Source organism: Chlorocebus sabaeus, chromosome 6, assembly GCF_047675955.1.
Source record: "Chlorocebus sabaeus isolate Y175 chromosome 6, mChlSab1.0.hap1, whole genome shotgun sequence".
Lineage (NCBI taxonomy): Eukaryota > Metazoa > Chordata > Mammalia > Primates > Cercopithecidae > Chlorocebus > Chlorocebus sabaeus.
This window is the reverse complement of record NC_132909.1, coordinates 39,866,653-39,938,741: the sequence shown is the minus strand read 5'-3', so window position 1 is coordinate 39,938,741 and position 72,089 is coordinate 39,866,653. Positions and strand designations below refer to the sequence as shown.

Below are 72,089 nucleotides of genomic sequence, written 5' to 3'. Positions count from 1 at the left end.
CGCCCAGCCGAAATGGCAGGTTTTTAAAGATTTGTTTTCTGTTTGTAAACATTTTTTTTTTTTTTGGAGACGGAGTTTCATTCTTGTTGCCCTTGCTGGAGTGCAATGGCATGATCTCAGCTCACTGCAGCCTCCGCCTCCCAGGTTCAAGCGATTCTCCTGCCTCAGCCTCCCAAGTAGCTGGGATTACAGGCTCCCACCACCGTGCCCTGCTAATTTTTATAATTTTAGTAGAGATTGGGTTTTATCTTTTTGGACAGGCTGGTCTCGAACTCCTCACCTCAGGTGATTCATCTGCCTCAGCCTCCCAAGTCTGTAAACATTTTACATGATTAAAAAAAGTAGAAAAATAATCTTCTGGAACTCCACTGTAAAAAAAAAAAAAAAAGAAGTATGCGCCTCTCCTTTTATTTTCCCTAGGCACACACACCTTACTAGTACATCTTTGGGTTGAAGTTTTGCTTTGGAGAAATTACAGGGCCCTTTACAGCAGCCCTGTAGTCTATTCTTGGTCATGAATTTCAGAACTGTCTGGGAGAACCCAAGATACCCACAGTGGCCATGTATCTTGGAATGTCTAATGAATATCATCCCAAGTTGTCTCTTAGAGGACAGCCTGAGGAGTAAGAGTGTAGCCTCTCAGAAGAGCAGCTGGATGGCCTAGGCCTGTGGAAAACTTCCTTGTGTAGTATTTGTCTAAAAACCTAACCTCTTAGAAAATTAAAATTATTTTTTCACAAAGGAATGCTTATACACTGTTGGTGGGAGTGTAAATTAGTTCAACCATTATGGAAGACATGATGGGAACTACCTGAAGACCTAAAGACAGAAATACCATTTGACCCAGTAATCCATTATTGAGTATGTACCCAAAGCAATATGAATTTTTTTTTTTTTTTTTTTTTTTGAGGCGGAGTTTCACTCTGTCGCCCAGGCTGGAGTGCAGTGGCCGGATCTCAGCTCACTGCAAGCTCCGCCTCCCGGGTTCACGCCATTCTCCTGCCTCAGCCTCCCGAGTAGCTGGGACTACAGGCGCCCGCCACCTCGCCCGGCTAGATTTTTGTATTTTTTAGTAGAGACGGGGTTTCACCGGGTTAGCCAGGATGGTCTTGATCTCCTGACCTCGTGATCCACCCGTCTCGGCCTCCCAAAGTGCTGGGATTACAGGCTTGAGCCACCGCGCCCGGCCAGCAATATGAATTATTCTATCGTAAAGACACATGCATGCATGTGCTCATTGCAGCACAATTCACAATAACAAAGACATGGAATCAACCTAAATGCCTATCAGTGATAGACTGGATAAAGAAAATGTACATATAAAACATGGAGTACTATGCACCCATAAAAAAAAAAATGAGATTATGTCCTTTGCAGGAACGTGGATGGAGCCATAAGCCATTATTCTTAGCAAACTAACACAGGAATAGAAAACTAAATACCACATGTTCTCATTATAAGTGGGAGTTAAATCGTGGGAACACATAGACCCGTAGAGGGGAACAACACATACTAGGGCCTTTTGGAGGAGGGAGAGGATCAGGAAAAATAATGGGTAGTAGGCTTAATATTTGGGTTATGAAATAATCTGCACAACAAACCCCCGTGACACACATTTACCTATGCAAAAAATTTGCAAATGTACCCTTGAACTTAAAAGTTAAAAAAATAATTTGTTAGCTTTTCCAATAATTCCTGATAGCGTTTTGATTTTATGTATATATGACGCCTATTATGTATCAGAAATTTGGATTACACAGATGAACAGGGTTCAATATACCTGCCATGTAGGAGTTTATAGCTCATTATCATGGATAGGTGTGTAAACAATTTATTCTCTAGAATAATACTTGTACATAAAAAGACATAAGGTATTGAGCTGAAAGGTAATAGTGATCAATTCTGTCAGTAACATAGCAGTGGAAATATCAAGGAGGGTTTTATAGAAGAGGTGACATTTGAGTGGCTGTCATTGTTTAATGGAACTTTTTGTGTTAATGTTGCTGGTGCGGATATTTCATTTCCTTTTTTTTTTTTTTTTTTTTTGAGATGGATTCTCACTGTCTTGCCCAGGCTAGAGTGCAGTGGTGCAATCTTGGCTCACTACAACCTCCACCTCCTGGGTTCAAACCATTCTCCTGCCTCAGCCTCCTGAGTAGCTGGGACTACAGGCGTGTGCCACCATGCCCAGCTAATTTTTGTATTTTTAGTAGAGACGAGGTTTTGCTATGTTGCCCAGGCTGGTCTCGAACTCCTGACCTCAGGTTATCCACCCACCTCAGCCTCCCAAAGTTTTGGGATTACAGGCGTGAGCCATGGCGCCTGGCCTAATTTTTTGTATTTTTAGTGCATACGGGGTTTCATTATGTTTGCCAGGCTGGTCTCTAACTCATGACCTCAGGTGGTCCATTCGCCTCGGCCTCCCAAAGTGCAGGGATTACAGGTGTGTGCCACCACGCCTGGCCTCTCAACCTGATTTTTATTTTTAGTGGACACATTGGTGATGAGACAATCAGATGTTCATATTGATGAGAAAAGGCAGAAATGATTTTTCTTCTCTGGATTACTGAAATAAATTTTTTTCCAAAGGACAAGAAGATCCCATCCCAGTAAGGCAATGCAAGAACTTGCAAGCAAAATGTACCTGAGACTTACAGTGGGGTACAGTACAGTGTCTCCTGGGAAGGTGGTCACTGAGTAATTTAATGGGCAGGATGGGGATGAAAGAATATTTTGAGTGATATTATGGTCTGACTTGACAGTGGAGTCGGACATATTTGTGTCCCAATCAGCACTGCCACTTCCTGAGTTTGTCACCTTGAAAGATTTTTTCACTTATTTCAATTTCAGTTTTTTTTTTTTTTTTTTTTTGAGATGGAGTCTAGCTCTGTCATCCAGGCTGGAGTGCAGTGGCACGATCTCGGCTCACCACAACCTCTGCCTCCCAGGTTCACGTGATTCTCCTGCCTCAGCCTCCCGAGTAGCTGGGATTACAGGCACTACCACCACGCCCAGCTAATTTTTGTATTTTTAGTAGAGATGGGGTTTCACTGTGTTGGCCAGGCTGGTCTGGAACTCCTGACCCCATGATCTGCCCACCTCAGCCTCCCAAAGTGCTGGGATTACAAGTGCGAGCCACCACGCCCGGCCCAATTTCAGTTTTTTTTTTTTTATTTTTTTTTATTTTTTTTTTTTGAGACGGAGTCTTGCTCTGTCGCCCAGGCTGGAGTGCAGTGGCCAGATCTCGGCTCACTGCAAGCTCCGCCTCCCGGGTTCACGCCATTCTCCTGCCTCAGCCTCCCGAGTAGCTGGGACTACAGGCACCCGCCACCTCACCCGGCTAGTTTTTTGTAATATTTAGTAGAGACGGGGTTTCACCGTGTTAGCCAGGATGGTCTCGATCTCCTGACCTCGTGATCCACCCGTCTCCGCCTCCCAAAGTGCTGGGATTACAGGCTTGAGCCACCGCGCCCGGCCCAATTTCAGTTTTTTAATAACTGTAAATTACATTTCATCAGAAGAGCTTAAAAGATGTTTAAGAAGTCAAAGACTATGAAAGGCATATTTCAGAAAAATCTAGTGATATATTTTATTTGTTAAATTTATGTTAGTAATAGTAATGTATAGTGTGGTCCAAATTATTTGTTAACATGGAAAAGAGTTTATGCTTGTGTTCATGTCCCCTCAAGTCCTCTTTGGATTCCAGCGCAACACACCAAACCTTACCACAGCATGGCCAGGACCCAACCCAGTACCAAAAATGAAGGAAATGATCCTGCAGAACTTGCAACCCTGGACAATGCCACTTCCTCGGACATCACAGGCCGCTGACATTACCTGGGAGATGCTGAAGAAGACAACTCAGGAGGCTAAGTGAATTCTGCTACAGAAAAAGAAACCATTCACTCAGATAATGTGTTCCTTTCTATGCTTTCTGTTGTACATTGCAGCTCTTGTAGGGTATTGATTCTTCTTATTCTCCCACTTTGCCTGCAACCTGTACCTGCTATATTCTATTGGACCCATCTTCTAGATCCGCCTTTCTGCCACACTGTTACTTGGGCAGAGATCCCTTTCTAGCCTCTAAAAATGTGACTGATTGACTGGGAGAGATTGACATAGCTCTGGTGGGGTCCCTCAGTAATGGCATACATTGGACTGAGGTGGCAAGTACCACTACATACCACTCCTTGATTGCAAAAGAATGATATTGATTATACTCATGTTTGTTTTATATTATTTACTGGTTCTAGGATGCAAAGCTGGGACACAAGCTGTAACCACTATGCCAGTCAAACCTGTCACTGCTCACATGTGTATGCTTCAATCATCAAAACTTGATGCAAAAAAGGGGGGGAGAAGTGAGGGGATTGGTCAGAGTGGTGAAAAATCTATAGGGAAATGCAAACCTCCTGAAAGTTTGGAAGGTCCTGCAGAGCCCTGGGGCAGAATAGCTGAAGGCAAACTGTTCTATAACCTTGAGTCAGGGGGTGAGGAGTAAATACAAGGGAATATGGGGAAATTTATCTTAAACAGGCTTGTTTATTTATGTTGAACAGGAACTGACCTTTGATCATTTGCACACATGACATTCCTTGAAAGGGGAACAATAAATGTTAATTACCTGCAGGTTGTATTGGCTTCAGGTTTTCAGCATTGTGCCTGCACTGAATAAAAGAAAGCGGCTCCAGCTTCTCGGGGCTGCACTCTGTCCAATACAGCCAGGCAGTCACCTAGCTGCTCTTACACTGCATACCTGTGTCTGAGTACTCATTTCATCCATCAACCAGGGTCTGTGGAACAGACCCAGCAATAAAGCCCTCACATACCCTCAATAAAGACCCTTATATGGTCCAGCACACAGGTGACATTGTGATACTGGTATTCACAACCAGTCAACCATAAATATGTCATCCTTTTAGATAAACACAGTCTACTTCTGAAGTTCTGAATCTCATCCCTGGAGGCAGTGGAAAGTTGCAAAATTGACTCTCATATGTGGATCTAGTCCATAGCTAGTGACTCAGATCAAGATTCAGCACACTTGTGAAACAATGGAGTTTACTGAGAGACACAGTCTGAAGGAGAGAATGAGGCTCTTATTCATGAATCCATCCACAATGAGATTGTGGTTTGTGTACTTAGACCCAATCTCCAAATGGTCTTCACTCTCATACCTAGAATGGGAATATGTGAAAAATTATTCATGTTATCCCTGAGCCTTTCTGCATATGTGATTGTGACACACGTCTCTGTTCATAACCTGAGTGATTTGACTCTCCTGCCTGGGCCCAGCACACAGATGGGATTGGGACATATTGTTGGAACCAGTATGTAGATGATGTGACCCTATACTTATGCCTTGGTGCTGCCAAAGAGGGCACTGTGACATATCACTTGTCCCTGCACCCAGGTAATGTGCTCGTCCTTTCTGTGCCCTGCCCACATTGGCTACTGTAACATATTGCTGGGTCTAACACCCAGGAGATATGAATCTCCTACCCAGACCCCGGCTACAGGATGCATTTTGCCATATTCCTGGACCCATCTATTTGATGTTACTCTCTACTTTTACACGGGCTTTTCTCTAGGAGACATTGTAACATATATGGGCCAAGCACCTATGTAATTTTTCTCTTTTCTCCTATCTGGGCCCAGACCACAGAAGCGAGAGTGACTAATCCCTAGTGACATTTCACAGGTGATGTAATTTTTCTGTCTCATACCTGTCCACAGAGGACATAGTGAATGTCCTTGGCCCAGTAAACTAGATTATATGACTTTTTATTTTTGTCTCAGACCTGTCAACAGTGAGGATTATGACAGATCACTCATCTAAGCATTTACATAATATTTTTCCCATGCCTGGGCATTGCCCACTGGGGTGATTGTGACATATAACTAGGTGAAGGCCCTAGGTTATGACTTTTCTCTTCTACATGAGCCTCGCCCACATAAGGTGTTTTGACATATCTCTGAAGTTCTAATTTAGGTAGACTGCTGCATGGGCTCTTCGTTTTTCAGGAAGTATGGTCCCATATTTTTTTGACCTAGCAATAAGGTGATGTTACTCTCTTCTAGTGCTTGGGCTCTGTCCAAAAAGGGCATATTTCAAGAGTCACATTGTGTTGGGCCCAGCCCCATTTCAATATACAAATTGTATATTGTGTATATTAAAAACTGTGTATGACTGGGTCCAACACCTAGGTGATCTAACTCTCCCACATGAGCCATTCTAATAGGGGAATTATGACATATTTTGTTTATCACCTAAGTGATATAACTCTCTTTTTCTAGCTGAGCCTTGTATGAAGGCAGGATTGTGACCTATCACTGGACCCAGCATCTGGTTGTATCACTCTCTTTTTTCTTTTTTCTTTTCTTTTTTTTTTTTTTTGAGATGTCTCACTTTGTATCCCAGGCTGGAGTGCAGTGGTGTGATCATGGCTCACTGCAACCTCCATCTCCCAGGTTCAAGTGGTTCTCCTGCCTCAGCCTCCCGAGTAGCTGGGATTGCAGGTGTGTGCTACCACACCCAGCTAATTTTTGTATTTTTAGTAGAGATGGGGTTTTGCCATGTTTGCCAGGCTGGTCTCCAACTCCTGACCTCAAGTGATCTGCCAGCCTCAGCCTCCCAAAGTGCTGAGATTATAGGCGTGAGCCACTGTGCCAGCCCTTATCACACTCCTCTTTCAAATTGGCCCTGTGTGTTTTAGGTATTAAGACATATTGCTGGGTCAAATCAAGTAGGTAAGAGGCTCCAGCCTGGGCCCTGCCCACAAGAGGCCTTGTGACATATCTCTGCATCCATTATTTTGAGGTGTGACTTTCCTCTTGCATCTGCATCATGCCCACACAGAAGATTGTGATATACCCCTGGGTTCAGCAACAAGGTGGTGTTTTTCTTGTACCCAGGTCTTAACTGTGGAAAAAATTGTGACATATAGCTGGGCCCATTACCCAAGTAATGTGTCTTTGCTGTTTGTGCCCTGTTTTCTGGAGAAAATTGTAACATAACCCTGGCCAGGCAACCAGGTGATATGACTCTCTGCCCTGGAAAAATTGTGACATATTTCTGACCCAGCACCCAGGTGATGTTAGTCTTTTGCTTTCTTTCTACTCACAGTTTGGGTTGTGACATATACCTTACCCAAGCTCACAGTTGTGATAATGACACTAATACCATGAATCAGCCAAAAGGAGAGATGCTGGCACTTGTAACTAAACTTAGAGAAATGGGTATATTCCTGGGTCTTCTCTAGATAATAACGTCATAAAGGATTACTTTTCTTTCACATTTGTATAAAGTCTTTGGATGGTATAGAGAGTGTCATCACAGGACCAAGCACAAAGGTTAGACTATGTTTCCATATGCACAACCTACTAAATGTTAGCACTGTTACCCTGACACATGGACAGTGCCCACTGGAGAGATACTGATTTCACAGGTGAGCACAGTCCACAGTAAAAATTCGACTGTCATATGTGTTCATGACCCCAGAGTCAACATAGTCACTCTTCTTCTTTTCTTTTCTTTCCTTCTCTTTTCTTTTCTTTTCTTTGTCTTTTTTTTTTTTGAATGGAGTCTTGCACTGTTGCCCAGGCTGGAGTGCAATGGCACAGTCTCAGCCCACTGCAACCTACACCTCCTGGGTTCAATCGATTCTCCTTCTTCAGTCTCCACAATAGGTGGGATTATAGGTGTACGCCACTAGGCCTGGCTAATTTTTTTCTTTTTTTTGTAGTTTTAGTAGAGATGGGGTTTCACCATGTTGGTCAGACTGGTCTTGAAGTGTTGACCTCAGGTGATCCACCCACTGGCCTCCCAAAGTGCTGGGATTAGGGACAGTTGTTTAAAGACATTTTGTTTCTGACTAGCAGTCTCACCCATTATCTCTTTAATCTGGAATTTCTAAAACAAAAGAATATATGTAGCCAATCAATAGCTTATGCATTTAAATATGAATTCTTGGTAAACAACTTAGGGACCGCCTTCTCACTTTTTTGAAAAGACTCACTTTCAATGACTGTTAATTGAAACATACATTCAGGGCAACTTAAATCTGTCCTCCTGGTGGCCATACTCAATATCTGACCTTGAGTAAATATATTTCAGATTACATTTTAACCTTTTGATTATTTTAAGTTAACTCAGGGCTGATCTGGAACATTCTCCTGGTTGTAAATACTCCAACTATAAGCTACCTGCTCAGTAGAGGAAACTAATCAACAGCAATGACCTAGCAAAGTTCAAAGACACATGTGGTGAGCAGCTCATTGGGGCCTGGCTCCTAATTGCAAGGACAGTTGCACAGGTGTGTCTGAATGCTTGGAGAGCCTGGTCTTTCCTCACCCACTGTCTCTCACCAGCTGTATCAACCACATCTTGGCCTTTTGTCATTCTGTTCTCTGGGGTGAAAACTCATCTTCAGGACTGTCTACAACAAAACAGAAACATCAGGTTACCAAAACCTCAGGATCAGGGATTACAGATTGGGTTAAGAGTGTGCGCTTTCTTAAGGATGATAAGCATGGAAAATCAGCAAATAACTTCAGAATGATACAAGAAAAAATGCCTCTAATGAGTACTTATACAGTAGTTCAACTCGATTTGTTCTGTACGTGGTAGAGAAAATGGGATAAAATATCATAAGTTCAAGCATTTTTGCTGCTCAGTCAGAATGAAACCCTACAGCAGGCATGGGCATGTTTCATGAGGGAAATAGAAGAAAAAGAGTTGGACATACAAGATGATCCTTTATGACAAGCCCCCTGCCACTTGGTTCAGTGGGCATTTTTAGGTGAAGCGGAACCTCTTTCTGTCAGGTCTGAAGGTTCAGATGTGTCAGTTCTTTCTGCCCCTAGTCCACCTGAAAGTTCTATTGAGAACACTTTGTCCCTCCTCTTTACCCTTCTAGTCCCTCTCTACACCCACCACACCCTGAAGAATGGAGCCCAGCAGGTACTACTCATAATGGAGCTGCCTATCAACCTCCAAAGGGAAATCTCTGTCCACTTAAGTTGCAAATGGGGAAGAAGGCATTGTGAGAGAACATGTACCCTTTTCTATGTCTGGTTTGGCTCTATAATAGACAAGTTTGATCATTTCTCTGAAGATCAAGAAAAATTCATAGATGAGTTTGAAAAGCTAACTCTGGCCTATACTTTATCTTGGCAGGATCTGTATGTTTTGTTGTCTCTGTTGCACAGTGGAAGAGAAACAATGCATTTTGGGGACAGCTAAGATCCATGCAGATGCATTATTGGCTTGCAGCCTGAACCATAATATATATCAGACAGGAGTTATAGCAGTTCCAGATCAAGATCTAGAGTGGAATATCAAAGGGCAGCGAGGACTTGGGAGAAGAGATCATATGGTCATTTGTTTGTTGGAAGAGATGAAGAAATGTAAGAAAAATCTTGTTTATATTGAAAAGGTTAAGGAAGTTTCTCAGGGCAAAGATGAGAATCCAGCTTTGTTTTAATAGTGTTTAGTTGAGGTGATCAGGAAATATACTAACACTGATCCTGCCTCAAGGTAAAGATAAATCCTTCTGGGAGTCCATTTTATAACCCAGTCTACCCCTGATATCCATAGAAAACTAGTAAAAGCAGCTATGGGTCCCAAAACTTCTAAGGAACAGCTTTGGATATGGCATTTTTAGTTTTTAATAACAGGCACAAAGTGGAGGAAAGAGAAAGAGGAAGAAGGACCTCCACAAGGTGCAGCTGTTGGTTGCAACCTTAAGCTAACCTCCCATGTGGGGTTGCCCTCCTAGGTCTTGGCTTGAACAAGGGAAGCTGAAACGTGAAAAGCCCAAAGCTGGGCATCTGAGTCATTGTGCTTTGGGCATAAATCAGTGTGCACACTGTAAGAAAACAGACCATTGGAAGGGGGATAATTCAGTGTTCTGTTTTTTTTGTTTTTGTTTGTTTGTTTTTTTTTTTTTAGAGATGGAGTCTCGCTCTGTTGCCCAGGCTGGAGTGCAGTGGTGCGATCTTGGCTCACTGCAAGCTCTGCCTCCCGGGCTTACACCATTCTCCTGCCTCAGCTTCCCGAGTAGCTGGGACAACAGGCACCCGCCACCATGCCTGGCTAATTTTTTGTATTTTTAGTGGAGACGGGGTTTCACTGTGTTAGCCAGGATGGTCTCCATCTCCTGACCTTGTAATCTACCCGCCTCGGCCTCCCAAAGTGCTGGGATTACAGGCGTGAGCCACCGCGCCCAGCCCTAATCCAGTGTTCTGAAGAGAGCTGTTGGCACCCAAACTAATGATGGGTGAAACAGCCAGGCAAGTGCCCAAGAGTGACGGGACCTCAGACCTTCCGCCACAGCTTCCATCAGACAACTAGCCGTATATCTGGAGAAGACTCGGTAACCTTTGCCATGGCAGGTAAGAATATTAACTTTTGCCAGGCACAGTGACTCACGCCTGTAATCCTAGCACTTTGGGAGGCCAAGGTGGGAGGATTACTTGAGGTCAGGAGTTCGAGAGTAGCCTGGCCAACATGGTGAAATGCCATCTCTACTAAAAATAAAAAATAGTAATAAAAAAAGTCCAGAAATTACTTGAATCTGAGAGGCAGAGGTTGCAGTAAGCTGAGATTGTGCCGCTGCACTCCAGCCTGGGCAACAGAGCGAGACTCTGTCTCAAAAAAAAAAAAAAAAAACTTTCTTCTGGACAGCTTACTCTGTATTGACCCATTATAATGAGTCTCTGTTGCCCCAAAACCGTATGGCCACAGGGGTAGACTGACAACCCCATAGATGCCATTTTACCTATTCTCTATGTTGTTTTTCAGAGACCTTGGTTTTCTTACACAACTTTCTTATCATGCCTGGATGACTCCAGGCAGTTGCACCAACTTCTCTTTTGTAGATGAATCCAATAAACTGGCTTTACAATAACAGCTGGAAGTTTAAACCACACCAAGTACAAGGAGTCATAGAAGCTAAAGGACACCAGTGGATGACAGGGGGAGGCTTATGGAAATAGCAGGCATTTTCCTAGACACTCCTGATAAACTGTTGACATGAGGTGCTAATCAATGAAAAATAGTTAGACATTTGCATGACTCTACCCATTTGGGAAGAGATTTCCTGTTTCAAATAATGTCTTGGCTTTTTATAGAAAAAGGATTACTTAAAACAGTAAACCAGGTTACTCGAGCCTGTGAACCACGGGCCTGAAATAACCCAAATGACCAATGTTTACCCCCTCCTTTAGTAAGGCCTGTTCAGCATAGAGGAATGTACCCTGGTGAAGATTGGCAAATAGACTATAACAGATGCCCCCATGTAAAGGGTTTAAATATTTATTAGTATTCATTGACACCTTTACTGTTTGGATTGAGGCTTTTCCTAACCAATCTGAAAAGGCAATTGAGATTCCCAAACTCCTACTAAAAGAAATAATTACGCCCCTGGGTGAGGTGACTCATGCCTGTAATCCCTGCACTTTGGGACGCCAAGTTAGGTGGATCACCTGAGGTCAGGAGTTCAAGACCAGCCTGGCTAACATGATGAAACCCCCATCTCTACTAAAAATACAAAAAATTAGCCAGGTGTGCTGGTGGGCACGTCTAATCCCAGCTACTTGGGAGGCTGAAGCAGGAGAATCACTTGAACTGGAGAGGCAGATGTTGCAGTGAGCTTAGAACATGTCACTTCACTCCAGTCTTGGTGACAAGAGTGAAACTCCTTTCCAAGAAAGAAAGAAAGAAAGAAAGAGAGAGAAAGAGAGAGAGAGAGAGAGAGAAAGAGAGAGAGAAAGAGAAAGAGAGAGAGAGAGAGAGAAAGAAAGAAAGAAGAAAGAAGAAAAGAAAGAGAAAGACAGGAAGAGAGAGAGGGAAGGAAGGAAGGAAGGAAGGAAGGAAAGAAAGAAAATAAAATAAAAGAAAAATAATTCCTACATTTGGGCTGTTGAAGAGCTTACATAGAGATAATGGCCTATCTTTCACAGTGACAAATACACAAAACATATCTTGAGCCCTAGAAATTTAGTACTGCCTTCACTCAGTGTGAAGGCCACAGTCTTCAGTGAAAGGAAAAATTGCTAATCAGACTCAGAAAAGGACTCTTGCTATGCTATGCCGAGAAACATCAAAGACCTGGCTGTCTTTACTATCTGTAGTCTTACTACAGGTTCCAGTGGCCTCTAAGGGAAATCTGCAGCTCAGCTCTTTTGAAATAATGTATGGAAGGCCTTTTTTAGCTACATACCTTCTAATAGACACAGATATTTTCAAGCTACAGAATTATGTGACAAGTACAAAACACACTCTGAATATGGAAACCAAAGACTCCCTTCCCCAACTAAGGAATATAATCTTGTTACAACCCAGCCAGGAAACTGGGTCCTATTAAAAACTTGGAAAGAAGGATCCCCAGCAGATCAACTTTCCCCAAAGTGGAAGGGACCCTATCAAGTTCTCTATAGTACCCCAACTGCAGTTAAAATTCTGAGAATAAATAGCTGGGTCCATTTAACACGAATTAAACCTGTCTTTTATGAAGTCCTACAGGCCAGCTGAACACAAGAGACTGATCCTGTTTATCCCCATGAGCCAGTGACCTCCAACTCTTGTTCAGAAGAAATGAAAGGGATGGGTAACATAAAGATATGGATTGGCATTCTACTCTTGGGTATTAGTTGGAATCATGCAGAGAGTAACTTATTTACTGAGTGGGCACAGACTTCATCCTCTCTACATAATCAAACTAACTGTTGGGTATGTAGATATTTTAACAGAGACCCAAAAGGAAACCTGTGCTTTGATCAAAACCAAATGTTTTGTGTATGCTACAGACTATTTACATAACATTACCCAGGCCATAAAAGTTTTAGGCACTCATATATCTCTGCCATTTACGTGCTATCAGTCAACCATGTATCAGTTTGGTTCCAACAACTGCCTACTTCTTGAAAGGCCTTCCTGTTTAGTTTACTTGGAATTTTACTAATTTTGCTTTGCTGTTCTGGAATATATTGTGGTTGTACTCTTTGTGTAGGAATGCAAGACAAGCTCACTAAATGCTTTCTTAAATTGGACACTTAGTAGTCTTCCAGATATCACCTTTTTTTGGAACTCGAAGTTATGAACGACCTTCACCACACCAACACTGTCTGACTGAGCTTCTCTCTACCCTGAATGCAAGAGAGCCCGATGGTTAGGCAGGAATATTATCGCCCCTAATCAGCCTGAAAAAGTTACAGAAGACGAATCTTAATCTCTCTGCAACACTTAGGAATAAGGGTCCGCTTGTAAAAGAAGGGGAAAAATATGTCAGAATCATTTGAACCAGAGCGACTCCATTTTGAGAGAGAGCTAGGAAAATGACGCTGAGACTTGCTGGGCTGCATTCTCAGTAAACTAGGCATTCCTAGCCTCTAGATGTTTATGGTTAAAGAAACGAATTAATAATGTTGACTAAGCAAAACCAGAGGGAGGAATGCCCAGATATTCCAACATCTGGGGAATAAAGGTATTCCTAATTTTGCTTTAAAGATAATATCGAGTTGGCCAGGCGTGGTGGCTCACGCCTGTAATCCCAGCATTTTGGGAGGTCAAGGCGGGTGGATCTCCTGAGGTCAGAAGTTCGAAACCAGCCTGGTTAACGTGGTGAAACCCCATCTCTACCAAAAAACAAAACTTAGCCGGGTGTCATGGTATGCACCTGTAGTCCCAGCTACTCTGGAGGCTGAGGCAGAAGAATCGCTTGATCCCTGAAGGCGAAGGTTGCAGTGAGCCGAGATCGTCCCATTGCACTCCAGTCTGGGCAACAAGAGTGAAACTTTCTGTCTCAAAAAAAAAAAAAAAAATTATTCACACATTCAATACATTGAAAAAAAGAAACAGCAAAGAAGAGACAGAATTTTTCCCTGCTCTGGGATGGGCCTGGTTAAGCTCAGGGAGGAAGCACCGCCTGAAAAGGCTGAAGCTTAGGCTGTCAATCTTTCTTCATTCAGCCCAACGTCTGATGACATCTTCTGTCACTCGGGGCCTTAGAAGGCGGGGTCTTAAACGCTATCCACACAGAGACGCTGTCCTGGGAACTGTCCAATCAGGCACACAACTGGAGCGAACAGGGCGGCTTCCGGGATTTGGCGGGGCCTTTGTCTCTAACTGAAGCGGGAGCTCCAGGTCTTGTCCTCAATGCTTTGTGTCTTCTGCTTTTAGGGGCGCAGCCTCTGTGGCCCTGTGACCTGCCCCCTGGAAGCCTAGAAATGGTGAGAGTGCCGGGTCCGACATCCCGAGAGAGGGAACGGGGCTGACTGGAACCGGTGGGAAGCGGCTGTGGCGGGACTCAGGCCTCCCCGCAATCAGCTTTACAATCTGCGCCCTGAGTTCTCCTTGCTCAGCTCGGTCTCAGCCCCCTTCAGCCATAAGATGGCGGCTGCGCTGACAGCCGGGCTCCGGGCGTCCTGTCTCTTCCCTGCGCAGTGACTGTGACCCTGCCTGGAGCCCTCTCTGGGCAGCTCTGCACCAGTAGCCCTGCGTCTCTCTCAGATTGTGCAGGGACCACCGGAGAAAGGTCAGGGCAGAATCCTGACTCGGGGTGCGGGTTCATGAATAGGAAGAGCTTTGGTCCGCGGAGTTTTCAGGCCATTTTTTTCCTATTAAAAATTTATGGGCGTCACTGCAAAAACGTTAAATAATTTAATCAAAGTGTGATTCAAAAATTTTAGAGCTCCTTGGCTGTGGTTTGTAATTTGTAATCCATGGACGGAAAGGTTTTTAAAAGTTTCATGATAAAGAAAACCAAATTCCATAGTTGGCTAGGTACGGTTATGTAGATTTTGTTGTTGTTGTTGTTTTGTTTTCATTTTCTTTTTTTTGAGACAGAGTCTCTCTCTGTTGCCTAGGCTGAAGTGCAGTTGTGTGATCTCGGCTCACTGCAACCTCCGCCCCCCGGGTTCAAGAGATTTTTCTGCCTCAGCCTCCCTAGTAGTTGGGACTACAGGGGCCCGCCACCACATTTGGCAATTTTTTTTATTTTTTATTTTTTCAGCAGAGATGGGAGGGTTTCACCGTGTTGGTCAGGCTGGTCTCGAACTCCTGACCTCAGGTGATCCACCCACCTTGGCCTTCCAAAGTTTTGGGATTACAGGCATGAGCCACTGTGCCCGTCCTAGTTTCTTAATTTTTACAATCAAGGTGGAAATATCCTGGTTGTGTAATCAGAGCTTAATTGGCAGTTTATAGTTGGTTAAGCCTGGATTTTGTTTCTGCCAATGTAGTAATTTATCAAAAAATGCTCTTCAGTTTAGATTTTTTTTTTTTTTTAGAAGTAGAAATGAAGGAAATAGAGCCACCTAAATCTAATTTCCTGCCAATTAATGATTTTCACACTCCACAGGGGACTGATTTTTCCCTGAATTTTTCACTAGTGTCCCAATCAGGGCCTCAAGTCTGCCCCTCATTCCCTATTCCTCCAGCCTGACTGGCTTGCAGTAAGATACTAAATTTCCAGTTTCGTGACATTGCCAAATGCCAGTTTCTCCTCCCTAAATAACTTTATCAACGATTTGTCCTTTAGTGTACATATTGATACCTTTTTTAATAAATAATTTTTTTTTTTTTTTTAAATATTTGAGACAGAGCCTTGCTCTGTTACCCAGGCTGGAGTGCAGTGGCATGATCTATGCTTACTGCAGCCTCCGCCTCCTGGGCTCAAATCGTTTTCTTGTCTCAGTCTCCCAAGTAGCTGGAATTATAGAAGCCTGGCACCATGCCTGGCTAATTTTTGTATTTTTAGTAGAGATGGGGTTTCACTATGCTGGCCAGGCTGGTCTCGAACTTCTGGCTTCAAGTGATCCACCCTCCTCAGCCTCCCAAAGAGCTGGGATTATCCATGTGAGCTACCGTGCCTGGTGAATTAATTATTTTTTGACGAAGCATTTGATGGCACATTTAAAGAGATTTTATTTTATTTTTTGGTAAATATTTCCTATGAAAATAAAGCAAAGAATAATCTGACACTATTGTAAACTATCTCTGTGTATTTTTTTCTTTTATTTTCCCTAGTCACATATATCTTGTCAGAATGTTTTGGGGTCAAGATTTTTTTTGGGGGGAAGTTTATAGGGTGATATGTCTTCAGTCACCCTTCAGTTTTTGCTTGGACTTGGGTTTCAGTACTGCATGGTGATAAACAATGATACCCACTGTGGCTATGTCTGCTAGAGTGTCTAGTGAATATCAGCTACTGGGTCATATTCTCTCATAGGACAACCTAAGGTATTGAGCGTAGCTTCTCAAGTGTGCAGATGGATGCCTTGGGGCTAAGAGGCATTTCCTGGTACACTTTTGTTTTTTTAAAAAAACTTAATTCCTTGAGACATTAATATTGTCTTCACTCAACCCAACTTTCATTTCTTGGAGACACATTGCTGGTCAGCCAATAGATACAAGCATTGAGGAGAAAAATAATTTCTGCGTCCCAGATTCCTTTAGGGGTCAGAAAAATAGCGCAAGAAAAATAGTAAAAAATTTCTAGAAAAAAAATCAGCATTTCAAAAGACCAAAAAACCACCCAAAACCAAAAAACTGACTCCATTGTGGTGGTGTAAGAACTTGCAGTGTAAAATGCGCCTGAGGCACTCTCTGGGGCATAGTTCAGAGTCTCCTGAGAGGGGTTATTGAGCACATAAGTGAGAAGGATGGGATGGGACAATAAACTAATCGAATGGCCTGACTTGCACACGGGTAAGACGTGCCTTGAAAGGATTTGTTCACTTATTTTGACCTAAGGTTTATGTATTTTTTTAAGGCAGAGTTTACCTCTGTCACCCAGGCTGGAGCAAAGTGGTGCCATCTCTGCTCACTGCAACCTCCAAATCCCCACTTCAGGTGATTCTCATGCTTCAGTCTCCCAAGTAGCTGAGATTACAGGTGTGGACCACCATATCCAGCTAGTTTTTCTATTTTTAGTAGAGATGGAGTTTCACCACGCTAGCCAGGCTGGTGTCAAACTTCTGGCCTCAAGTGACTCACCTTCCTTGGCCTCCTGAAGTGCTGTGATTGCAGGCATGAGCCACTGTGCTCAGCTGACCTCAGTTTTTTAACTGTATATTGCATTTTATTAATAGAGCTGGAAAGGTAAGAAAATATTTACAAAGGGCATAAAAGGTGAGTTTCAAAAAAAATTAATAATTTATTTGTTGAAAACTGTTACTTTATCTTTCTCAGTGAGTTTAGAAATTTTCTCAGGCATGTGTTTTTATGGCTGAGTGATTTAATATAGAATTCCATCTCACTTTTAGAATGGTAACTCAAGGAAAAAAAGAAAAATGTCTCTTCAATTTCGCTATAGACAATGAATACATTTACCAAAAAATGTGGTAGATAATTGGTGAGTTACGTGTATTACTGACAACTTCAGTTCCTTTTCTTAGCAGGATAAAATTTTGACAGTGAATATCTTTGTTCTATATCCTTTTTTTGTTTACTACATGATTTTTAATATAAATAATTATACATTTACTGCCTGAAAGGAATACATACTTTTGCTTTTCTTACTGAGGTATAAAATGTAAGCACCTTAAAATGTTCTTTGGTTATATGAACACTGTGCTTGAGTAATTTTGCTGAGTTTTTCTAACAGTTTTAGTTTCAAAAACGAAATTAATAACTCTAACATGGAATTAAAGCTTAAGCTGCAGGAGGGTGCCCCTTGTAGGTCATAGGTCTGGTTGCCATGAGGAACAAAGGAAAGTAGGGGAGTTTTATTACCTCTAAAGCAGCTTGTCCTTCTTACTGTGTCCTGCTTCCATTGGCTGGAGTTGGAGGGCGCCATCCGATTGGCTAAACCCAGTTGGCTAACTTGAAAAGTGCAGGAATGCGGTTATATCGGTGGGAAGGCAGGAAGATCAGTTTCAGCAGAAGTAGCTGTTGCGATGGGAGGAGTAATTCACAGAGTGTAGCAGATGTGGGATGTGAACTCCATAGATAAGAACTGGGGAAAAGGTTGTTTACCAGGGAAGGGGGAACGCAGAGAGTAAAGTCGTCGTCTTGAAAGCAAGGAAAAAAAGGGCAAAGAAACTTAAGCAAGCTAAATTTTTGAAGAAGAATTTCTTACAGTATTCAACATCTGTGCATTCATTACACGATTAAGAAAATGCTCATTTAAACAGGATGGCATTTATTACCCAGGAAATTATGAAAAAACTATCAGGAGATACCTGCTTATTAGGGTGCTAAAGAAAGACTACTTAAAATCACTATTAAAAATTGTAGAACATGGAAGATATCTGTATCTTGGACTTTCCATAAAAATGATATTTTCTTATGGTTAAATTCAGACTGTAATTTACTTTCGTGGGGGCAATATCTCAGTAGTGATGCTGTGTCCTGGGTGCATCAGCACACTGTAGAAACTTGTCCTGGTGCAGTTGATGTTAATAACTCACTTAATAAGCTCTCTTACAGATTTTTTCTGTATGGAGTTATTTTTCTCTTCATCATTAAGTATCTTTATGCAGCCGATGTGCATAAACCATCACATTTAATTGGCAGCTGCCAGTTTTTTTAGGTATTCTTTGCATTATCTTTTGTTGGTAAATGAAAGCTCTCATCTTTGTTTACAGACCAGAAAAACTGAAATAAAAAACAGGCTCTTCCACTTATTGGATGTTTGACAAAATAGTCTTTTGGGGCCAAAACATTGGCATTACTAGTGAGCTTTTTAGAAATTCAGTAACTCAGACTTTATTTCAGATCTCCTGAAAAAATAATCTGCATTAACGAGATGTCCAGTTTATTGTATACATTTAAATTTGAGTGGTACCTTCTAACTCAACATGTTTGTCTGAAAAATATAAACAGCTATGTCTTTTTCATCTGAAAAATATACACAACTCATTCTGTATTATGTAAATACAGCACTAAAAAATGTACATGTTAGTACATTTTTACACTTTATCATTCAGACAAGTATCATATATACACTGATGTGGATATTATGCCACTCTCTCAGAGTTAGAGAATACATTAGAAAACGTTTGTGTTTTGACAATTATTTTATTGGATAATTTCAGTCCCTCTTATAAGTTAGAATCAGTTCTGTTCACTTTCTGATTTTACCTTGAGTCAAATGAAAAATTCTGCCCATAGCCACTTTGCAAATATTTGTGTTTGTGTGTGTTTTCCAGGGACTGTTGACATTTAGGGATGTGGCCATAGAATTCTCTCTGGAGGAGTGGCAGTGCCTGGACACTGCACAGAAGAATTTATATAGGAATGTGATGTTAGAGAACTACAGAAACCTGGCTTTCCTGGGTGAGGATAACTTTAATACAAAATTTTTAATATAAACTAAAGCTTTTATTTTTCTTTCGTAGTGTTTTCTGGTAATTTATGCTTTCATATTTCTGTTTTCAAGAAAATCCTGGGGATTTGTCTGTTTAGAAAAAATTTCTTCAAGATGTTTCATCTTGACCTGAACTTTCCTCATTCCTGTGCTGATCTGTGTCCTTCACTTTAGATTAGTGGTAATTTCAGAAGCTTAGTGGCATAAAATATTGTTATTCACAGCTTAAAATCTAAGCGCCATTACCGATTTTTAATTCAGTAGTACCAGGCAGTGAAATTAAGAACCTACACAATGAAAATATTCTCTAAATATTTAAAAATTTCTGTTATAAATTAGTATATGATATAAATTTATTAGAATATTCTATTATATCCCTTCTACTTTGCACATTACTTGGTAATTGGAGAATATGAGCAAGATTCATGTTAATTATTTTTAATAAAACAGGTATTGCTGTCTCTAAGCCAGACCTCATCATCTGTCTGGAGAAAGAAAAAGAGCCCTGGAATATGAAGCAACATGAGATGGTGGATGAACCCCCAGGTAGGTGAGAGTAAATACAACAGATGACGTGGATGAGAGGTCCAACGTCAAGAAGAAAGCCAGTCTTTAAAGTGATTTGGAAAGCTGCGTTCCAAAGGAAATAAGTTTCTGGGAAGCCTGAAATTTTTAAAAAATTGTACTCTCACATAGGGGCATCTTCTGCTTATGCTTATAAAATCTCAAAGAATTCTACTTTCCCTTCAGTGATCTTCCTTAACGTTTACAGTGACAGCCAAAGTACTGTTCATGGCATATAAAAGAACATGCAATCTGACTTTTTCTTGTTTTTGTGGACAGATAGATATCTGCATAATTTTGAGGCACTTTTTGTTAATTTTTTTTTTTTTTTTAAACGGAGTTGTGCTTTTGTGGCCCAAGCTGGAGTGCAATGGCGTGATCTCGGCTCAGTGCAACCTCTGCCTCCCGAGTTCAAGTGATTCTTCTGCCTCAGGCTCCTGAGTAGCTGGGGTTGCAGGTGCATGCCACCACACCTGGCTAATTTTTTGTATTTCTAGTAGAGATGGAGTTTCATCCTGTTGGCCAGGCTGGTCTCAAACTCCTGACCTCAGGTGATCCACCCACCTCAGCCTCCCAAAGTGCTGGGATTACAGGCGGGAGCCACCGTGCGTGGCCTAAACTATTTTTTAAATTCTCTTTTTGCATGAGAGTAGTGGTTTCTGTTTCATTGGGTTTTTTGTTTGTTTGTTTTTCTGCTCATTTCATCCTGTTTTCTTTCTTTCTTTCTTTCTTTTGTTTATTTAATATGACCAATTTTACTTCCTGCAGAAAGGGTACACTCACCAGCAGTTTTGCCACAAGAGTACACTGAACAAAGGAGACAGGGTCATTTATAACCTGACATGTTCACTTTACTGCTGTGTCTGGTTTCCATTGGCTGGAACGGGCATCCTGTTTTCATTACTATAGTCTTGAAATATAGTTTGGGCTGGGCGTGGTGGCTCACACCTGTAATCCCAGCATTTTGGGAGGCGAAGGCAGGTGAATCACAAGGTCACGAATTTGAGACCAGCCTGGCCAACATGGTGAAAGCTCATCTATACTAAAAATAAAAAAAATTAGCTGGGCGCCTGGTGGGCGCCTGTAAACCCTGCTACTCTGGAGGCAGAGGCAGGAGAATCGCTTGAACCTAGGAGGCGGAGGTTGCAGTGAGCCGAGATCGTGCCACTGCACTCTAGCCTGGGTGACAGAGCAAGACTGTCTCTCTCTCTATATATATGTATAGTTTAAAATTATAAAGTATAATGTCCTTTGCTTTGTTATTTTTCCTCAAGATTGCTTGGCTATTCAAAATTTATTGTAGTTTCATGTACATTTTAGGATTATATTTTTCATTACTGTGGAAAAAAACCTGGAATTTTGATACAGAGTTTATTGAATCTAGAGATCACCTTAGATAATATGGCAGTTTCACAATCCTTATTCTTTCAATAGAAATAAAATAGTTTTAAATTTATTTGTGTCCTCTCATTTTTTTTATTGATATATCTTTCACTTAAAAGACTTATGAGCTCCTTGGTTATATTTGTTCTAAAATTGATTATTTTATTGCTATTGTAAATAAGAATGTTTTTCCTCTATTTTATCAGAGATAGTTTTAAGTGTATGGAATGATAACATAATTGTATGTTAATTTCATATTTTGCTAATCAACTGAGTGTATTCGTTAGTTTAAACAAGTTTTAATGTACTTTTTTTATATATAAGATTACATAATTACAAACAGCAATGTTTTACTTACTGGTTTTCAATTTCAGTGATTAAATTTTCCTTTTGACTATTTCTTCTTTCACATACTTTCAGTGCTATGTTAAAATAGAAGCACTGACAGCAAGAAACAATAGTTTTGCATTGCTGTCTGTAAAGTTGATGGAGCAAACACCTCCTCAGGATTTTATAAACTGGTTTTAGAAACTAAAAATCTGTTTTTGTTGTACCCCCCCAGGGTGATAGAATGACCTCTGGGTTTGTAGTGAAGAGGGGTTGTAGCTTGGTTTTAAGTCTGCTGGGTTTGCACAAGAGTTCACTTTTAGTTGTCTTCTTAAATGGGGTTTGCATAGTTGTAATTCTCATTTAAATTTTAGACAGAGTGAATATCCTTCAGGACTTTGCTCTGCTGGGCAGACCCAAGTGCAGGTTTGTGCAGTCAGATCTGTATATGGTGTTTTTTATATCAGGATGTAGATGAGCATGGCTTTCATCCGGTACAAGAGAGGATTTTCCCAGGTCACTTTGGATTTCTACATAGGCAGAACTGGCCATGAACTGTGGCTAAGGGAGCTGGAACTGGAATCATGGAACTGCTTCAGGGACCACAGTAAAGGCCAAGGTCTGAGGCCTGCCATCATGGCTATAATTGGAGGTTTTCCTCCAGGCCTCTGGGAGGGCAGCCCCCCCACCCTGCTCCCCACCGCTGGCCCCCAAGACTGTGGCTGTGAAGAGTTTGGGCTGGTTACAGAATTAAGTTTAAAATTCTCAGTGGAACCAAGTTAGGTGGAGCACTTTCTTGTCTGTAGCCAAAAACAGTAGTTTGCATGTAGTTTGCAGGCCGAACGGGGGCCTGCCTTCTAAACAGAATTACCTTGAATCTTGGGCTTTAGCAGAGTTTCACAACTCCTTTCCTGGATCTCAGAGCTCTCTTAAAGGCACTTTTTCTTTTAGATGAGGTCTTGCTACATAATCCAGGCAAATCTTAATATTTTGACCTCAAGCAATTCTTCAACTGTAATATACCATGTAGTTTTCATTACAGATGTGAACCATGATGCCTCGTTCTCTCATAAAAGCATTTTTGTCAGGAATGGGTGACACATTTTCTTTTTTTTCTTTTTTTTTTTTTTTTTTGAGACGGAGTCTCGCTCTGTCCCCCAGGCTGGAGTGCAGTGGCGCAATCTCGGCGCACTGCAAGCTCCGCCTCCCGGGTTCACGCCATTCTCCTGCCTCAGCCTCCCGAGGAGCTGGGACTACAGGCGCCCGCCACTGCGCCCGGCTAATTTTTTCTATTTTTAGTAGAGACGGGGTTTCACCATGGTCTCGATCTCCTAACCTTGTGATCCGCCCGCCTCGGCCTCCCAAAGTGCTAGGATTACAGGCGTGAGCCACCGCGCCCGGCGGGTGACACATTTTCATGCTGTCAGGGGATAAGCAAATAGGTCACCTTTTATTTTTTTATCTTATTAATGTCACTCTCCATATAAATTTTTACGTTCTATTTTCTACTTCAAATTTGTCTGTAATTTTACATTCTGACATTTAGGGCAATATACTAGAATTTACATGTTGTTCCTGAATTAAATTAGATAATGAATATGCAGGCAGGCAAAAAAGAATTATAGAATTTTCAACCACTTTTGTCAGCCTGTATCTAAATAATAACATAATTTATTCCCCAAATATTTGTTTTATATATGAGGCTCTGACCATATTCTGCTAAATATATATATAATTTAGCAACGTAAGGCTATTCTTTGCTTCTAAACTTGGATTACAGTAGTTTCATTTTGTGTAAAAATAGCATATATTTGAAACATAAAAATGGACACTAGTTTCTTTTAAATGCTTAAATCTATTAAAAGTTTCTCATTACCATCTCCTATTTATGATTATACTGCATTTTCTCTGAAATTTTATTGCCATACAATAGATACCAGTAATTTTAAATGCCTGCCTTCCATCAATGCACAGTTACAGTCAAACATTGCAGTTATCTAGACCAATTATCTGTTAATATACATAAATGTTGCCAACTAGATGTAATGAGTAAACATTTCTGTTATTGTGTTGCAGTTCTATATTAGTATTTTTTGTAGTGTAGTGTAAGTTTCCTAACATCAGTTTATTGTGCCTACTGCTTTTACTTATATATTATGTTCTGTATACTTTAATTTAATGTGGAGTTTAATTAAAAGATAAATGAGCCATGTCTATCACAATCAAATTATATATATGTGTGTGTGTTTATATCTACAAATATGACCCCAATTTTGGTTATACCTTATATATTCTTTCTTAGCTCTTTTTTTTTTTCTTTGAGAGGAAGTTTTACTTTTGTTGCCAAGGCAGGAGTGTAATGCACGATCTCAACTCACCGTAATCTCTGCCCCCCGGGTTCAAGTGATTCTCCTGCCTCAATCTCCGGAGTAGCTGGGATTACAGGCCAATTTTGTATATATCTTTTTTAGTAGAGATGGTATTTCTCCATGTTGCTCAGTCTGATCTCGAACTCCTGACCTCAGGCGAAATGCCCACTTTGACCTCTGAAAGTGCTGGAATTACAGGCATGAGCCACTTTGCCTGGCCTCTTAGCTCATTTTCAATGTTGGTTTTATCTTGTCTAAGTGAGTAGCCTTGGAAATAGCCTTATTTTCACCATGTGTTTAATGATGAATATGTATTTCCTTTGTGTGAGAATAATTCTTTTGTGATTTGAAGGTAATTTTTAAAAAAGATTTGTAATCCTGTATCGTTGCCAGTTTTTAAAAAAATTATTGTTTTAAAAACACATAACATATAATTTAGCTTCTTCAGTCTATTTAAATGTACATGTCAGGGTCAGGCATGGTGGTGGCTCACATCTGTAAAACCAGGACTCTGAGAGGCCGGGACAGGAGGATTGCTTGAGCCCAAAAGATTGAGACCAACCTGGATAAAATATGGAGACACCCTCTCTACAAATATTTTTTTCTAAGAAATAGCAAGGCATGGTGGTGTGTACCTGTGGTCCCAGCTACTTGAGAGTTTGAGGATCAGGATTACTTGACCCTGGGAGCGTGAGGCTGCGGTGAGCCATAACTGTCCCATTGTACTCAAACTTGGGTGACAGATTGAGACCCTGTCTTAAATATATATATATATTTCAGGCTTGTCATGTATATTCACATTGTTATGCAAAAGACTTCTTGAAATTTTACATCTTGTAAAACTAAAACTCAATATCCATTAAATAACATTTACCCATTTTGTACTCTCTTTAGCCCTTGAGAAACACCCTTCCACTTTGTTTTTACAAGTGTGATTATCTTATATATTTCATATAAGTGAAATCATAACATCCATCATTTCGTTAATGGTTTATTTCAGTTGGCATAATATTCTCAGAGTGTATCTTTAAATGTGAGAAGATTTTTTTTCAAGGCTGAATAATATTCCATTGTATCAAATATGTCTTCAAGATCCTATGTTAGATATTTTAGATATAGAAACATAAATGGAATCACTGGATTTAATACTTTATTTTTAATTATTTGAAGTACATTTATGATATTATAAAATAATGGGTGTATCCTTGTTTTCCACCGACAATCAACCCAACTAACTTTTGTATTTTTAGTAGAGACAGGGTTTCACCATATTGGTCAGGCTGGTCTCAAACTCCTGACCTCGGAATTCTCCCACCTCGGCCTCCCAAAGTGCTGGGATTACAGGCTTGAGCCACCACGCCCGGCCAAGGGTTTTATTTTTATTGCATCATCAACAGATTTAGTGTTTTCAAAAAATTGTTACTGGCAATTTAAATGAGTGTGAGGGGATTTTGTTTTTCATTATGATGTTTATGCATTTCTCTACAAATTAGTTTTGAGTGTCCTTTCAAATGTTTTGATGAAAATTTATTTCAATTTGTCTATTTCTAAATAAAGTTATTCAACTTTACTGTTCAGTTTTTTTTCTGGGAGACGAAGTCTTGCTCTGTCACCCAGGCTGAAGTGCAATGGTGAGATCTCCACTCCCTGCAACCCCCGTCTCCCGGATTCAAGCGATTCTCCCGCCTCAGCCTCGTGAGTAGCTGAAATAACAGGTGCGTGCCACCACGCCTGGCTAATTTTTATATTTTTAGTAGAGACGGAGTTTCACCATGTTGGTCAGTACGGTCTGGAACATCTGACCTTGTGATCCGCCTGCCTCTGCCTTTCAATGTGCTGGGATTACAGGTGTGAGCCACCGCACTCAGCTATTGTTCAGTTTTAAAAGTTGTTTGTAGTTTTTGAATATTGACTCCTATCACATGTAATTTGTAAATATTTCCACCCATTTTCTAGGAGGCATTATCCCTCTTTTAAATATTTATATGTGCAGAAATGTTGAAGTGTAGTGTAGTTAAATTTTTTGTTTTTTTCTTTGATGCTCATGCATTTAATTTTGTATCTAAGAAAATGGCGCCAAGACTAATGTTGTGTTTTCCCTATATATTTTAAAGAGATTAAGAAGTTATCCAGTCAGGCGTGGTGGCTCATGCCTGTAATCCCAGCGCTTTGAGAGACTGAGGTGGGCGGATCATAAGACAGGAGTTCGAGACAATCCTGGCCAACATGGTGAAACCCCGTCTCTACTAAAAATACAAAAAAATTAGCCGAGCGTGGTGGTGTGCATGTAATCCCAGCAACTCAGGAGGTTGAGGCGGGAGAATCACTTGAACCCAGGAGGCAGAGGTTGCAGTGAGCTGAGACCACGCCACTGCACTCCAGGCTGGGCTGCACTCCAGCCTGGGCAACAGAGCGAGACTCTGTCTCCAAAAAAAAAATGTTATCTTCCTATGTCTAATTAAAAGATTTTTCACATATGGTATAGGTCAATAATTGAACTTCATTTTATCAGTATGGATATTTAGCTTTCAACATAGTTTTTTGAAAAGATTATCTTTTTTCTATTGTGTGCTCATATCAGTTTTGTGGGAGATTATTTGGCCTTATACAGAAGGGTTCATTTCTGGGCTCTCTATTCTGTTCTTTCATCTGTCTTTGTGTCAGTACCACATTGTTTTTGTTATTGTTGCTTTTAATATGTTTCAAAATCAGAAAATGTAATGTCTCTTTGATTTTTTTATGGGTGTTTGGCTATAGTTCATAATAAAATTTTAACATTTTAAACAGTATTTCCTTTAAAAACTCCTATTTGGATTTATATAAAAATTGCTATTATTATTTTTTGAGATGGAGTCTCGCTCTGTCACCCAGGCTGGAGTGCAATGGTGAGATCTCAGCTCACTGCAACCTCCGCCTGCCAGGTTCAAGCAATTCTTCTCTCTCAACCTCCAGTATAGCTGGGATTACACGCCCAGCTAATTTTTTTGTATTTTTAGTAGAGATGGGGTTTCACTGTGGTGCCCAGGCTGGTTTCGAATTCCTGAGTTCAGGCAATCCACCTGCCTCAGCCTCCCAAAGTGCTAGGATTACAGGCGTGAGCCAATTCACCCAGCCATAAAAATTATATTGAATGTGTCTACCACTGTAGGTTGTATTGACATTTTGAAAAATTAATGTTTTTTTAATTCCTGAGCAAACATATGTGGAAGAGTATGTTTTATTTTCATATATTTTGGGACTTTTTTTTAGTTTTACTTTTAATTTCTAGTTTAATTCAGTTTTGGTCAGACAACACAAAGTGTGTAATTTTGGTCTTCTTAAATTTATTTGTTATTGTTGTTGTGTTTGTTGTGGTTTTTGTTAGGAGACAGCGTCTTACTCTGTCACCCAGGCCAGAGTGTACTGCCATGATTTTGGCTCACTGCGGCCTCAGCCTACCAGGTTCAAGTGATCTTTCCACCTCAGTGTCTCATGTAGTTGGGACTACAAACATGAAGTACCATGTCTGAGTAATTCTTTGATTGTTTGTAGGAATAGAGTCTCACCATGTTGCCCAGGCTGGCCTCAAACTTCTGACTCCAAGTAATCCTCCCACCTTGGTCTCTAAGTGTTGAGATTATAGGCATGAGCTGCTCCACCTAGCTGGCATTCTTAAATTTAATAAAACTTAATATGTGTCCTAACATAATACACCAGGCGCAAATAAGAATATTGTGTATTCTCTTGCTTTTGACTGGAAAGTTTTGTACTCATCTGTTAAACCTAATTGGTCTATAATACGGTTTTGATGTTCATGTCCTCCAAACCTTATGATTAAATGTAATTTTTAATGTTGGATGTGAGACCTGGTGGGAGGTGTTTGGGTCATGGGGGCAAAGTCCTCATAAATAGCTTGGCACCATCCTCTCAGTAATCAAAATGTTTACACTCCATTAATTCAAATGAAAGCAAATTTATTAGAAGAACCTGGCTCCTTCATCTCATACTTGCTCTGTCTCTCATCATGTAATATGTACAGTTACTCTTCATCTTCAACCATGACTCTAAGTTTGGTGACACTCTCACCAGAAGCAGATGCTGGCACACACTTTTTCTACAGTCTGCTAAATTGTGAGCCAAATAAATATTATTTCTTTATAAGTTATCCACTGTCTGATATTCATCTATATGCAAAATAATTGATACAGTCTATAACGTTGTCTAGGTTTTCTGTTTTCTTATTTTTTGTTTAATGTGAATTTTCTATTATGGAAAATGGGGTCTTGATGTCTACAATTATTATTTTGCTATGTATTTCTTGCTTTACTTTTGTCAATATTTGCTTTATATATTTTGGAACCCTGATATACATACACATACAGATAGATAGATAGATAGATATGTAGATAGATAGATAGATACAATAGTTATATATTTGTGATAAATCAACCTATATTACCAATATATACTATCAATGTTTGTCTCATGTTAGCACTTGACTTAAAACATGTATAATACCTAATTGTAGTTACTATTTTCATAAAATACAGGTTTTTTTTCACTATGTAATTTTCAGCCTATTTAACTCAATGCTAAAATGAGTCCCTTGTAGGTGGCATATTGTTTACTTTTTCTTAAGCCACTAAAGCATTTTATTTTTTCTTTTTATAATTTCATTTATTTACTTGTTTATTCATTTATTTTTGAGATAGGTCCCACTCTATCAACCAGGCTGATTTGCAGTGTTGTGATCATGGCTCACAGCAGCCTCAACCTCTCAAACTCAGAAGATTCTGTCGTTTCAGCCTCTCAGGTAGTTGGGTTACAAGTGTGTAGCATCACACCCAGCTGGTTTTTTTGTGTTTATGGTTGAGACGGAGTTTTGCCACATTGCCAAGGCTAGTCTCAAATTTCTGAGATCCAGTGATCAGCCCACCTTAACCTCCCAAAGTCCTGAGATTACATTTGTTTCTATTAAGTAGTTTAATTAATTTATATTTAAAATTATTTATTAAAAATGAAGTTACTACTTTTATTGTTATTGTTTTACGTGTTCCTCAGTGGTAGTTTTTTATATGTTGGTTTATTGCCTTAAATTTCATTTTAATTGTATAGTGATGTGCTTCAATTGTTTTTTATATCTCATTTTGCATAGTTTCTATAAATATTATCTTCATAATCATCTTGTGTATTAGTCAGTTTTTATGCTCTTGATAAAGACATACCTGAGATTGGGCAATTTAGAAAAGAAAGCGGTTTATTGGACTTACAGTTTTGTGTGACTGGGGAGACCTCACAATCATGGTGGAAGGTGAAAGGCATGTCTTACCTGGTGGCAGACGAGAGAGAGCTTGTGCAGGAAAACTCTGCCTCATAAAGCCTTCAGATTTCATGAGACTTATTCACTATCATGAGACCAGCACAGAAAAGACCTGCCCCCATGATTCAATTACCTTCCACCACATCCCTCCCACAACATGTGAGAATTAAAGATGTGTCTTGGGTTGCGATATGGCCAGACCATGTCATCTTTAAAAATGGAGTTTACATGAAACGTCTTAAAATTAAAACAATATATTTCTATCTCATGACAACTTCGATTGAATATAAAGGTTATACCTCTATATTTTTCCGTTTGTCATTAATATTAAAAATTATTTCATATTGTGTGTTTATTAACATTCATGCAAGTTTTTATTTTGTTTTAAATATTCTACAGAATAGCTTTAAGAGTTATATGCATCATCTTTATGATAGTAAAAATTTCTATATTTGTCTGTATATTTACATTTAATAGAGAGCTTTATGTTATATATGGTTTTATGATGCTGTCCAGTAGTATTTTATTTTTAAACAAAATTGACTCATTATAACAATTCTTATTGCTATATGTAGAGTCTCACTGTATTACTCAGGCTGACCTGAAACTCCTGGCCTCTAGTGTTCTGACAGCCTTGGCCGCCTAAAACTGTAAAATTACCAGCATGAGCCACAGTACCTGGCCACCATGTACCATTTTTTTTGGTAGAACTGTGTTACTGGTGATGAACACCCTCATCTTTTATTTTGGATTTTTTTAAATTTTCTTCTTTTAAAGAGAAATAACTTTAAATCAAATACTATTGGTTAGAAATATTTTTTCCTTTTATTACATCAAAATTTGGGAAGTTCTCACCCTTTATATCTTCAAGTAATCTCTATGTTATTTTTTTTCCATATTCTTCTTCTGAGATTTTCTTAGTTAATATATTGATACAGTTGATAGTATCTAATAACTTTTACATTCCATGTTTTAATTTTATTTTGGAATTTTATATTTTTATGTTACATATTTTAGGGTATGCCATCACACATCCGTTAATTGTGTTTTGATTTTTTAAGTATATATTATAATTGTGCATGCCAATATTTAACTTTATACAATTTAAGACATTGTGGAGCAAAATCATGTATGAATTAGCCATATATCTTTTTCTAATAGAATTATCTCTATGTTTGTTTGCCTGTATAAATGTTATCTTTGTATTTTTTTAATAACATGTATACTTGTTGTGTAAGTTTGTTGTGAATGTTTTTCTAATCCTGTGTAGATGAGAAGTCATAAAATTCTTGTAATTTCAACATCCTATTTATTTGTGAGGTAGAAACACTTGGATTTGAATATAATTTAAAACAATCATAATTCTTTATCTCTTTTAGGTATTATTGTTTATTTTTGCTTGTCCAAAAAACACAGCAAAATTTACCACAAAATATTTTAAATATTCAGTTTAGTCATATTAGTTACCTTGACATTGTCATGCAACATATTGCTAAAATGTTTTTCTCTTGCAAAGCTAAATCTTCATACATATTAAACAACTACCAATTTTTCCTTCTTTTTTTCTTTTTTGAGATGGAGTCTTGCTCTGTCAACCCTTGCTGGAGTGCAGTGGTGCGATCTCAGCTCACTGCAACCTCCACCTCCCATGTTCAAGCAATTTTAGTGCCTCAGCGTTCTGAGTAGCTGGGATTACAGGTGCCCACCGCCATGCCTGGCTAATTTTTACATTTTTAGTAGACCTGGGGTTTCACCATGTTGGCCAGGCTGGTTTCAAACCCCTGACCTTAGGTGATACACCCACCTCGGCCTCCCAAAGTGCTGGGATTACAGATGTGAGCCACCATGCCTGGCCCCAGTTTTTTCTGTTTTATGGCACTTTGCAAAAATCACTCTGTTCTTTGTTTCTAAGAGTGTAACTCCTTCGTATATCTCATACAATCTCTGTCTTTTTGTGGCTGGCTCATTTCATTTTGCATAATGCTGTCAAGATTTATATTTATAGTTCGTAGAATATTTCCTGCTTTTTGAATACTGAGTTATATTCTAGAATTTTTTTTTTTTTTTTTTTTTTTTTTTTTTAAGGCAGAGTTTCACTCTTGTTGCCCAGGCTGGAGTGAGTGCAATGGCACAATCTCGGCTCACCGCAACCTCTGCATCCCAGGTTCAAGCGATTCTACTGCCTCAGCCCTCCAAGTACCTGGGATTACAGGCATGTGCCTCCACACCGGGCTAATTTTGTATTTTTAGTAGAGGTGGCGTTTCTCCATTTGGTCAGGCTGGCCTCGATCTCCTGATCTCAGGTGTTCCACCTGCCTCAGCCTCACAAAGTGTTGGCATTACAGGCATGAGCCGCTATGCCTGGCCTCAGAATTTTTATATTTTCTACTGAATTATTTAGTGAAAGAACTTTGCATTGCTTTCACCTATTAGTTTACAGTAACAATGCTGCTATAATTAGGAGTATGTAAATGACTCCTTATATGATAATCTATGTAAAAGTTCATATACGTGCTGCATTCTGTTTTATAGTCTACTTATTTACCTTTATGCTCATACCAAATTGTTTTAATTCTGTAGCTTTGTAGTGTGTTTTGAATTAAGAACTTTAATGCCTCCAGCATTTTTTTTTTTTAAGTTTCCTGGGTACTTTATTGTCTCTTGAGCTTCTATATACTTTTGGGGTTACTGTTTCTGTTTCTTCAAAAATGCAATGAGGAATTTGGAAAACATTGCATTAAATATGTAGATTGCATTGAGCAGGATGAACCTCTTCACAATTTAACTATTTCAATCTCTGCATAAGAGCACACTCAGTAGTGTGTTAATTTCTGTGTATTTGTAAATTTTTCAGTTTTTTTCTCTTTTCGTTGTATACTCATTTCATTTTGGTCATAGAAAGTAGTTCATAAAATTTTACTTTTAAACATTTTGAAGGCTGGGTGCCATGGCTCACACCTGTAATCACAGCACTTTGGGAGGCTGAGGCAGGTGGATCACCTGAGGTTGAGAGTTTGAGACAGCCTGACCAACATGGAAAAACCCTGTCTCTACTAAAAATACAAAATTAGCCAGGCGTGGTTGTGCATGCCTATAATCCCAGCTACTCGGGAGGCTGAGGCAGCAGAATAGCTTGAACTTGGGAGGCAGAGGTTGTGGTGAGCCTAGATCGTGCCATTGCACTCCAGCCTGGGCAACAAGAGCAAAACTCCATCTCAAAATAAATAAATAAATAAAAATAAAAATTTTGGTAAGATTTCCTTTTTGGCCTAAGATGTGGTCTATCAAGGAAAACATATGAGCTATTTAGAAGGGTGTGTATTCTGATGTTGTTAAGGAGTGTTCTCCATAGCTTTGTTTGGAATAATTGTTTTATACAACCTTTAAGTAATCTGTTCCCTTGTTAACATTCTTTCTTGTTTTAGTTTTTGTTACAGAAAGTGTATTATTAAAATATCTTCATCTAATTATATTGCTTTCTTTGTGTTTCTTCCTTTCTACCAATTTGCTTTACATATTTGGAACCCTAATGTGAGACACACACACACACACACACACACACACAGATTTCTCATAGGTTTCCAGTGAATTAATGTATTGTTTTTTGATGTCCTTCTTTGTTTCTTTGGAGTTTCGATGTCAAGTATATTTTATAAAATATTATGCTTTTTGACTTAAGATGTAGCTTGTGTATGATTATTTTGACTGTTTCTGCTCTCATTTGATTAATATTTGCATGGAATGTCTACTTCCATTCTGCCACTTCCAATCTTTTTTCATCATTAGATTTATTTTATTTATTTTGTTTTTTTGAAACAGAGTTTTACTCTTTTACCCAGGCGGGAGTGCAGTGGCATGATCTCCGCTTACTGCAACCTCTGCCTTCCGGTTTCAAGTGATTTTTCTGCTTTAGCCTTTCAAATAACCAAGATTTCAGGTGCCCGCCACGACACCCTGCTAATTTTTGTATTTTTAACAGAGACGGGCTTTCACCGTGTTGGCCAGGCTGGTCTTGAACCCTTGACCTTGTCATCCATCTTTCTCAACCTCCCTACGTGCTGGGATTACAGACGTGAGCGACTGCACCCGACCTTTCTACAACTGACTCTTGTAGAAAGGCAAAATGTATCTTGCCTTTTTAAAATGTTTTAATAACTCTATTTATTGAAAGTATGTCTCAATTTAAAAGTTAATTTTCTAGGCCGGGCGCGGTGGCTCAAGCCTGTTATCCCAGCACTTTGGGAGGCCGAGACGGGCGGATCACGAGGTCAGGAGTTCGAGACCATCCTGGCTAACACGGTGAAACCCCGTCTCTACTAAAAAATACAAAAAACTAGCCGGGCGAGGTGGCGGGCGCCTGTAGTCCCGGCTACTCGGGAGGCTGAGGCAGGAGAATGGCGTAAAAACCTGGGAGGCGGAGCTTGCAGTGAGCTGAGATCCGGCCACTGCACTCCAGCCTGGGCGATACAGCGAGACTCCGTCTCAAAAAAACAAAAAACAAAAAACAAAAACAAAAAAAAAGTTAATTTTCTATATATTTAAATAATTTTCTGAAAGAAACTTACTGTTATTTTATTAAGCATTTTATTTGATTTTTGCATCTGTGTCTCTCATTTATTCTTCTTCCATTGTTGTATCTTTTTGAAGATTATATTTATATGCTTTCATTGTTTTCTTTTCTCTTTTTTTTTTTGAGGTGGAGTTTCACTCTTGTTGTCCAAGCTGGAGTACAATGGCATGATCTCAGCTCACCACAACCTCCGCCTCCTGGATTCAAGTGATTCTTTTGCCTCAGCCTCCCAAGTAGCTAGTATTACAGGCATGTGCCACCACACCTGGCTAATTTTGTAGTTTTAGTAGATTTAGTAACATTTCTCCATGTTGATCAGGCTGGTCTTGAACTCCTGACCTCGGGTGATCCACCCACCTCGGCCTCCCAAAGTGCTATAATTACACGTGTGAGACACTGCACCCAGCCTCTTTTGTGTATTTATAGAAATATTTTTGTGGTATCTTGGGCATTACATATAACCTCTAAAAGATACAACAATTTATTTTAATCTGGCAAAAAATAAATAAATAAACTTAAGTTGCATACAATTTTTTTTTTTTTTTTGAGACGGAGTCTCACTTTCTTGCCCAGGCTGGAGTACAGTGGTGTATCTTGGCTTACTACATTCTTTGCCTCCCAGGTTGAAGTGATTCTTCTGCCTCAGCCTCCTGAGTAGCTGGGAATACAGGCATGTGCCACTATGCCCGCCTAATTTTTCCTTTTTTAGTATAGATGGGATTTCACCATGTTGGCCAAGGTGGTCTCGATCTCTTGACCTCATGATCCACCCGCCTCGACCTCCCAAAGTGCTGGGAATACAGGCATGAGCAATTACACCCAGCCTGTTTTGTGTATTTATACAAATATTTTTGTGGTACATTGGTGATTACATATAACCTGTAAAAAATACAATAATATATTTTAATCTGGCAAAAAAAAAACTTAAGCTGTATACAAAAATTCTTTTTTATTACATCATCTCTAAAAGTTGTCATTTATGTTGCTATTTATATCTTTTATGTTGTATATTCATTAACAGATGTTTATAATGATTTCTCTGCTTTTATCTTTCAAATTTCAGAGAATAATTAAAAATGTTTTCTGCACCACTAGGATAATGCTAAGAAATTCTACTTTTGTGTATTTGCATATATATTTGTTGAGTTTCTTTTTTTGTTGTTGTTTGAGACAGAGTCTGGCTCTGTTGCCCAGGCTGGAGTGCAGTGGCGCGTTCTTGGCTCAGTACAAGCTCAGTCTCCCAGGTTCACACCATTCTCGTGCCTCAGCCTCCCCAGTAGCTGGGACTACAGGCACCCACCACCACGCCCGGCTAATTTTTTGTATTGTTTTAGTAGAGATGGGGTTTCACCATGTTAGCTAGGATGGTCTCAATCTCCTGACCTCATGATCCGCCTACCTTGGCCTACCAAAGTGTTGGGATTACAGGCGTGAGCCACCACCCCCCAGCCAAAACCTCAACAGAGCTCCTTTATTTTTACATCATTATTTTCTAACTTTTAGGATCTTTTAGTTTCCTTTTGTACTTTTTACATCCACAGTTTCTGTGTTTTCTTTTGAAATGTTAAATATTTTTGTTCTCGTCCTCTTTTTTCTGATTTTCCATACTTGTCACTGTTCTTGTTTTAATCAGTATTCAATTTATTAACAATTCTTAAAATTAATGTATAAATCTTAGTTTTTTATGTTTCAGAAAATTTTATGACATTTTTGATGGGGTGATACTGCCCTATTTTGTATATATTATAAGCTTTCAGTTTTTTACATTAAAAAAACTACCTGTCAAAATTTTTATAATGTTGCTCCCGGCATAGTCTGAAAACAATTATCTTGGCTCGTGATTATGGGAGTTTTTCAGACATATTCTTAGGACCTGTGTTGCCTGAAATTTTGTGTTTAGTTTTTAGTTAGAGTTTATTCATGTTACTTTGTAGGAGTCAGTAATCACTTGCTACACTTGTTCCTTTTCTGTGGTACTGCAGTCTCGCTGCTGCTGGAACGTTTTTCTTTGATCTCAGCAGACTCAAACTCTCATTCCAAAGTATACCACCATTTCTGTCAGCACTTTATGTCATGAGAGACAGAAAACAGCGTCAGGAAAAGCACCTAAAAGCCAGAAATGACAATGAATGTGCCAGTATCTTACCTTTCTTTTAAAACAGAAATCAAGAGTTTGCAATTTACTTCTATAGGCACTATGTTTTAGTGGGAAGCAGGAAAAGCTGTGTTGGGTAAATTTAGACTTTTCTTTTTCTTCTATGTGGTTTTTTGCATGGTGCTCATCTGGAACACTGCACACACTTAACTGATTTATAAATTTCCCACAGATGTATTTTGGTTTGTATGTTTTTCTTACATTTAAATGTCTGTGAAAGAATTAGGGTCTGTGGTATTTTTGCAAAACCATCTTGTTTATGTAGGTTGTATAATTTTATAGGTAAGATTTTAAAACTATATTTATGTCAGTATAGTAAGTGGAGTAAATTATTTTAAATTTTTTTTTCCAGGTATATGTCCTCATTTTGCTCAAGACATTTGGCCAGAGCAGGGCATGGAAGATTCTTTTCAAAAAGTAATACTAAGATTTGAAAAATGTGGACATGAGAACTTACAGTTAAGAAAAGGTTGTAAAAGTGTGGATGAGTGTAAGGTACACAAAGAAGGCTATAATGGACTTAACCAGTGTTTCACAACTACCCAGGGCAAAGTATCTCAATGTGGTAAATATTTGAAAGTCTTTTATAAATTTATAAATTTAAACAGATATAAGATAAGACATACTAGAAAGAAACCTTTCAAATGTAAAAATTGTGTCAAATCATTTTGCATGCTTTCACACAAAACCCACCATAAAAGCATTTATACTACAGAGAAGCCATACAAATGTAAAGAATGTGGAAAAACCTTTAATTGGTCCTCAACCCTTACTAATCATAAGAAAACTCATACTGAAGAAAAGCCCTACAAATGTGAAGAATATGGCAGAGCTTTTAATCGATCCTCAAGTTATGCTACACATAAGATAACTCATACTGGAGAGAAACCTTACAAGTGTGGAGAATGTGGCAAAGCATTTAGCCAGTCCTCAACACTAACCATACATAAGAGGATGCACACTGGAGAGAAACCCTGCAAATGTGAAGAATGTGGTAAAGCATTTAGCCAACCGTCAGCCCTAACCATACATAAGAGGATGCACCTTGGAGAGAAACCCTACAAATGTGAAGAATGTGGCAAAGCATTTGTATGGTCCTCAACCCTAACTAGACATAAGAGGCTGCACACGGGAGAGAAACCCTACAAATGTGAAGAATGTGCCAAAGCTTTTAGACAGTTCGGACACCTTACTACACATAGGATAATTCATACTGGAGAGAAACCCTACAAATGTGAAGAATGTGGTAAGGCATTTATATGGCCCTCAACCCTAACTAAACATAAAAGGATTCACACTGGAGAGAAACCCTACAAATGTGAAGAATGTGGCAAAGCTTTTCATCGATCTTCAAATCTTACTAAACATAAGATAATTCATACTGGAGAGAAGCCTTACAAGTGTGAAGAATGTGGCAAAGCATTTATATGGTCCTCAAACCTTACTGAACATAAGAAAATTCATACTAGAGAGAAACCCTACAAATGTGAAGAATGTGGTAAAGCATTTAGCCGATCCTCAGCCCTAACTACACATAAGAGAATGCATACTGGAGAGAAACCCTACACATGTGAACAATGTGGCAAAGCTTTTAGCCAATCCTCAACCCTTACTGCACATAAGATAATTCATACTGGAGAGAAACCCTACAGATGTGAAGAATGTGGCAAAGCTTTTATATTGTCCTCAACCCTATCTAAACATAAGAGGATTCACACTGGAGAGAAACCCTACAAATGTGAAGAATGTGGCAAAGCTTTTAGTCAATCCTCAAATCTTAGTACACATAAGATAATTCATACCGGAGAGAAACCTTACAAGTGTGAAGAATGTGGCAAAGCGTTTAATCGATCCTCAAATCTTGCTACGCATAAGATAATTCATACTGGAGAGAAACCTTACAAGTGTGACGAATGTGGTAAATCATTTATCTGGTCCTCAACCCTTTTTAAGCATAAGAGAATTCATACTTGAGAGAAACCTTAAAAAGGGTAAAGCATGTGGGAAAGCATTTATAAGTTTCTCAACCCTTACTGAACATGAGATAATTCATGCTAGAAAGAAACCCTACAAATGTGAAGAATATGGCAAAGCATGTATATGGTCCTCAACGCTAAACATAAGAGGATACACACTGGAGAGAAACCCTACAAATGTGAAGAATGTGAAAAAGCTTTTAATCCTCAAATCTTACTAAACATTAGATAATTCACACTGGAGAGGAACCTTACAAGTGTGAAGAATGTGGGAAAGCTTTTAATCAATTCTCAAATCTTACTACACATAAGATAATTCATACTGCAAATAACCCCTACAAATGTGACGAATGTGGCAAAGCATATGGTCCTCACCCCTAAGTAGACGTAAGAGGATGCACACTGGAGAGAAACCTTACAAATGTGAAGAATGTGGCAAAGCCTTTAAATGTTCCTCAACTCTTACTAAACAATTCATACTGAAGAGAAACCCTACAAATGTGAAAAATGTGGCAAAGCCTTTAAGCAGTCTTCAATCCTGAGTAACCATAAGAGAATTCAAACTGGAGAGAAACCCTGCAAATCTGAAGAAATGTGGGAAATCTTTTAACCTCTCTTCAACCTTTATTAAACATAAGATAATTTCATACTGGAGTAAAACCCTACAAATGTGAAGAATGTGGCAAAGTGTTTTTCCGGTCCTCAGCCCTAACTAAACATAAGAAAATTCATGCTGGACAGCAACCCTACAAATGGGAAAAAATTGGCAAAGCCTTTAACCAGTCCTTACATCTTACTACAGATAAGATAACTGATATTGGAGAGAAATCTTACAAGTGTGAATAATATGGAAGGCCTAAAAAAGTCCTCAATTCTTAACAGATATAAGATTATTCATACTGAAGACAAACTCTGCAGATCTGAAAGATGTGCCAGTGCTTTTGACAGCACCTCAAACTTTTCTAAACAAAGAAAATCATGCTCCTGACAAATCCTAGAAATGTGAAGAATGTGACAAAGACTTTAAATGATTGTCAACAATTGATTGTGGGTAAGATAATTCATACTGGAAAATACTACCACTGTGAACAATGTGGCCAAGCTTCTAACCAATGCTTACAGCTTATTGCACCGGAAAGCGTTTATATTTGAAAACAAATGTACAAATATAGACAAAGTAAAAAAACCATTAATACCTGCTCACATCTTACTCAAAATCAAAGAGTTCATACTAAATAAAACCTTTAAAGTCTAATTACCATCAAAAGATAAGAACGTATGTCTTTAAATTGCAGAAGAGTATTTATTTTGAAAAAGCATTACAAATATGAAGAGGGTTGTAATACCTTTACTTATATCACAGAGCTTATTGTACACATTTTGTACTAGAGGAAAACCCTGAGGCAGTTATTAAAATTTTGTTCAGTATCAGGGAGTTTATATTGAAGAAAATCCTACAAATACGCTGAATTTGGAAAAACATTTTTTCAAAAACTACAAATTATAAAACACCAAAGAGTTCATACTAAAATATATTTTTGCAGATGCATTAAATATGAAAGTTGTTCAATCCAAAATTAAGTCTATGTAAATATCAGGGAATAATTCACGGTAGAAATATCTAGGGCACTCAAACTTTAGACATTACACTAAATCAGAGTGCTGAGTGTAGGAAATAATACAAACTAAAGTTCGTGTAAACATTAATTGTGTATAACTTTAAAAGAAGTAGAATATTTTTTGGAGAGTTATAATTACATTCAAAGTATACTTTTTTTTTGAAAATACAGAATTTTTAAAAAGCGAATAATAGTGGAGTTAAACTCTTAAATTACTTCATGCTGTTTCACCATTCCTAGTGTATTCACATGTGAAAACATGTGACTAATTGTTGCTGCATAAAAGATATGAGAGATTCTTTTTTATTAGGTAGGTATTATTTATGACCTTTTCTATGGAAAGGTAAGGACCTTAAAATGTAAGATACATGATGAAAATTTAAGTAAAGAGGCTCTTTGGGTTAACATAATATTGAGTTATGCATGAGGTAGGTGTTCAGAGTAATTTTTCTGCATCATTATGAAAGAAAAGCATTCTTATTTAGTTAACATTGTTAGTAATATTGTAATTTTATGGAATAATATACATTATATTTTTAAATTATAAATTATGTGTGAACTTAACTTTTTAATTCAGCATTTTTAACATATTCAATACTATCGTGAATTCATTGAAGCATTATGCCACTAACTTTAACCGATTCCACCTTATTCAGTGGTGTAGGTAAAAGATGGTAACAATACACTATTTGGTAAGATAATGGACTGAGATCTCTAGTAATCTTTTTGCTAGTGGCTTTAAATTGCCAATAAGTTAAAGAATATTGTTCCTATAGGTTAAATTTTATTCTTATTTTTACATTCAAATTTATTTTTCTTAATTTTTGTGGATATGTAATATGTGTATTTGTTTATGCCATATGTGGCATATTTTGATACAGGCATGTGATATGTAATAATCACATCAGAGGAAATGAGATATCCATTACCTCTAGCATTTATTCTTTTTATTACAAGCAATTCAGTTCTTCAGTTTTAGTTATTTTTAAATGTACAATTAAGTTGTTATTGACTACAGGGTCATTTTTATGGTCATAATGAAAATTATATACAAACCCAAGTAAAATCCATACATTTCTGTGTCCTGAATAAATATTTTTTAAAATTTTAATATATTTTTATTTGAACATGTGGCCTCTGGCTGCAAGCACATATGAACTCTTAGTATTGATTTACATGGAATTAAATATACAGATCTATTAGTCTAAAGATAAATCTTAGGTGTAAATAAATTATGTAGTGTGTTTATGTTAGTGTATGTTTGAAACTATTTTTAGCCAAAAAAGAAAGTAATATTGGAACAAAATAAATCATTTTAAGAAGGTGTCTAATTTACTAGAAAAAAAACAAAAATTCTCAAAAATACTGAAAGTAAATCTATGCTCTCTGCTTTGTATTAAATTTATTACCGTATAACTTTTTGGTTTATGCTTCAGAATCTCCCCATGCAAAATATCTGTTTTGACTTGACTGTTACTCGTGTTAGACCCATAATTTTTGTTTGTTTGTTTAGTAGTTTTTTTCTTTTTCTTTTTGTTTCTTTCTTTCTTTTTTTTTTTTTTTTTTGAGATGAAGGCTTGCTCTGTTGCCCAGACTGGAGTGCAATGGTGTGATCTTGGCTCATTGCAACCTCTGCTTTTCGGTTTCAAGCAGTTCCCCTGCCTCAGCCTCCCAGGTAGCTGGGATTACAGGTGCCCGCCAATACGCCCAGCTAATTTTTGTATTTTTAGTAGAGGCAGGGTTTCACTGTGTTGGTCAGGCTGGTCTCAAACTTCTGACCTCAGGTGATCCACCCACCTCGGCCTCCCAAAATGCTAGGATTACAGGTGTGAGCCACCGTGCCCAGCCTGTGTAATAGTTTATGGAATATTCATTATGTGAGCTGGTCTGTAAGTATAATAATTATTTTTTTAATTTCATTGTGCCATTATTTATTGGGGTACAGGTGGTATTTGGTTAGATGAGTAAGTTCTTTAGTGGTGATTCGTGAGACCCTGATGGACCCATCACCTGAGCAGTATATACTGCACCATATATGTTGTCTTTTATCCCTCTCCCTTCCTACTCTTCCCTCCAAGTCTTCAAAGTCTATCATTCTTATGCCTTTGCATCCTCATAGCTTACCTCCCACATATCAGCAAGAATATATGTTTGATTTTCCATTCCTCAGTTAATTCACTTAGGATAATAATCTCGAATGTCATCCAGGTCATTGCAAATGCGGTTAATTTCTTTTTGTGGCTGAGTAGTATTCCAACATATATGTACATGTCATAGTTTCTTTATCTACTCATTGATTGATGGGCATTTTGTTTGGTTCCACGAGTCTGAAATTGTGAATTGTGCTGCTAGAAATATGGATGTTCAAGTATCTTTTTCAAGTAGTCAGTATTTGGGTTTATTTCTGGGTTCTCTATTCCATTGGTCTATGTTTCAAATAATGACTTCTTTTCCTGTGGGTAGTTACCCAGTGGTGGGATTGCTGGATCAAATGGTAGTTCTACTTTTAGTTCTTTAAGAAATCTCCACACTTTTTTCCGTAGCAGCTGTACTAGTTTACCTTTGCACTAGCAGTGTAGAAGTGTTCCCTGATTGCTGCATCCAAGCCAATATCTACAGTTTTTTGATACTTTGATTATGGCCATTCTTGCAGGAATAAAGTGGTATGGCATTGTGGTTTTGATTTGCATATCCCTTATCATTAGTGATGTTGAACTTTTTAAATGTTTGTTAGCCATTTGTATATCTTTTTTTGAGAATTGTCTATTCATGTCTTTGGCCCACTTTTTGATGGGATTTTCTTTTCTGACTGATTGGTTTGAGTTCACTGTAGATTCTGGATATTAGTCCTTGGGCAGATGTATAGATTGTGAAGATTTTCTCCCACTCTGTGAGTTCTCTGTTTACTCTACTGTTTCATTTGCCATGCAAAATCTCTTTAGTTTAATTAGGTCCCAGCTATTTGTCTTTGTTTTTACTGCATTTGCTTTTGGGTTTTTGGTCATGAAATTTTTGCCTAGCTAATGCCTAGAAGGGTTTTTCCAATGTTATCTTGCAAATTTTTATAGTTTCAAGTCTTAGGTTGAAGTCCTTAATTAATCTTAAGTTGATTTTTGGTATAAGGTGAGAAATGAGTATCCAGTTTCATTCTCCTACATGTGACTAGCCAATTATCCCAGCACCATTTGTTGAAAAGGATGTCCTTTCCCCACATTATGTTTTTGTTTGCTTTGTTGACGATCAGTTGGCTGTAAGCATTTGGGTTTATTTCTGGGTTCTCTCTTCCTTTGCTCTGTGTGCCTATTTTTATACCAGTACCATGCTGTTTTGGTGACCACAGCCTTATAGTTTGAAATCAGGTAGTGTGGTGCCTCCAGATTTGTTCTTCTTGCTTAGTCTTGCTTTGGCTATGTGGGCTCTATATGAATTTTAGAATTGTTTTTTCTAACTGTGAAGAATGATGGTGGTATTTTGATGAAGATTCTGTTGAATTTGTAGATTGCTTTTGGCAGTATGGTCATTTTCACAAATTTGATTCTACCCATCCATGAGCATGGGATGTGTTTCTATTTGTTTGTGTCATCTATGATATCTTTCAGCAGTGTTTTGTAGTTTTCCTTGTAAAGTTCTTTCGACTCCTTCATTAGGTATGTTCCTAAGTATTTTATTTTTGTTCAGCTATTATAAAAGGGGTTGAGTTCTTGATTATTTCTCCATTTGCTTGCTGTTGGTGAATAAAAGAGCTACTCATTTTTTTACATTAGTCTTGTATCCAGAAACTGCTGAATTCTTTTATCAGTTTGAGGAGCTTTCTGGAGGAGTCCTCAGGGTTTTCAAGGTAAATGATCTTATCATCAGCAAACAGGTACAGTTTGACTTCCTGTTTACTGATTTGGATGCTGTTTATTTCTTGTCTTACTTCTCTGGATAGGACTCCAGAACTGTGTTGAAGAGGAGTGTTGAGAGTGGGCATCCTATCTTTTTTCTGTTCTCAGAGGGATTGCTTTCAACTTTTCCCCATTCACTATTATTTTGACTATGGGTTTGTCATAGATAGATTTTATTACATTAAGTTTTGTCGCCTGTATGCCAACTTTGCTGAGAGTTTTAATCATAAAGGGATGCTGGATTTTGTCAAATGCTTTCTCTGCATCTATTGAAATAGTCATGTGAATTCGTTTTGAATTCTATTTATGTGGTGTATCACATTTGTTGACTTGTGTGTGTCAAACCATCCCTGCATCCCTGGTATGCAACAAACTTGATTATGGTGGATTATCTTTTTGACATGTTGTTGGATTTGGTTAGCTAGTATTTTGTTAAGAATTTTAGCATCAATGTTTATCAAGGATATTAATCTGTAGTTTTCTTTTCTGGTTTTGTCTTTTCCTGGTTTTGGTATTACGGTGATGCTGGCTTTACAGAATGAATTAGGGAGGGTTCCTTCTTTCCCTATCTTGTGGAACAGTGTCAAAACAATTGGTACCAATTCTTTGAATATCTGGTAGAATTCTGTGAATCTGTCTAGTCCTGGACTTTTTTTCTTGGTGATTTTTAAATTACCATTTTAATCTCACTTTTTGTTATTGGTCTGTTCAGGGTATCTAATTCTTCCTCATTTAAGCTAGGAGGGTTGTATTTTTCCAGGAATTTATCCATTTCTTCTAGGTTTTCTAGTTTATGTTTGTAAAGGTGTTCATAGTAACTTTGAATAATTTTTTGCCTTTCAGTGGTGTCAGTTATAATATCTCCTGTTTCATTTCTCAGTGAGGTTATTTGGATTTTCTCTCTTCTTTTCTTGGTTAATCTTGCTAATGGCCTATCAATTTTATTTATCTTTTCTAAGGAGCAGCTCTTTGTTTCATTTACCTTTTTTATTTTTTTTATTTCAGTTTCAATTAGTTCTGTTCTGATCATGGTTATTTTGTTTTTTTCTGCTGGGTTTGGTTTGTTCTTGTTCCTTGAGATGTGACCGTAGATTGTCTGTTTGTTCTCTTTCAGACTTTTTGATGTAGGCATTTGGGGATATGAACTTTCCTCTTACCACGTTAGCTGTATCCCAGAGGTTTTGATCGGTTGTCTTCAGTTTGAAAAATTTTTATGTTCCATATTGATTTTCTTTTTGACCCAATGCTCATTCAGGAGCAGGTTAATTTCCATGTATTTGCATGGTTTTGAAAGTTCCTTTGGGAATTGATTTCCAGTTTTATTCCACTGTGCTCTGAGAGAGTGCTTGATGTAATTTCAATTTTCTTAAATTTATTGAGGCTCGTTTTATGGCCTATCATATGATCTATCTTGGAAAAACTTCCACACGCTGTTGAATAGAATGTGTGTTCTTCAGTTGTTGTATTAAATGTTTTGTATATATCTGTTAATTTCATGTGTTCCAGGGTAGAGTTAAATCCATTGTTTCTTTGCTTACTTTCTGTCTTAATGATCTGTCTAGTGCTGTCAGTGGGAGTATTGAAGTCCCTCACTCGTATGGTGTTGCTATCTCATTTATTAGGTCTATTAGTAATTGTTTTATAAATTTTGGAGCTCCAGTGTTAGGTGCGTATGTTTAGGATTGTGATGTTTCCCTGTTGGATCAGGCCACTTATGATTATATAGTGTCCCTCTTTGTCTCTTTTAACCACTGTTGCTTTAAAATTTGTTTTGTCTGATATAAGAATAGCTATCTCTGCTTGCTTTTGGTGTCCATTTGCATGAAATGCCTTTTTCCATCCCTATACGTTATTTGAGTCCTTATGTTAAGTGAGTTTCCTGAAGACAGCAGATAGTTGGTGAATTCTTATCCATTCTGCAGTTCTGTCTTTTAAGTGGAGCATATAGGCCATTTCCATTTAGTGTTAGTATTGAAATGTGAGGTACAATTACATTCATCATGCTCTTTGTTGCCTGGATAGTTTGGTGTTTTTTTTGGTTGGGTAGGGGAATGGATTCTCACTCTGTCGCCCAGGGTGAAGCGCAGTGGCTTGATCTCGGCTCACTGCAACCCCCACCTCCCAGGTTCAAGTGATTCTCCTGCCTCAGCCTTCTGAGTAGCTAGGACTACAAATGTGCACTACCACGCCCAGCTAATTTTTGTATATTTAGTAGAGATGGGGTTTCACCCCCATCTCTAGAAATTCAATGGCAATAAATATTGTTGCCCAAATATTAAAATCTAATATCCAGGACCAATTTTAAATTCAGTAGTATTGGATAGCAGAGCCACGGACCCAGAAATGTAAAATATGTTCTAAATATTCTAAAGGTTCTATCAGAAAACAGTATTTTGGAATTAAATATCTAGAATCTTTCATAATATTTTCTCTACGGAACATGGTACTAGGTTGGTAACTGGAAAATCCCAGCAAGTCATGTTACTTTTTTCTAACAAAACGGGCCTTGCTGTCTCTAACTCTGATCTGATCTCCTGCCTTGAACAAATAAAAGAGCCCTAGAATGTGAAGAGACATGAGACAGTAGCCTAAAACTCAGGTAGGTAAGCATGAATGAAGCAGATAACACAGACGAGAGGTTCAGAGGTCAAAAAGAATGCCAGACCTTAAAATGTGGTATGGGATGCTCTGCTTCAATGCAAAGATTTCCTAAAAAGCCATTTTTTTTTTCTCTAGCTCTCAAGTAGGAGCATTTTTGTCCCATATCCTTAAATTCTTTCTAAGGACTCTACTTCCTATTTAGTGATTTTCCTTTGAGGACTAAACTCCTCTTTCCTGTGAGAACTAAACTCCTCTTTATGGCTTATAAGGTACTGCATGGTATACCTGCTCTTCCATTGCTTTGGGGGAATATAAAAATATCTCTGAGTATTTTTGAGGAACTGCATGTTAGGTTATTTCTTAAGTCTTCCCATCATGTCTGAAATGTGTGAGAGCAGTGGTGATATTAAGATTTGTTTCAAAAATCTCAGGAACAACAATGAAGGATGTTACTTATTTCTCTATTTTCTGTTTTTGATATTAGCAATCCTAACACAGTTCAAGTGAGAGGTCATCATTGTTTTCATTTGCAATTGCCTGTTGGTAGGTGATATTAACCACTTTTTTAATATACCTATTGGTCATGTGTATATATTTGTTGGCAAAATATTTTTTGAGTCTTTTGACCATTTTTCAGTTGGATTTTTATTGTTATTATACTTGTCTTTGCTTTGAATTTCCTGTGTATTTTGAATATTAAGCTTTTCTTGTATATATGGTTTGCTATTGTGAGCATTCAATAAATATTCAAGTATAGGTATCATTTTCTTATAATAAACTATTTTTCTTTGAGTAGATACCCAGTGATGAGACTTTTAAATCAAATGCTAGCTCTATTTATAGTTGAGATTGAGCATTTTTGTCATATGTGTGTTGGCTATTTGCATGTCTTTATTGAAAAATGCTTAGTAATGTTATTTGCCCACTTTTCAATGGGATTCTTTATTATTATGATATTTTTTGAGTTGTTTGAGTTACTTGTAAATTCTGACTATTAGTTTCATTTTGGCACATAGTTTGCAAATATGTTCATTTATTCTGTAGGTTGCCTATTTAGCCTGTTGATTATTTTTTTTTGCTGTGCCAAAACTTTTAAAATCCTATTTGTCTATTTTTAATAATAATATAATAAATATTAAAACAATAATAGTTTTCTTTGTTGTGTCTTTGCCTAATGTTGGTATCAGGGTGATACTGACCTCAGAGTGACTTAGGAAGAATTTCATTATCCTCAATTTTTGGGAAGAGTTTCAAGAGGATTATTACTCTTTGTACATTTGTTAAAATTTGGCTGTGCATTTTTCTAGTCCTAAGCTTTTCTTTGTCAAGACATTTTTAATTACTGACTCAATCATGCTGCTCATTAATGGTTTGTTCAAGTACTCTGTTTCTTTCTGGCTCTATCTTGGGAGGTTGTATGTTTCCATAAATGTATTTATTCTAAGTTTTCAGGTTTGTGAGTGTCTAGTTGTTTATAATCATTTCTAGTGATCTTTTGTATTACTGTTGTATCCATTGTAATGTCTGTTCTTTCATTTCTGATTTTGTTTATTTAGATCTGTCTTCTGTTTGTGATGAATCTAGCTAGCAATTTATCAATTTTGTCTTTTTGAAAAACCAACTCTTTTTTCTGTTGATCATTTTTATTGTTTTGGTGTTTATTTCATTTGGTTCTGTTCTGAGTTTTGTTGTGTTTTTCTTCTTCTAACTTGGAATTTGTTTTGTTGTTAATATTCTAGTTCCTTGAAGTTTGATGCCAGGTCCTTAATATGTAAGCTTTCTACTTTTTTGGTGCAGGCATTTAGGCTATAAACTGCCCTCTTAGTACTATATTTACTGTATCTCACATTTTATTATATTGTGTTTCTATTTCCATCTTTTTTTCCCACAAATTTTTAATTTTCATCTTAATTTTCTTTTTGAAATGGGTTTTACTCTGTCACCCAGGCTGGAGTGTAGTAGCACAATCTTGGCTCACTGCAACCTCTGCCTTCCAGGCTCAAGCGATCTTTTTATCTTAGCCTCACGAGTAGCTAGGACCATTGGTGCGCACCACCACATCTAGCTATTTTTTTGTATTTTTTGTAGAGATGGGGTTTGCCATGTTGCCCAGGCTAGTCTCAGGTGTGAGTTTTACACAGGTGTGAGTTTACAGGTGTGAGTTACCACCCCTGGCCATCCATGTTAATTACTTCATTTACACAGTGACTGTTTATGAGTATGTTGTTTAAATTCTTTGTAAATTTATAGTTTCTGAAATTTCTATTGATATTGATTTATAGTTTTATTCTGTGGTCTAGGTAGTTGATATAATTTTGTTCTGGGGGTACTTTGTTGATTTGCCAACTTTTCTATCTCAATGGTCTCTCTAATGCTGTGAGTAGAATGTTAAATTTTTCCACTATTACTATATTACTGTCTATCTCTTTCTATAGGTTTATTAATAATATTTCTTTCAAAATCTGGGTGCTTTGATGTTGGGTGCATAGATATTTAGAATTGTTATATCCTTTTGCTGAAATGATTTCTTTATTATTGGATGATGACCTTCTTTATCCTTTTTGTTACTGCTTTTTATTTAAAGTCTGTTTTACTTGATGTAAGTATAGATATTGCAGTTTGCTTTCGGTTTCTAATTTGTATTACTATTTTCCACCCTTTACTTTTAATCTACATGTGTCTTACAAGTAAGGTGAGATTCTTATAGGCAACATATAGTTGGATCATTTTTTCTTATTCATTTTATAAATCTGTACATTTCAATGAAGGATTTCATTGATTTATATTCAAGGTTAATATTAATATGTAAGGTTTTGTTACTGTCATAATGTTAATTATTTTTTTGTTTTTTTCTTTTTATCTACCTTTGTGTTTTAATAAAGTTCTGTCATGTTGTAATTTGATTTATTTCTTTTCTCTTTTGTTTTATAAGACCTGTTAGTTTTATACTTTTATATGTTTTAATGATGGTGAATATTAAACTTGATTTTTATACTAGAAATCCCTTGAACATCTTTTGTAGGCCCAGTCTAGTGGTAATTGGTTTCCCTAGCATTTATCTGTCAGGATAAGACTTTATATTCTTCATTTGTGAAGGTTAATCTAGCTTGATGTAAATTTTTGGCTGGCACTTTTCTTTTCTTGCAACACTCGAAAAGTGCCATCCCATTCTCTCCTGATCAGTAAAGTTTCTGCTGAGAAGTCTGCTTTTTGTCTGATGTGGTTTTCTTTATTTCATAATTACTTCTTTCACTTTCACTTTAGCTACTCATCATGTGCCATGATGAAGTTTGTTTTGCAATGTATTTTGCTGGTGATTGCTGAGCTTCCTGTATATGTATGTCTAATTCTATTGGTAAAGTTGGGAAGTTTTCATCAATTATTTTCTTAAGTAGTTGTTCTAAACTTTTTGATGTGTTTTATTCCTCAGAAATAATGATAATTTTTAAGTTTACTCACTTTATATAGTCGCAAACATCTCACAGTCTTTGTTTATTCTTTTTTATTCTTTTCTCCTTATTTTTGTCTGAGTAGATTTTTTATAAAAACCTCTTTGGTGGCAGTCTTACACTGCTGGAGTCATCAAAAAGGAAAGGGAAATAGAAGGGAACCGCCAAGCGGATATTGAAGCAAAAAGAGCCGCAAGGCAGGACCCTCCATTAGAAATGCTTATAGAAGGACCCCTAGTATGGGGTAATCCCCTCTGGGAAACCAAGCCCCAGTACTCAGCAGAAGAAATAGAGCGGGGAATCTCACGAGGACATAGTTTCCTTCCCTCAGGATTGCTAGCCACCAAAGAAGGAAAAATAATTTTGCCTGCAGCTAACCAATGGAAATTACTTAAAACCCTTCACCAAACCTTTCACTTAGGCATTGATAGCACCCATCAGATGGCCAAATTATTATTTACTGGACCAGGCCTTTTCAAAACTATCAAGCAGATAGTCAGAGCCTGCAAAGTGTGCCAAGAAACAATCCCCTGCACTGTAGGCCATACATTTCAATCCCTGTATCTTTAACCTCCTTGTTAAGTTTGTCTCTTCCAGAATCGAAGCTGTAAAGCTACAAATCATTCTTCAAATGGAGCCCCAGATACGGTCCATGACTAAGATCTACCATGGACCCCTGGACCGGCCTGCTAGCCCATACTCCGATGTTAATGACATCGAAGGCACCCCTCCCAAGGAAATCTCAACTGCGCAACCCCTACTATGCCCCAATTCAGCAGGAAGCAGTTACAGTGGTCATTGGCCAACTTCCCCAACAGCACTTGGGTTTTCCTGTTGAGAGTGGGGTTTGAGAGACAGGACTAGCTGGATTTCCTAGGCCGACTAAGAATCCCTAAGCCTAGCTGGGAAGGTGGCCACATCCACCTTTAAAGACAGGACTTGCAACTTAGCTCACGCCCGACCAATCAGGTAGTAAATAGAGCTCACTAAAATGCTGATTAGGCAAAAACTGGAGGTAAAGAACTAGCCAATCATCTATCACCTGAGAGCACAGCGGGAGGGACAATGATCGGGATATAAACCCAGGCATTCAAGCAGGCAATGGCAACCCCCTTTTGGTCTCCTCCCATTTTATGGAAGCTCTGTTTTCACTCTATTAAATCTTGTACTGCAAAAAAATAACCTCTTTTAAAGGTCTGAAAATTTGGGCCGGGCACAGTGGTTCACACCTGTAATCTCAGCACTTTGGAAGGCCAAGGTAGGTAGACCAGCTGAGGTCAGGAGTTCAAGACCACTCTGGCCAACATGTTGAAACCCCGTTGCTACTAAAAATACAAAAATTAGCTGGGCGTGGTGGTAGGTGCCTTTAATCCTGGCTACTCAGGAGACTGAGGCAGGAAGATTTCTTGAACCCAGGAGGCAGAGGTTGCAGTGAGCAGAGATTACACCACTACACTCCAGCCTGGGCAACAGAGTGAGACTCCATCTCAAAAAAAAAAAAAAAAAAAAAAAGGCTGAAATTGTTTTTATGCCTGAAGCCTTTTTAAGGTCTTTTAAAGTCATTTCAATGAGTTTTTTTCTTAGAATACTGGAGAATTATTGTGTTTCTTTAAAAGTGTCATAAACCTTGCTTTTCTGTGTTTCCTATGTCTTTGTGCGTCTTTATGTTGATTTCCATACATCTAGAGGAACAGTTCCTTCATTTTATTTCTGAATTTACATTCATTGGAGAAAGCTTTTTTTTTTACGTTATTACCATGATGTTTATTGCATGGAGCCATTTGGCTTTACTTTTGAGTTTGTGCATAGGAAAGACTGTATAAGTTTCCTGAATATAAACATATATATATATGTGTGTGTATATATATATATAACCAACGTTGTATTGGCTTAGGAATCATCTTTTCTCTTAGGTTGATTTTTAAATGTAAGTCTCAGAAAACAATTTATCTGTGTTGTGTTGTTCATTGAGGGCCAGCACTCCTGATGTAAAAGGGTGAGAAGGTAGTAGGGGGTGTATGATGACAAGTTACTTAATAGTTATAATGTATATTATTTGAGTGATGGATACCCTAAAAGTCCTGATTTTATCACTCTGCAATCTATGCATGGAACTAAATTACACTTGTACCCAACACATTTGTATAAATAAATTAAAAACAGCCACTACTAAGAGTTTGCTATCTTGCTTATTCAACATAAAAATACATTACAAATGTTTCTATGACATTAACTATTATTGTTACAGGAGTTGAAAAGAAATTATTTAGGCAGATAGAGCAAAACAGTCCTTGATAAAGTTTTCTTTTCAATAAAAAGAAGTCCACAAATTATTATTATTATTATTATTATTTTAACAAAGAGCAGCCTGTAAAATTGAGCTGCAGACATAGATAAGCAAGCTGGAAGCTTGCATGAATAAATGCCGGCAGCCATGCTGCAGCTTCCTCTGCAGTGAACGCCAAGAAATAAGTATTCAGACAATTACAGCTGAACAGGGAGGGGAGCAGCTCCTCCAAGAGCGTGCTGCTTTAAGATTCATCTGCCAAGTATTTATTGAGAAGGCTAGTTGAACTACGATTTAGACAAACAAGAAACATCCACCATGTGTCTATTTGGGATTGGGTCATGAGGCACATATGGCCTTATTACATCTAAAAGCACTCAAACCACATTCTTAGGAGGCTGTGTTTAGCACTCCTTATCACACATTCTGTTCCTTGTCCTATTTTCAGGGTCAAGGAATTAGTCTCATGCACAAACAACATACACCCAGTGCCTCAGTATTTTTCCATGCCTTGACCTCAAATGCCTTGTAGATAAGCTTGAATGTATTGTTGTACACTCCACACATTTCCCCCTTCTTTAATTCTTAGAATGTGCTAATTATCCAATGTAAAGTAAACCTCTATCATTCTTTCCTGGTCGTAGTTGGGTTGAGTGGCCGCACAAAGCCATTTGCAGATGCCTAAAAGATACAAAAAAGAATAAACATAGCGACCACCACCCCAATGCGTATGTTTAGCCCAGACAACCAAGTATTTGGGTTCAACCACTGAAAGTCTTCTTGTAATAACTGAAGGGTATTTGTTTGTAATTGCTGAGAGCATCACTTAGGCTGTTAACTTACACTAAAGAGTAGAAACTCAAGAAGACGGGTGGTGGTGGTAAGCCCCATGTAGGTGTGCCTTCACTCTCCCAGGTATATTGGGAGCTATTATATGGCATAAGTGTGACACAGATTGAATTATATTGCTAATCACAATGTAAATTTTGACGGGTAATGAATGCCTGCTGTGGATCCCCTAGCCATTCAATGACAGCTTCAAGGGCCACTAGGTGAGATAAAATATTTTTATCAGTATTTACTTGTTCTTAAAATCCATGGGTCACATTGTATATACCATGTGGTTCACCACTGAGGCTGTATGAATAGATTCCATCAAAGAGACAGCTGCAGTAGCAGCAGTTGTTAGTATAATAATAGCTGAAACTAAAAAGGCAATTAGAGAGGCCAGACTTTTTTTTTTTCTTTTTTTTTTTTGAGTATGAGACAATGCTTTTCTAAATAACTGCAAGATAGAATCCCCTTTCCAGTTCTGGGTTGGATATACAGGGAGCCACAATCCTGACCACCATTTTAAAATAATGACATAGGGCCGGGCATCGTGGCTCACACTTGTAATCCTAGCACTTTGGGAGGCCGAGGCAGGCAGATCACGAGGTAAGGAGTTTGAGACCAGAATGACCAACATGGTGAATCCCTGTCTTTACTAGAAATACAAAAACTAGTTGGGCGTGGTGGTGCATGCCTGTAATCCCAGCTTCTTGGGAGGCTGAAACAGGAGAATTGCTTGAACCCAGGAGACAGAGGTTGCAGTAAGCTGAGATCATGCTACTGCACCCCAGCCCATGTGGCAGAGTGAGACTCTGTCTCAAGAAAAAAAAAAAGAAAATCATAACATAGTTTATATTTAATTGTGTAACGTTTTGATGAGACAAGCATGTAGCATATCAACTACTGGAAGAAACAGTAATACTATAAAAGGATTGATTCTGTTTTATGTTAGGAATACCCTGCCCAAACAAAAGTATATAGGGGTGCATAGCACAAATCAGGACTGTATCAGTAACATTATTGTGCAAGGAGAGGGTGTAGTTGTCACCACTATAAATGTAATCACTTTTATTATGAAAGAACCCATTCAAAAAAGGGAAGACCTAGTTTCCAAATTTGGGTATGCGCAGGGCCTAAAACTTGTTCCCCTTTTGATTGTAATATTCGTCCTGAAAGCCCATACTCTGACCAGGTGATGGAACTATTGGCTGGACTCCCAAATCCGATAGTCTGATTTGCAGACATGGGATCTCCAAGGGGTCCCCAATCAAGTAAGGTGCCAATATCAAACAGGTCCTTGACACGGCACAGGTTGTCTGCATGGGGACCACTGGACAGCCTCAAACATATCGCCAGTCTTTTCTCGGATGGCATATAGGAAGATCAGGCATTTGTATAATTTCATTAGAAACCTCAGTAAGATTACTGGTAACGGCAGAAATAAAAGTCAAGTTTGTGGGCTTAACATCCCTTTTGAGCTGATAGTAAAGATACTCCTGAGGAATGTGAGTAATACACTTAGGTGCCAATGTAGAGAAACAGAGGAGGATTGCTAGACAGTAAAGTCAAGGAGTCATTAAGTTTAATCCATCCCAAATTTTCAGTGAGGGAGTAAGGGGCATCCATCGACCTCCCATCCAAGAAGTATTATTAGATGACAAAGGCGGGTCAGCATCCCACCACGTAATAACATTGAACACCGAGGGATTCAGAACATGACTCCAATAAAGATGTTCTTGAGCTAAGCCCACCTGGCAAAGAACAAGAATTACCAGCCACCCCAACATCCATGTCCGTCTTACTTTCTCAGAAGCTTCCCCAATTACCGCCAGATACATAAGAAACTGGTTCTCTGCAGTTGCAGGGGCTCCCATGGATGCAAGCCAGATAGTTCCCTAGTGGTCCCTATCTGGTTAATGTCAGGTGCTGTCCCCAGCTAATGTCAGGTGCCTTCCAAATCATCACTGTCAGTTTTGGTCGATTCTCCAACGACAGGTCCTTCGTTATCAGGAGGAGCTTTCTTCAGTGGTCTCTAACTCATAATATGGCTTCACTCATTTTATGGGGATCCATTCTAGTCCTGTAGTTCATGAAACACAAACCGCACCTCAACTCCATTGCAATGCCTCATAAAGTCCCTCCCAATTCCCTGTACAAATGTCTCAGATTAACATCTTTCGTTTTGTGACCTCAACCAGTTTCATCCTACGATCAATAACCATCTGGCCATCTTTTCCAATATTCAAAAAATTGAGAGTAAGATTTTTGCTATCTGTTCTCAAGGAGAGAGCTCCCATATTCCCTTTTTCATTTACTAAGATATACTTTAAGGGTTTGATGAGCTTGTTCAACAATGGCCTGACAGGTCGAGTTATAAGAAATACCAGTTTTGTGTTGTATGTGCCAAAGTTGCAATGCATATAAAAAACGAGTGCTAAGATAGCAAGGACCATTATCAGTTTTAATAGTCTGTGGAGGACCTAAGGTCATAATAGATTCAAAAAGATAAGCAATTCATCTTTAGTTTCTTCTCCAGTCTATGGAGTCACGTATATCAGGCCCGTATAAGTGTCCACAGTAACATGGAGAAATTTAAAGCGTCCAAAAGGTGGATGCTGAGTAATATCAGTTTGCCAGGTAGCATTAGGTACCAGACCTCATGGGTTGGCACCAAGTCTCAGTGATAAAAGAGAGGGAGAATGCTGTTGGCAATAAGGACAAATTTTAATAATCATGCAAGCTTGATCGAGCATTAAATGAAACTGTTGTTTAAGACTCTGAGCAGGCCGGGCACAGCAGCTCACACCTGTAATCTCAACACTTTGGGAAGCTGAGGTGGGTGGATCACCTGAGGTCAGGAGTTCGAGACCAGCCTGACCAATATAATGAAACCCTGTCTCTATTAAAAATACAAAAATTAGCTGGGCATGATGGCATGAGCCTGTAATCGCAGCTACTCGAGAGGCTGAGACAGGGGAATCGCTTGAACCTGGGAGGTGGAGGTTGCAGTGAGCTGAGATCGTACCACTGCAGTTCAGCCTGGGCAATAAGAGTGAAATTCTGTCTCAAAAAAAAAAAAAAAAAAAAAAGACTGTGAGCATTCTGATGAAAGAAGGAATGATCAGCTTGAGCTTACAAAAATGCAGGAGAGTCTCCAAACCTCATCTGTGTTTGTACCAGAGCATCAGCTCGAGTGTTCCCTTCTGACAAGGGACTAGGTAGCCCAGAATGAGAGCAAATATGTGTGATATAAAAAGGTGACAATGGGGACAAAGGAGCTCATGTGTTGTGAGAAACAGGGTTAGTAAGGGTTCTTTAGTAATGCCTTTTAAATGTGCGAGATCTAAATGAGTAATACTATACACTGCATAAGCAGAATCACTAATTACGTTCATGTCTTGGTAAGCAAAAGTTTGTAAGACCAATATTAGGGCTCCTAACTCAGCCTGTTGTGTAGTTTTGAAATGTTCCTGGATTTTGTGCTGCCAATTTTGCATGGCATCTTGCCACACTATAGCTGACTCTCCCATTTCTCTTGAACCATCTGTAAAGACAGTAGTGGCGTGAAGCAAGGGCTCAGAGACAACAACAGATGCAAATTTAACAGGCACAGTTTGTAAAAAGTTCAGAAGCTTAGAGGCTGGTAAATAGAAATCGATATTACCAATAAAGTTGGTCATTGCAACTTGCCAATCAAGATCACAGGCTAAGAGAGTATGAAATTGTCCCTTGCTTAAAAGTAAGAAAAGAGTAGCAGGGTCATATCCTGACAATTGGATGCAATGTTGGCATCCCTTTATGAGAAGCTATTAAATCTGTGGTCTTTTGTAGGTGTTTTGAGGGGGTTACAAGACAGAGAAAGCCACTCCAAAGGAGAAACATTTGTTCCAATTTGCCCAAGCATTCCTGTAGGGCTTTGAGGGGTATTAAAAATCAAAAGATCTATAGGTCTGTCAGGATCTAAACCCAATATGCACCATTGGGCCAAGACTTGCTCCACAGCCATAAGCTTTGCCTCTGCTAGCCAAGAGAGGTCTTGCAGTGAATTTAAAGCAGAGTCACCTTTCAGGGTGTCAAAAAGATTAGTCAAGTAATTTGTAGGAATACCTAAATAGGGACGTATCCAACGAATCTTTCCTAGGACTCGCTATCATGTATTAAGGGTTAAGTGCTGTGGAAGAATTATTTTTGTAAGTTGTGGCCTGAGCATAGTAGATAAAATAAGACTTCCTATATAGAGCCACAGAACCATTAGCTGGACTTTTTCTTGTGCAATAACGAGACCATATTGTAACATATGCTGTACTACCATTGCATGAAGTTGATGCAGTAATGACTGATGCTGAGCAGCTATCAAAATATCATCCATATAGTGGAAAATTTTTGCCTAGGGGAAGGATCGATGCACAGGAAGTAAGACTTCATGTACATAAAGCTGACATATAGTAGGGCTATTCATGATCCCCTGGGGTAGAACTGTCCATTGATAACATTAAACTGGTTGCAGAGTATTATAAGTGGAAACAATAAAAGCAAAATTTTCTCGATCCTCAGGATGCAAGGGTATGGTTAAAAAAAAAATCCTTTAGATCAATTACAATAAGAGGCCAGTCTTTGGGGATCATAACCGAAGAAGGTAATCCTGGTTGCAAAGGCCCCATAGGAAACATTACAGCATTAATAGCACAGAGGTCATACAATAACCTCCACTTTCCTGACCTTCTAAGAATGTTAAAATAGGAGTGTTCTAGGGACTAGTCCTAGGCTCAGTGTGGCCAGCGTCTAGTTGTTCTTGTACGAGACATTGGATGTGTTGCAATTTTTCCTTCTTAATGGGCCACTTATCCGCCCATACTGGGCTAGTAGTTTTCCACTTGGTTTTGATAATTTTCAAAGGAGCAGTGACCCTACCAAAAAGGCGGCAGGACAGAGAGGTTTAAACCCCACCGTTCTAGGGCATCTCATCCCCACAGAGAGAATGGAATCTCTTCAGATAAAGGGCTGAACATGGGTGACTTTGCCTTCCAGGCCCAAAAGTGGATGAATATGCCTACTTAAAAAAAAAAAAAAAAAAAAAAAAAAAAATTCTGCTTTTTTATAAAACTTGATAAAAAATAGTATTTCAAACTCTACAGTCACCAGAAGTACACAGTTATCAAAAATGCACACACTTCACTTGGCATCTCCAGCACCTTCAGCTTTCTGTGCCTGGTCTGTTTTGGCATCTCCGTTTTCTGCAGGGTTAGTCCCCTCCTTGCCAGCATCAGCTTTTCCCTTTTTCCCTTTGGGTACTGTCTCTCCCTTCTTTGCAGGGGCCTTTTTAGGCTTGGGCTCTGGCTTTGGAGGAGCAGGTTTAGCAGACAACCTCGCGGATCTTCTCTGTGGTTCGTCCTTCACCTTGGCTTTATCTCCTTTAGCATCCCCTTCAGCCTTTCTCTTGGGCATGGTGGCGACGGCGGCGTGACGTAGGTGCTGGACGCCGGAGCAGCGGCGCACGGGCTTTGGTCGGTCCGGGGGTCGTTCTCGCCTCTTCTTCCGAATATGCCTCCTTTTTATTGGCTGTCGATACCCTCCAACACCCATGACAGAATATCAGGCAGGAGAGGCCCAATCTGAAGGCCACTGTTTTTTAGCAGTTATAGTTTGATCAGCCACCATATCAATAATTCTCATAAACATAACTCCATTAATTGTTACTTCCAAGTATGGTCTATGACATGACACTGGAGTACTCCAAAAAACTTTCATCCCTGAGTGGCCGAATCCTGAGGCCCCACAGGTCTTCTGTTGAGCATTACCTTGAAGGTAAGGAATAAGAATAATCTGAGCAAGGCAAGCTCCTTTAGAGACGGTGTGGACCCCTGACACCTGTGCCATAATTTAATTTCTCCTAAATAGTCTGAATCTATGACTCCAGGGAAAATTTGAATTCCTTTAAGTGTACTATAAGACCTTCTGACAATCAATCCAAATGTTCCTCTGGGTAATGAGCCATAGATTCCAGTAGAAATCAGCTGGACCCCATCTTGCTCTTTAAGCACCATGTCTGTTATGACTTTGAGGTCCAGCCCTGTGCTGCCAGAGGCGGCTGAAGAGAGGTTATGGTTGCTATTTCTGGTCCTGACTAGGAGGGAAAGTCATTCCCCAAGTCTGGGAATTGGTGTTCCTCCATGGATTTTTCTGAGCGCTGGAGCGATTTTTTTGCCCCTCTTCCCGTTTCCCGATAATGGGTGTCCATCCTTATCAAATTTTTATTTTCACTGATTAGCCCAGTGCTTCCCTTTGCTGAATCACGGGCATTCTTGAGAGGGTATTTTAGGGGCCTTTGATTTCTTTGGGACTCCCTTCTGTTGGCATTTTCCAAACATGTACGTAAGCTTAGTTTTAGAAGTATTCTTCTCAGCATCTCTTCACCAAACTATATCAATTTTATTATTTATTTATTTATTTATTTATTTATTTATTTATTTATTTTTGAGATGGAGCTTTGCTCTTGTAGCCCAGACTGGAGTACAATGGCACAATCTCGAATCACTACAACCTCCACCTCCTGGGTTCAAGCGATTCTCCTGCTTCATCCTCCTGAGTAGCTGGGATTACAGGCATGTGCCACTATGCCCAGCTAGTTTTTCGTATTTTTAGTAGAGACAGGGTTTCACCAAGGTGGCCAGGCTGTTCAGGAACTCCTTACCTCAGGTGATCCACCTGCTTCGGCCTCCCAAAGTGCTGGGATTACAGGTGTGAGCCACCGCACCCAGCAACTATTTTAATTTTAAAAAGTAAGAAGTGGGGAGGGCTTTTTAATGTTTTATTCCTTTCTATTCAGTTTATCTTATCCTATACATAAATGGAATAAAGCGTGGTGTCTGTCCTGACCAAATTTATGTTGCGGTGATGCAGAAATATCTATGCTCCTGAGCAAGAGATGAAAAATCATGTTACCTGGGGCCCAAAGAGATGTTCAGGTTACATCTGTCAGGACTGATACCATAAGAGAGAGTCATCTTTTGAGCACAGTGAGATTTTGGTGAGTCATGTGGATGACATCAGAGACAAGCATTACCCGAACTTAGAGTCCTTATAAGACTTTCATGTAAGATTGTCTGAGAATATGGTGGCCCAACTCACACAGAAGAGGATGGCTGTGCATCCAAGTGAGACTGATATTTTTTCTCAGGAGCAGAAATCTTAATGTAGGAGATGGCCACTCACTGAGTAGTCGAAGCATGCCCTGATGGAACTCTCTCGGGGTCGCGTTGCACACTGTCTCCCTGAGTTGCATAAACCACAGAACAGCATGCCTGCACTCTGGCTTCTAGTGTGTACCAACTCAGCAGAAAACACATCCCTGTCTATTTTGTTTCAAAAATACTTTGTTTGCCATAAAAAAAGTGAATTAATATAGTAGAAACCCAAGGACTGCCTAGGGGTAGGTAGCAGGTCTGTCATCACCAGAAGTATTTAAATGCTGGCTAGACGAATACTCTGTGGAAATGTTTCACTCTTTGTGAAAGGAGTAAAATGTCTTTTTCTTGGGCACTGACAGATCTAGTGAAGATCCTACCATACAATAGATAAACAGCAACTTCTGTTTACTAAATAAACTTTGTTTTCACAGATTACAGGTGAAGCAAAATATTGATATAACATTAAGGTATCACAAGACCACTTATGTTCTTCATGGGGTTTCAATTAAGAAATTGCATGAGAAATAAGTCCATGAAAGGAATTCTGATGCTCTCATTAGCATCAGAACTGCTCTGATGGGCTTAAGCCATTGTGAAAGTCCTAGCTTGGTTCCTACCCAGAGTCTCTTCTCATGAATCCTATGCTTAAAAGTCAAACCGATAAAGCGTCACTACGTCAAACACAAACTTCAACACTCTTAACATGTAGGTGTATATCTCACCTGAAAATCATTGAAAAGGTCAGGTCATCTACAAGAAATATGTCCTTTGCATTTTAGTATCAGTAAATTAAAAGGAAAGCAGTAAAAGAATAAGAGAAAGCCATTTAATTATTTTTGTAGGTAAGAACACAACATTGGTTTATCAGTTACATAGTATTTTTCATGCTTCATCCATGCCAGGTACTTAATTTTTAACCAACTCAAACACATTACAAGTGGAGAAATAGCTAAAAACATGGAAAACATATACATAACTCTTTAAAGGGTAGAGAACATGCCCAGTTCATATACATTGCCTAATCCAGCATTCCAATCTCAGTAAGGCACCACCATCCACCCAGCTATAAAATCCAAGATCAGGAAATCATCTATCCCTTCCCCACACCATCCCATCAGCAAGCCTCTCCTACCTCTTAAACCTCTATCAGATCCATCTGAGCTCCCATCTCTACTGTCTCTATGCTTCAGGCCACCAATGCTTTTCAAATTTTTCATAAACTAGCCTTCTAACTTCCAAATAGAAGGCCAATCATTATTTCCTTCTACCAGTTCTATTTACTACTACGAGTAAAAATAGTCCATAACATTCAAATCTCACCACAGTACTTCTGGACCCAACACTTTTTACAGCTTTCCAGAGCTCTTACAAGCCTACTCTAGCCCCCGCCTACTTCATCATTCCTGCCATTCCCCTCATTCAGTGTCTTTTCTTCTTCCAAACACACTGTACTTCTCCCACTTCCCTGGACACATCCACCTTTTCAACCTCAGCTTCTGTACCTGCTGTTCTCTGAAGGATTGTTTTTCTTCCTGTCACCATTCTTCAGATATTAGTTCAAATATCACTTCCACAGGATGCCTTCCTTGGCCTGCATCCCGACGTCCTCCATTCCTCTCCCATACACAAAGGCCAAATTTTACTTCATAAGTTCTTGTCATACTTGACTTTGAGCAGTTAACACTAATAAAAGTGAGCTTTTCATGGCTGGATGGGTCTCTTTTAATGTGATATATCCTCTCTGATATTAGCAACTGTCCATCTTTGCAATACAAGTGAGCTTGGAGGTAAAGTCAGAACCTTCACAAGCAGATAATTGGATATTTATGGAATAAATAAAAATGTGTAAATGTAAAAAAAATCATGGGAATGGTAAATTTGATAGTGAAAAACTGTCTCTTTTAAAAGAGGCTAAATCTGATACAGAACTGTACTTAGAAAAAATAAATTGTAAAACCTTAATAAGCTTTTGAACACAAAAATGGCTCTTGGAAAATTTATTTTTATGATTTAAATACAAATCAAATCCAGAGAAACACAAGTTAAACCTCCTTTAAGTTACTCTTGGTTTACAACTTTTAAGTTGAGTGTTTTAACCAAATACATATAGATTTAACTGACCAAATCACAGAAAACCTGTTTGAGATGTTAAACCATTATAAAACAATCCACTGAACCAACAATTAAAAGCTCTAAAGTGAAAGATAAAATAGCCTAAAAAATCTATTTTCTGTATCGTAGAGGAAAATATAGAAGCCTCTTCAGAAATAAAACTAAGTTAGAATATTATATCTAAATGTATCTGCCAGGTATGAATCTAAATTCTAGTTATCATACAAGCACTTATTAATCGACATTTACAGTTAGTAATGTATCCTTAATCAATCAGGCTTTCATCTTGTATAAAAGATACTAAGCATTTTTCACTCACAATGCTAACATTTTATTTGTTAAAAATTTAATCTTTGAAAAGAAAATCCATTCAATGGTTCACCTTGTGTTTCAGAATACCCACCTTATCTTCTGGGTATCTCTTTTATTTCTAAAAACATACGTACCTCTATTGAAAGAAAGTTAAAATTTTGATTGTGTGTATTTAGAGAAGTGCTTTGTTGTTGTTTTTAACAATAAAGCACCAGGGTAAAATAACTTCCCCTGAAACAGTAAAAATGGTTCTTTTTATGAGTGTGATATATAATCAATTATTATCACATGGGTGCATTGCACATACACACATCAAGCAAGATTTATAGCCTGCAGGTTTCTGGTTTTGCAATCAATTTTAAAACCAAGAAGTAATGGAATGAAGGGAAGTTAAATTATATATAAACAAACACTTCTATTAACTCATACCACTAGTGAAACAAAACTCTAAATAAGTAGAGAAAATGAGTTCACACACTGAAGCTCTGAAATGTTCTGGGTCTTTTATCTGTGCGTTTATTTTTCCTATTGAATTTAAAGTTCAAACCAAAATCCACTAATAATGTTTAGAATTATTAAAGGCCACAGTATGGCAGCTTTTAGTGCAACCAGGCATTAAGAAGCATTTTCTTTTCTATTTAAGCTGAGCCAACTTTTATTTTAGAATTTCTGTAATTCAACATTCTTTCCCACCAAAGCACCTAAATCTTTTTCATGTAGCTGCAAATGACTACGTGACAGATATGCCAAAGTTGTTAGTTTATGTCCACTTCCTTTACTGAATGTGTAGTGAAAGGCCTTAGTTTTCAATTTACATGTGGTTCTTCTCTAAGATCTTAAAAAAATCTCATGTTTATATTAGAAATCAACATGCGGCCAGGCGCAGTGGCTCAAGCCTGTAATCCCAGCACTTTGGGAGGCCGAGACGGGCGGATCACGAGGTCAGGAGATAGAGACCATCCTGGCTAACACGGTGAAACCCCGTCTCTACTAAAAAAATACAAAAAACTAGCCGGGCGAGGTGGCAGGCGCCTGTAGTCCCAGCTACTTGGGAGGCTGAGGAAGGAGAATGGCGTAAACCCAGGAGGCGGAGCTTGCAGTAAGCTGAGATCCGGCCACTGCACTCCAGCCTGGGCGACAGAGCGAGACTCCGTCTCAAAAAAAAAAAAAAGAAAAAAGAAAAAAAAAAGAAATCAACATGCAAGTTCAGGCCCGGTGGCTTATGCCTGTAATCCCAGTACTTTGGGAGGCTGAGGGAGGCCAATCACCTGAGGTCAGAAGTTCGAGACCAGCCTGACCAACATGGTGAAACCCTGTCTTTACTAAAAATACAAAAATTAGCCAGATATGGTGGTGGGTGTCTGTAATCCCAGCTACTCAGGAGGCTGAGGCAGGAGAATTGCTTGAATCCGGGAGGCGGAGGTTGCTGTGTGCCAAGATTGCACCACTGTACTCCATCCTGGGTGACAGGTCATCTACAAGAAATCTGTCAAAAAAAAATCTCTCTCTCAAAAAAAAAAAAAAAGAAATCAACATGCAATAGTCAGTGAGCACCAACCATGCAATGCAATTGTACTAGGTACAAGAGATAGAAAAAATAGTATTGAGGTGGGAGAAACATGTTAACAGATAAATTACAGCAGACAGACTTGACACATGGGGGTAAAAGTTATTAGGAACAGAAGGCCTAATTCTTTCTAGAAAAGGTAGTGTTTGAGATGGGTCTCAACAGAAGAGTAAATGTTCTTTGCTGGGGGAAGGGGATGGAGACACAACAAAAAGAAGAACTGGTGCAGCAGCAGAGGCAGTAAAGAATTATTCAGTGTGGCAGTGATGTGGAAGATAGAGACAAGAGCCCAGACTAGCAATTTGGTTGGGAAGCAGATGAAGGTGTTTGTAAAACAAGTGAAGGAGTTTGGATTTTTCTTTTTGTAGACAACAGGGAGCCAAAAGATGTTATTAGACAGGCAAACAATGAGAGCAGCTTTAGGTTTTGAGGATGACGACTCTGGCAGCAGGGTGGAAGATCAACAGCTGTAGGGAGAAACTGGTGGCGGAAAATTAAGAGGTGTTTGTGACTCAATGAGGTCCTTAGGTCAGGAGTGATTAAACAGCCCATGTCAGTGACTGAAGCATGGTTTTGGGGAGAGCCTGGTGACTGATGGACATGAGGGTGAGACAGACATGCATTAGGACAGTCAGCAGTAATGTTCCTGGCTTAGTAGGTTGTGTGCCTGGCAATCACCTTCCAGAAAGGATGGAGATTACTTTCATTTTTACAAGTACTTGCAGGATGAGGGAATCGTACAGTGATCGGGATGACAAAAGGTTACAACTTCAGATAAGTCATAAGTGAAAATATAGAGCTGGAGTTGCCAGTTTGTAGGTTAGAGGACAGGTCAGAAAAGCACCAGAATGCACAGGGCATTCTACAGGAACAGAACTCACTCCCACGTATAAGACTGCAAAGGTCGCTGCAGAGAACAGGCATTGGGTACCTGGCCACTGGCACCAATGGGATGCTTACAGTCTATCCACTGATTTAAGAATTTTAGGCAGGGCACGGCTCACACCTGTAATCCCAGCACTTTGGGAGGCTGAGACGGGCGGATCACGAGGTCAGACTGAGACCATCCTGGCTAACATGGTGAAACCCCGTCTCTACTGAAAATACAAAAAATTAGCCGGGCGTGGTGGTGGGCACCTGTAGTCCCAGCTACTCGGTAGGCTGAGGCAGGAGAATGGCCTGAACCTGGGAGGCGGAGCTTGCAGTGAGCTGAAGTTGCGCCACACTCCAGCCTGGGCGACAGAGCGAGACTGTCTCAAAAAAAAAAGAATTTTAAAACAGCTATTCTCAAGTGTTGCACATGTCTCTAAGGTAAGAGGGAGCCCACATCACTTTGGGGGCAACTGTCTGCTTACTGCAGGCAGCCCTTTCTTTTCTGGAATTCAGTCTCCTCATCTTCCTGCCTTCTCCCTTGCATACCTCCTGCTTGTGTAATAGGGTGGAACATGGGAGGGCAGGACAAAGTTCAGACCAGTGGCACTGGTTGGCTAAAAGATCACTCCTTTCATTATACTAGACAGTTCTGGTCTGAGGCCTGGGTCCCAGAATATAAAAATTATCACTCTCTCCTTTATTGCATCCCTGTATTATCCCCATCCCTCTCAGCCAGAGCAGCTGACTGACATCCACCCTCTCAAGAGGACATGTATGGACAGAAGACCTGGCTCACAAACACTGCTCTATGAAAAGGGCAGATAGTTACGTAAGAATTTTGCAAAAACTTGAGAAATTAAAATAAGAGAGACTAGGAATGCAAAAACATTAACTGTCAAGCAAGTAAGAGCTGGTTCAAAGAATTTTTTTAAAAGATATGCTCCACATAACTGAAAACATGAGGGAGACTGGCAAACAGCTTTCCAGAGCCAATGCATCTCATTTGTTGTGGAAGCTGATGAGTCTAGAACTCTTATTTACTATGGAGTTTTCAAATACATTCAACAGCACTTAATGTTTTCCTCAATCCCAAGCTTCTTGTAAAACTTTGACCTTGCCAACCACGGCACCTTAGAGGCAGATAAAAGCTTACCTACTTTATGGAATTTCAGATTTCTAAAAATAGCACATGCAGTACAGGGAATGCACCCACTGTGCTTGTGGATGCAATAAAGGCCACTACTATACCTTCAAGCCGGTTTCATTGACTTCAGCTCTCCTGACATTTGGGGCTGTTATGCATTGCAATATGTGGAGCAGCATTTTTAGTGTCTGTATGCTAAAGGCCAGTAACACCCTTTCCCAAAGCAAGACAGTAAAAAATTTATCATTCTGGAAAGGAAATCCACAATGGACACCCACAAAGATTCCTGATCTCAAAATATGCCACTTTATTCCATATGTAGGTTTTGAGTTTCTGGAACAGTTATATTGTCCTTACAACAACCCCATGAGGTAGAAAAGCTACTGACAAGATGCCTGTCATCATATTCATCAACGGTAATACCACCAAAGGCTAAAGTTTCATTTTAAATTCCCTTATACCTTCTAAATCAACTGAATTTATTTTGAAAAAAAAATAGGGTCTTCTTTATTAAAAATAACAACACACATACACAGAGGTAAATAAGCAGTATACATTTAAGGCTACATTGTTTTGAGATCAAGCTGACTCTATAAAGCAGCTGTTCCATGGGGCTAAGCGGTAGTTAGGAATTGTGGATTCTGAGCTTCATTTGTTGCCAGCCCTTGGGTAGATCATAAAGCAGCTATAACAGGAGTCAATATACCCACCCAGCCCTAATAATTTTGCTCTGAGTAGAAATGTGAAATCTTTGCTGAATGCTTTCAAAAAACCAGGGTGAAAATAACTTAGTCCAAGAAGGTACACCAAAATGAATAAGGAATATCTTAAAGTAATTAAACCACCAGAAATATCCAATATATAATCCTACCCCATTGTCTCTGAGAAAAGGGAAAAAAGAGAAGAATACAAAGCAAGCTATCAAAAGACAAATACAGCTTTTAAAAGTTCTATCTAATTAACCCCACTGAGAAATGTTTTGGCTACCTGGTGTATGCAGGCACTGTACAATGTAGAACAGTGGTTTCCAATCTTTTTGGCACCAGGGTCTGGTTTTGCGGAAGACAATTTTTCCGCACATGTGGCGGGATGGTTTTCATTTGGGATGATTCAAGCACATTACACTTACTGTCCACTTTGTTGCTAATATGATTACATTGTAATATATGATGAAATAATTAAACAACTCACCATCATGTAGAATCAGTGAGAGCCCTGGGATTATTTTCCCACAACTAAATGTTCCCAACTGGGGGTGATGAGGGGCAGTGACAGACCCTAAGGCATTAGGTTCTCAGAAATAGTGTGCGATCTACATCCCTCACATGCGCAGGTCACAATAGTGTTTGCGCTCCTATGATAATCTAATGCTGCCGCTCATCTGTAATGCAAGTGATGGGGAGTGGATGTGAATAACGTCGAAGCCTCACTCACCCACCATTCACCTCCTGCTGTACAGCCTGGTTTGTAACAGGCCACAGACTAGTATCAGTCTGTGCCCCGGGGTTGAGGACCCCTGATGAAGGGCAACTACATTGACTGATTGAGTGAGTGAGTGAGTGGGTGAGTGCAATGCCGCAATCTCAGCTCACTGCAACCTCCGCCTCCTGGGTTCTAGGAATTCTCCTGCCTCAGTCTCCCAAAATAGGTGTGATTACAGGCATGTGACACCACGCCCAGTTAATTTTGTACTTTTAGTAGAGATGAGGTTTCACCATGTTGGTAAGGCTGGTCTCAAACTCATGATCTCAGTTTATTCACCCGCCTCAGCGTCCCAAAGTGCTGGGATTACGGGCCTGAGCCACAGTGTTCTTCTGACTACATTTATTACCAGTCATTTATTACCAGGGTACCCATGTTGTACAGTGCCTGGCATACACCAGGTTGCTAATTAACAGCGATTGATCTAACGCAGGACTAATAAGGTGGGGTTTATTTTTTTCCCTTCAACATGCTGTGCCTGTTTCAGATGCAAATAAGACCTCAGGAGTCTGCCTGAAGTGACTTAAAATAAAAAACATTCCCCTAGATGGGAATGTTTAGTTGCAGGAACATCAAACAGTCACTTGGATAGTGTAATAAGTTAGGTACGAATGTGTCACCTGTACCAGCTTAGTGAGATGCATGTTTACATCACATAACAAACACCTGTCTGCCACGCTCAGGGCTTACAGTCTGAATTGCTGATGAGAAATAAAGTGGTATCTAGACAACCCCAGAGAATGCTTATATCCATAAGCATTAGTAGCATTTCTAAAAATTATCAAACATCCAACAAGTCCTTTAAAAACAAGACATTCTAACATGCAAGCAGTTTAGCAGTATTTTAAAAAATGATAAACAGTGCGACTTCATTTACCTGAAATGGAGCACAAGACCCTTTGAAAGGAACTCGTACCCATTCCTGCAAAAATTGTCGACTCTTGAAGGTAGCACAGAACTAAGCGTTTTTTGTATGTTTCCAAAGAGGTTTTAGCCAAGACTTTGGTCTCTAACAGACTCCCTGATTAAAATATGGCTTAGAAACTCTACCTGCCTACTTGAAAAAGCATCAAAACTAAATAATGCTTTTCATGGGCATGAAAAAATGAAAACAAAATCACATTCTTCTCTTTGCAATTCCCTTTCCCTCACTTTCCACTTCTATTAAATATGCTTCAGCATCATTGTGCACAGGTGCACATACCTATCTAAAAAAAGGAAAAAAACCCTCAAATATATGGGGATGGTCTGGTAACTCTGCCTTTGCAGAAATCATTTTTTTCCTCCAGATGGAAGTGTCTTACTATTTTCAGCATTCTCATCTAACAGGCAAACTTAGTTTTCACTGACTTTGAAAGGGGTAAGCTTGAGTCTAAACTCTTAAGCAAGAACGAGGGTTCATTTTCTAATAATGAAAATCCCAGGCAGGTTTTTCAACCTACCAAATCGTTACAATTTTATTCACCCTTCTCTCTCTCTCCACAACCACTAACATCACCACCCACAAAAGAAGAAGAAAACCCCTCCCATGTTCCCCAAATGTGTGCTGCTGCTAGCTCCGAAGCTCTATAGAGTTTTGTAATGGAGTGTGAACTGCTGGCCCGGATCTGGGATCATGTTCTATCTCCTAACCAGTAAGGAGAGAAGGAGGACAAATCCGCTGAGCAGGAAAAACAAACAAACAAACAAAACAAACAAAAAAACCTTTACTCCTCATTTATAACCTCTCATTGATGCAGAGCCGAAGAGGGTCGCCAGGTGCCCAGGGCTCCTGACTAGCGGCCCACTGACCAGCGCGTTCTGCGCTGGGCCGGATCCCAGCGCCCTGCAGGTCTCCGCCCTGCCAGGAAAGGAAGCGGCCCCGCCAGGCAGTGGGATCGGCCACCGCGTCCCGTCCTCACCCTTGGCCACGGAGTGAGTGACACCCTCGATGTGCCTTCGGTTGAGAAAACGCGCCGCTTCCCAGGGAGGGCGTCGGTGACGGGAAGGACCTCCCCTGCTCCTTAGTGGGATGGGGGGAGGAGGGCCCAGGCAGAGGCTGGTGCTGGGGGCAGAGGAAGCGACACTAGGTTGCAGGCTGGTGTGGGAGGAAAAAAGGAAGCCCCGGAAACAGCCACAGATTTTTCCAGCTGAAGAAGCCCCCCACCCCCCGCCCCCGCCTTTTTCCTGGACTCGCGATGGAACCCGGCACGGAGTCCCCTACTCGCACAAGGAAGGTGCACTCCACACTGACGGATCCCTGTAAAACACACACCCCATCAACTCACACACAATATGTCACAATTACCACTGTGGGCAGGTCTCAGAAAGAAGAGGAGAAACACATCACCTAGGTCAGGTCATGGGCCCAGAGATGTGTCACAGTGGTCATTGTTGACAATATCCAGGCAGGAGAATGACATTGCATGTGTGCTGGGTCTAGTGATAACTCATTATTCCTTCTGTGGGCCTGGCACAGGCAAAAGAGGAGAGTCACAACACCCAGCTGCTTGGCCCAGAGATATATCACTATCTCTTCTATGGGCAAAGTCCAGGTAAAACAGCAGAGTCACATCAAATAATTGGTGTGCCCAGAGATATGTCATAATGCCTTCTGTTGGCAGGGCCCATGCAAGAGAGTCACATCACCTAGGTGTTGGACCCAGCCATATGTCACAATACACAATGTATTCAGGGTTCAGGCAAGGGATGATAGTCACATCATTTAGGTCTTGGATCCATTGAAAAATTACAAATTTTTCCTTGAGCAAAGGTTAAGCAGCAGAGGAGAGTCACACCATCTGCTTTAGGTCCAGCAATACCTGACCCCTGAGAGGAGGGCCCAGGTAAAAGGGTAACATCATCTAGGTGAGTGGCCTAGAAATACATCACAATTATCTGTGTGGGTAAAGATCAGAACAAAGAGGGAAGTTACATAACCTAATAGGTGGGCTGACGTATATGTCACAATCATTCTAGTGGGAAGAGCTCAATCACGAGAGGAGAGTCACACCACATAGGTGCTGCATATTTTGCAATACAGAATGTATGCAGAGCCCGGAAAGGAGAGGACAGTCACATCACTTAGGTGCTGTGCCCAGCAATACATTACAATCTCTTCTAGGGCAAAGCTCAAGCAGTACAGGAGTTATATTACCTTGCTGCTGGACCCAAAAATATGGCACAATATACCCTGAAAAAACAGCCCAGGCAGCAGTGCCACCTCACCTGGGGAGGGTTCCAGAAATATGCCAAAATGCCTCCTGTGGTTAAGGCTCAGGAATAAGAGAAGAGAAAAATAACCTAGGGGCTGGGGCCAGCCATGTGTTACAACAACCTTTGTGAGCAGGGTCCAGGCATGAGGGGAGGGTCACATAACATGGATACTGTGCCAAGTGATATGTCACAAGTCACACTGTGGACAGGTCTCTGGAAATAAAGGAGAGTCACATAATTTAGTTCATGATCACACAGATACATCACAATAATGTATCTCTTGTCCTTATGGACAGGAACCAGGAAGAATCATCACATCTCCTGTGGGCTGTGTCCAGGGATAAGTTACTCTCCCTTCTGTGATCAGAGCCCAGGAAGAAAAGGAGAGGCTCATTACTTAGGTGTTTGGCCCAGAGGTATGTCACAATGTTGCCCGTTGGCAAATACCAAGTAAGAGAGTAGAGTAACATCAAATAGATGATGGGTCCAGAAACATGTCACAAGTCCCCCTGTAGGCAGAATCTAGGCAGGGTACTCACATCCTGGGTTTTAGACATAGCAGTATGTCACAAGATGCAATGTGGGTAATGTTAAGGCAGAAGAATATAAAACATATGGCCTAGGTGTTAGGTCCAGGAATGTCACATGGAATTGTGACATATCCCTGCCCCTAGCACCTAGGGTATATGCCTTCATTGTGACATCCTCACTCAGGTGCTTGGCAGAAGTGTATGTCACAATCAGAGCTGCAGGTGCGTTCAAGGATAAGATTAAAAATCCCATACACGTTCCTATTCTGGGTACGAGAGTAAACATGTCCTGTATGTTGGGTCTAAGTACAAAATTAACAATAGGAACAGTGGACTGAATCTGTGCATGAGAACTTCAATTCCTTCTGTGGATTGTGTCATATTTGTGGAGTAATGGCCTCACAGTTGAGTTGAATCTTAGTCTGAGATTCACCAAGACACATGTAAATTACATACAAGTATGAGAGTCAATTATCCAATTTTTAACTTCCTCCTAACGTGAGCAGTACACTGAGTTCATGTGCAAGAATGAAAATCTTTACTATGAGCTTTGTGTGCATAAGAGTGTCACAATCTCACCTGGACTAGAGATAGGTTACAATCCCCTCCCAAAAGCAGGGCATGGGCAGCAAATTTGCCTCACCTTGATGCTGAACCCAGCAGTAAATCACAATGTTCTCTGTTAGCAAGGAACATGAAGGAGAGACACATCACCTGGGCTTCTGGGCCCAGTGATACATCACAATCTTCCCTGAGGCAAGAACATAAAAAGAAGAAGAGTCACATCAGCTTGGTGCTGGGTTAGTGATAGGTCACAATCCCCTCTGTGAGCAGGAACCAGGCAGGAGAAGTGAGTCCCAACAGTGTCCCCTGTGGCCAGCGCCAAGGCAGGATAATAGGGTCACATCACCTAGGTGCTGGGTCCAGCGATATGTCACAATCCTGTATGTGGACTGGGGCCAGGCTAGAGAGTCAAAGCACTCAGGTGCTGGCCAGAGGCATATATCACATTTACACCTGCAGGAAGGTCAGCGAATGATATTTACAATCCAGCACG

The 72,089-nt window shown here is 39.3% G+C and overlaps 2 pseudogenes; one reads left to right on the top strand and one right to left on the bottom strand.

Moving 5' to 3' along the window:
* The first annotated feature begins 14,130 nt into the window (after positions 1 to 14,130).
* LOC103234302 (uncharacterized) lies at positions 14,131 to 41,097 on the top strand (annotated as a pseudogene).
* A 16,657-nt stretch (positions 41,098 to 57,754) lies between these two features.
* Positions 57,755 to 58,109, bottom strand: LOC103234303 (non-histone chromosomal protein HMG-17 pseudogene; annotated as a pseudogene).
* Positions 58,110 to 72,089: the final 13,980 nt, after the last annotated feature.